This window comes from Peromyscus leucopus, chromosome 10 (genome assembly GCF_004664715.2).
Source record: "Peromyscus leucopus breed LL Stock chromosome 10, UCI_PerLeu_2.1, whole genome shotgun sequence".
NCBI classification, from domain to species: Eukaryota; Metazoa; Chordata; class Mammalia; order Rodentia; family Cricetidae; genus Peromyscus; species Peromyscus leucopus.
Window position 1 is genome coordinate 62,037,057 of NC_051071.1, and position 63,397 is coordinate 62,100,453.

Consider the following 63,397-nt stretch of genomic DNA (forward strand, 5'->3'; position numbering starts at 1 on the left):
CATTTGCCTGTGGAGCAATGGTTGACACCCCGCCAACCCCCAGGCTCGTAGTCTGGGCTTGCCTTGCATTCTTCTGAATGTTGGGATCACAGGAAGGTGCTCCACAGCCTCCTCCTTCCCTTCCCTTCATTCTTTCCTGGTTTCATGTAGCCCAGCCTGGCCCCAAACTCGCAGAAATCCTCCTGTCTCAGCCTCCTGATGCTGTGATCACAGGTGTATGTTACTGTAGCTGCTGGATAATGGATAATGGTTTCTTTCTTCCTTCCTTCCTTCCTTCCTTCCTTTCTTTCTTTCTTTCTTTCTTCCTTCCTTCCTTTCTTTCTTTCTTTCTTCCTTCCTTCCTTTCTTTCTTTCTCTCACTCTCTCTCTCTTTCTTTCTTTCTCTCTCTCTCTCTTTTCTTCTTCTTCTTCTTCTTCTTCTTCTTCTTCTTCTTCTTCTCCTTTTGTTTTTGTTTTTTGAGACAAGATTTCTCTATGTAATAGTTTTGTCTGTCCTAGAACTTGATTTGTAGACCAGGCTGTCCTGAAACTCACTCAGAGAGATCTGCCTGCCTCTGCCTCCCGAGTGCTGGGATTAAAGGTGTGCACCACTACTGTGTGGCACATAATAGTATCTTAACAACTAGATTTTAAACTTCTGGGATATAGCTTTGCATTTTTTGTTATCAATATGTTTCTGGTCAGTTTAGCACACAGCTTTGGGCATAGTAAAGCTTTAAGATATCTGTTGAGTTTAGTGGCATTTACATAGGAAGAAGCATCCCATTGGGAGGAGGTTCAGGAGGACACAGCCCAGCGTAGGGGAGAAAAGGCATATTTCTGAATTCCCCAATGATGTCCCGATTGTACCCACAGAAGTCATTTCCAATGGTGAAAAGTGTGTCAGTGCCTGGGGAGACCCCACTGCTGAAGGGAGAAAGGCCATGCTGGAAGAGGAAGGATTCTAGTCCCCGTCCTGGGTAGGGTTAGCAGCTGCAGTAATCATCTGTGTCCTTATGTGGTGATGTGCACTGGCCTGTAGACGAACTTCTACCCTGGCCTTCCTATGCAGAGGTGAGGTGCACTGGATAAACGAGCATGGTGGGCAGTGCTGTGGGAGCAGTAGACCAGCCAGCGGAGATGCAGGGGACCACTGCAATGCAGTGAAAAACAAAACTGAGCTGAAGGGAATGAATGACCCCGCATGTTGTTGTCTAGAATCATCAGCAAGTTAGAACTTAGACATTTACAAAGCATCAGTATGACCAAGACATTTGTTCTCCACCCAACCTTTGACTAGTACATACACCCAGGCCATGTTCACCCCTTGGAAAGGGTATGTGATTGTCCATGGGACCTAAAAAGAAGCTGATGCTCAGGAGCTTTGGAGTGAAATCTGTAATGCTTGGGGAAGGTCTGGTGTTTTTTATTTTATTTTATTTATGTAGGTCCTGGGGAGTCATCGCACGGCTCACTGAAGAAATGTTTTATATCCAAGCCATTGCTCTGCCCCATGCATTTTAACCAGTCATCCTGGTGTCGCTTTGCTCCAAGACTGAGCAGCCATCAGAGAAAGTCTTCCTCTATCCTCCAGGTGGGGCGGAGCAGGCCAGGGCACTCTGGGTTCTCCAGTTCTACTTTCTCTGGTTTTATTGGTGGCTTTAGGAGAAGCAAACAGCACTCAGGCCGATAAGATAACCAGCCAGTGGGAGCCTGGAGTTAAGAATTGTCTTTCGTTTGGAACCTCAGCTGATGCCGAGGACAAGATTTGAGCACACAAAACGGGGTTCAAGGTTTGGTGGACAGGTCCGTTAGCCTCTGCGCTATCTTACCGTCCAACTAACCCCCCCCCCCACACACACACTTCCAGGAAAGTTTAACAGAGTTATTTTAGACATTCAATACATTTCATACATGCAATAATCTGTTGTCTCCATCTGAAGGAGAGTGAGAATAAATCTTCAATATACTTTATGCATTTTTTTTAACCAATGAACACCCCCCCCTTCCACAGTCATTTAGGGGAAGATGGGTTAGTGTGAGGTAAAGGTAAGGCTTGCAGTCATCCCTGTCTTGGCTAAAGTTGACCTGAATGAAAACTAAGCATTGGGAGGCGGGGGTGGTAGCTCATGCCTGTAATCCTAGCACTTGGAGGACCAGGATATGCGAATCACGCAGGAATCCTGGCTAACCTAGGCTACAGCGTGAGGCTCTGTCTCAAACAGATAAAGTAAAATCAATAAAAACAGCATCAGCCCTCAACTGTCAACTTCGCACATAGGAGTCTTTCAGCACGGACTGGTGTCTGCAGTAATACGACCACCTACCAAGACACAAATCTTGGGCTGGGGATGTAGCTCAGTTAGGAGAGTGCTTGTGTGATATTGTGAAGACCTGCATTCGATGGCCAGTACTGTATCCGCTAATGTAGTTAGATAAGTTGCTTTGGTTCAGTTGACCTTCATGCTTCCAAGAGAGCAAAATGGCCAACTTGCGATAATATTAATATTAGTTTTTCACAGAGCCATCACAGGAAAGAATTTGATACAATACAATCGTTCCTGATGATGTTTGAACTTTTGTTGTGTTCTTTAAAAATGTTTGTTTTGGTCAGGTTCTATGTCTTCTTGCCTGGCCTGGAACTCTCTATGTAGACCAAGCTGGCCTCAAACCCACAGAGATGGGTCTACCTTTGCCTCCTCAGGGCTGGGATTAAAGGCATGTGCCGTCGACCGTGGGTGTGAGGCACACAAGTTACTACACTAACAGCTTCTGGAAGTCCGAAGACAGCCTATGGGAGTCTGCTCTTTCCTTCTGTCACATGGGTTCCAGGGACTGAACTCAAGTCGTCCGACTGGACAGCCAAGCACCTTTCCTGGCTGGGCTGTCTCATCCAAGCCCCTACAGGAGGCTTTGTATGGCTTCTGCTCCCCAGCTCAAGATTCTGAGACTTTGCTCAAGTGTTCCCTCCTTAGGAGACTCGCTCTGGCCTTTCTGCCCTGGCAAAGATGGCACCGTAGGTAGCTTTTCCCAGGTAGGTAGCTTTTCACAGGCAGGCTGAGTAAAGCTCCCCGATTCCGTGTCTCTGTGACCGTGAATCTTTTCACAGCCAAGGCAGGCGGGCTGCGGCAGAGCCTAGCAGAGGGAGGGCTGGAAACGGGCATCACGTTCCCTTCCTCCCCCATCACTTAATCTCAAACTTCGTGTTCGGAGGACGAATCCAAACACAGTCTCACCTTCTGGTGCAACCTCAGACTTGCTGAGGGCTAGCCACAACTGCACCGTCTTCCCTGAGAGGCCGGAGAGGCTTCGGCAAGGGCGAGGCTGTGACCTGATTTCTAGGGAGGATTTGGGAATGGGCTTGGTTTCTGGTCAGGGTGTGTGGATTTAGATCCTCAGCTGGCCTCTCGCGCCCTCTAGTGGTTGAAAGATCACAACCTCATAGAACTTGTCACTCAACGAGTTGATTTTTTTTTTTCTTCCTTTTTCTCCGTGGACGAATTGCCCTAACCTAACCGTATAGCTATCTGCCGTGTAGTGAATTCAGTTCATAGTTAACAGTTACAAAGCAACACAGCAATGAACCAAATGCACACAATTGGAGGCTTTGACACATCTTTGTGGGATCTTTGGAAGGTCTTCGGTATCTTATTTCGTGGCACAAACCCAACAGGCTGTAAATACTTAATGGAGAATTGAAAAGATGCTCTAATCCAAGGCAGTTCCCCGCTCGTCGTCCGTCTGTGAAACATTAGCTCGCGGAGCTGAACAACCACGCGAAGGGCTCTTTCTTATCTTCCCGAGATAGCTCCACTCCCAAGATGACCGTAAAGCCTCACAGGTGGGGTTGTCACCAGTTTAAAGATCTCTGTTTTCGCTCAGATTCCACGATAGCCGTCCAATCCTTGGGAGAACAAACTGTCTCTTGAACAATGACAGCCCTTCCTTAAAAGAATGGGTTCAACTCATGGCATCAGAGTTCGTTGGGGACACCGAAAACCTCTTCAGGATCGGGGCTACATCACTGTCTCTACACGGCCCCAAACACATACACTTCTTATTTAATCTACGTGCCGTGAATGACCTTAAAAGAGGAGCAAATGTAGGTAGGTGTGTGTGTGTGTGTGTGTGTGTGTGTGTGTGTGTGTGTGTGTGTACGCGCCCGCGCATGCGCGAACATGCCCGCATTAAACACCCCACCCCTGAGTTTCTCTACCCCTCAAATGCAGAGTCTAGCTGGGGACTGCTCAGAGCTCTGCATATCACCAGATGGAAGAATCCCCTTCCAGGAAGATTTTGTAACTCACTGAGCTGGCTCGCGTTGCTCATGGGGCCTCAAGCACCTGGCGTGCACAGAGCCCTGTTCGCACCTGCGGTTTAATGGGGGCCTGGTTTGTTTTCTGTCTGTCTCCCCTAGCCAAAGCTCAGCCCCATACAGCAGCTCATTCTTTGTCCACGACAACAATAACAGCGTAGATAGAGTCTAGCACAGTTCTGGGCACGGGAGGTGTTAAATAAACATTTGTCAACGTCCGGCAGTCCCTTGGGGTAAATGCTGCTGGGGACAGGCCAAAGGCAAGGGTGAGGCCCATGCTTATCCTAAGTGACACCATTACTCAGAAAAGCAGGTGCCTAAAGGCTCAGAGGCAGCCATTCCGAAGGCAGAGATATGCACCCACGCGGCTAGGGCGCATTCCTCGCCACGGTGGACTTGGTGAGCAAGCGCGAGCCCTCCCCTGACCCCATGGCTCCACGTTTCTCTGCCTTTGCTTTGCTTTCCGAGGCCTGGTGGCAGATGGCCTAAGGTCCGTGGATAGTTTGTGGCAGGGTTGGTTGGGGAGGAGGTGCTTTCTTACAACGTGGAACAAATTCACCTCTAAAACACTTGAGAGTCAAATCGCCCCGTGGGAGGGGCTCAGAGCAGAGTTCCAGGGCAGCCCAAAGGGCATAGCCAGACCTTTTTCCAAAAGGTCAACCAATCAAGCAACCAAACAGGGAAAAAGTAAAATAAAATAAAATAAAATAAAATAAAAGGGTTTTTAAAAAATGATTATTTTTATTTTTTATCTTCACTGGTATTTTGCCTGCGTGTATGTCTGTGTGAGGGTGTCAGGTCCTCTGGAACTGGAGTGACAGACAGTTGTGAGCTGCCATGTGGGTGCTGGGAACTGAACCTTTGGAAGCCCAGCCTTTGGAAGGACAGCCAGTGTTCTTAACTGCTGAGGCATCTTTCCGGCCCTCCACGCCCTCTTATTTACAGTGAATGCCTTGAGGTTCTAGAGCAGAAGCAGTTGTCAGGAAGGGTTGCCACTGTGCAGAGGAAGCAGAATGATGATTATGGATGCGAAGTAGGACAGAGTCTGGCTCAGTGGCTGAGCCCTTAGCACGCAGGAGGCCTGGGTTAGGGCCCAGCACTGCATAAACACCAAACAAACTGTACTTTGATCCTGGTGCACACCAGCAGTTCCAATGTCTCTACTCAGAAGGCTGAAGAGGGTTGCTTGGGCTAAGGAACCAACCAACCACCACCCTCCTGCAATCTATGTAAGGGAGGAGAGAGACCCGGCATGTGCATTTTGCTATCTCTTCTGCTTTTCTTTTGTGTTCCTACTTTCCAAAGATAAAGGTGCAGGCACAGTGGTGAATGCCTGTGATCTTAGACCTTGGGAGGCCTCTGAGGCAGGAGAATCAGAAGTTAGAGGTCAGCCGGGCTACATAGGGAGCCCCTCCTCCCGCCAAAAAAAAAAAAAAAAAAAAAAAAAAGAAAGGAAGAAAGAAAGAAAGAAAGAAAGAAAGGAAAAAGAAAAACCAAACCAAACCAACAAGCAACTCTCCCCACTTAAAAACAAAACAAAAAACAAACAGAAGCAGTAACAGAGAAAAACAAACAAACAAACCAACCCAGAGAGGCAGCAAGTATGAGCTCAATGCTGTGAAATTCTACAGGAAGCCTTACTGAGCCCAGGCACAGAGCAGAGCCTAACCCAGGCGGGCTGAGTAGAGACACCAGGCAGTTTTGTGGGTTTCAGCTTTTAGCTTTTCCATCTCCAGTTATTTTAATTTGCTTGTTTGCTTTTTAAAATTCATTAATTTTTATTTTATGTGCATTGGTGTTTTGCCTGCATGTATGTCTGTGTGAGGGCGTCAGATCTTGGAGTTATAGACAGTTGTGAGCTGCCATGTGGGTGCTGAGATTTGAACCCGGGTGCTCTGGAAGGCTCCTAACTGCTGAGCCTTCTCTCCAGCCCCCTCCCCCACCCCCTGCTTGTTTTTTGAGTGACTATGTGTGGTTGTATCTGGACCTACAGTAATTTTTTTTTTTTATCAGTTAGGATCAAGTGTGGCTTTAACAGAAAACTCCAGAATAAGTGTCTTAACAAGATGATAAGATGTCATTTGTGCCTGTCATGTTTTAGGTCTGGGTGGGCTTGGGCCTTTGAGAGCCAGGAACCTTGCTAATTTATTGTACCATGGCCACAGAGGATGGTTCCCGTTCTCAAGGAGGCCTCACAGGTCATGCTTTGGAAAGCTTCCGTCACATGGCTTCTTCTTCTTCTTCTTCTTCTTCTTCTTCTTCTTCTTCTTCTTCTTCTTCTTCTTCTTCAAACCAACAAAAAGACCTGAGAAAAGTGTGTCCTTTACTTTGAAGGACACTCACCCAATTTCACCCCCAACTAATGTTCACATCTGATTGGCTGGACTTTTCTTCAAGATCAAATCTAACTGGAAAAGAGATTGTAATAGGAAGAATATATAAACACAGAAACCATTACTGGGAAGAGAATGGTCACTAGAGAAAAATATGCAACCTTTGTCCCTGGACTCAGGCATCATTCTTCTAACCCAGAAGTGAGCCTTGCCTGTCTCCCCAGTGGATGGGTGTGACAGACAGAAAGCTAGAACTCAGTAATGTTAGGACAAAGATCTGGTTAAACCCTGCTGTAGGTCAATAGGTGATCTGAAATCACATGAACAGGGATGTCCATTTAAGAGTAGGTGTGAAGGAGACACCATCTCATTTTCCCAGTCATGTAGTCACTAAAGCATTCATATTTCGTAGACTGTCTGGTCACTCACAGCTGAGTCTGGCTAGGACTTTTACTAAGTCTAGGTAGGAAGTGCAGACTTCAGTCATATTCAAATGACTCCCATGGTCTGGGGCCTGAATGTTCAGGAGATAAAGATTACTGGTCCGTCCTTAATGTTTTCTTGGAAAAAGTAGAGTTTTTCCGGGATTGCCCAAAATTCTACCCTAAGATTTTCTTGTCACGCTATTCCTTCTCCTAGGCTTTCTTAAATCTATTCTGTTTAAAAGTGACCTCATCATTTTCCTTCCCAAATTTGCTCCTGACTGAGCCCTCCCCATCTGAGTAAAAGGCACTAGGTGTGACCTAAGCCAGGGTCGTGTCTCCTCTCAAAGCTCACACCCACCCAGTTAAGGCTTTGACTTCCCTTCCGAGGCTTCTGACTGCCAGGGGCATTTCCTCTTTGCTGGCCTGAGGCAGCCTCCCTGAGCTCAGCTGAGGCCAACATTCCTTCTATCATCTATCATCATCTATCATCTATCATCTATCTTCTATCATCTATCATCTATCATCTATCCAGCCATCCATCTATCATCTATCCATCTGCCATCCATCTATCCATCCATCCATCTATCCATCCATCCATCTATCCATCCATCCATCTATCATCTATCCATCTGCCATCCATCTATCTAATCTATCTAGCATCTATCTCTATCTATCTATCTATCTATCTATCTATCTATCTATCTATCTATCTATCTACCTACCTACCTACCTATGGTCTCCTGTAGTCCAAACTGGCCTCAAACTTGCTTGCAGCAGAGGCTTGCCTCAAGCCTGTGATCTTCCTTTAGTCTACAGAGTGCTGGACGGCAGGTGTACACCCCTGTGCGTGTCCAGCCTTCTAAGATCTGGCCTCCTCATTCATTCCCAGATGGACGGCTGTGATTCCCAGCCATTCCACGCCTCTTCTGCTGAGCCCTCTTGAGATTCCTCTGTGTGTGTGTGGATTGCTTTTCCTTCTTGACTAGGTCCCTTTCCACGGAGAAGCCCTGCCCCGTCATCCATTTGGCGTTCAGCTGCTGAGCATGGGGTTTTGGACTCTACCTCTAGCGGGGCCTCTACTGTTCCGTTCCATTAACCCTAGGAAGGCAGGGCTAGAACTTTCCTACTTGGCACAGAGCTGGGGGGCATCTTCTGGCTTGGGAAGACTCCATTGTACGGAGTTAAAACACATACATTTGCATTTACTTCTTTTAGATTTTTTTTTTTTCTTTCTCCCCATCCATCCCGTGGGTTGCGCAGCGCTATCCCATTCAATGGGTGAGCAAAGATTGAGCTCACTGGTTCTTCACTTCCCAGGCGTTGTCAACCCAAAACTCAAACAAACAAACGCAAACGACAGAACACCTTACAGGACTCTTGCTACACTCCTGGGGCTGGCGGGGGACAAGGCGCCCTCTTCAGAGGCGGCTGACCTAAGCGGAGGCAGCCCTCCTCCCAGGCAGCTGTGTGCTGGAAAGCTGGATGGCGGAGGCCCCTAATAAAGAGCAGACCTCCCAATCGCCTTCCCTCCCCCACCTCTCACATGGCCTTTCAAATTAAAAGTTAACTGAACACCGAAGGCCTGAGGAGAAGGAGAGGGCAGTAGGACTAAGGGACCCCCAGACGGAGTCTGGGGGGTTATCCTGCAGAAGAAGAGGGGGTTGGAAGACCAGATTCCCCGCGGTCCTGTCCAGCCATAGCTGTCCAGAGAGCAGAGGGGTGTAAGGCCCGCTTCCGCTGGGCTGTGCTCTTGTCCTCAATTAGGGTCAATCATCTGCCCTTGTATTAGGAGCCCCAGAGAGAGTGCCCCGGGCCACGGACCCAGGGAACTGCTTTCCGCTGCTCCCTTGAGATCCGGAGAGGCCCTGCATGCACAGCTGGAGCAAGCCAGCCACCGCGGCTGAGGAGGTGGGCGACAAGTCTTGGAGAGAGGGTAACTAGTTACACCAGCCCTTTGGATTCTTCAGAATCCTTTTTTCCTCTTCTTTTAAGAGCGGGCGACTCTTAAACCCGCTCCAGGGTTGGGGTGGAGCCCTGCTCCGTCTCCCCGCAGGGACTCCGACATCTGGCTGCCGCGTCTTCAGCCTGCTCCAGGCTCGCCAGCCCTGGGAGGAACCTCCTCTCGAGGCAGTCAGGAGTTAAAGGGGCAGTCAAAGGCTTTTTCCCTTGCTATAGACCAAATGCCCCATTCCTTTTCAAACAAGAAACCAGACCCTGCATCTTGCCCTGCGGGTCAACCTGATTTGAAAGAAATGAACAAGTTTGTCTAAAGGTGAATTTTCACAGGTGACGACTTTAATGGCTGTAACGGGTCTTCCGCAGAAAGACCTGAATGCAGAAAGACCTGAATTCTCCAAGGAAGGTAGTGCTGGTGTGCAAAGCAGCCCAGCAGTGGGAAAAGGCCCAACAGGAGCCTCGGAGAGACGCGGGTGACTAAGGAAGGATGCCGAGCTTGGAGCCGGGCGTTCTGAGTCTGGGATGCAAGGTAGATTTTTGTTTTCCTGTCAGTGACCGTTTTGATGTGATTGTCAAAAAGTTCACTGGCCCTCTCTGGAAAGTTAAATCATCTATAGCAGCCAGCAGCCTTTGATACCCCTGTACCCTATTTCTGGTCGCCCGCAGGCCATGGTATAAGAGCAGGGTGAGAGAACTGATGATACCCTTCCCATCCGGTTCCCCAAAGTCCCTGGCCTCGCACGAGCTGGGCCTCCCCGGGTCTCAGCTGCTGGAAAAACCTCACTCTTAACTCCAGAGAAAAAGACCCCAGGAGTTGACAACCACAATCTGAGCGCAAGTTGGGTTCTTGGTACAGTATCCCAAGCGGAAAGCCATTCCATTAGCGTCACCGAGTGACCCGGTCCCCTCACGACACCAGGGCCAGAGGTTCAGGAATGGGGAGAAAATATCTTGGCTAGGCCCTATTTGGCTCCGAGATCACCCAGGACCTGGGGCGTCGAGGGAGCAATCTGAAAGGATTTTTAGAACAACTTGGCTAGGAGCTGGGCTCGCCCCCTCCCCCTGACACCCTGGGCTGAGTGACGGGCACAGACCGGACCTCTCCTACAGCTCTGGAGAGCAGAGGGCGGAAAATGCGATTCAAACCCGCCTATGAGCAGTGGGAGGGCGGGGGCAGGACCGGGTTTAAGAAACCGACCGCTGCAGCTCGCAGGCCTCCTGCCCCCGAGGTTGCTCCAGACCATTGAGTTTATTTTCCTTTCGCAGGGGAGGCAGATGCTTCGCTGGGTCCCGACTCAGCGAGATCTTCGCCCAACCATTTGCTTGCCTGCGCCACCCCCTACTGGGGCGCTATCCCGGGAGTCGGCTCTCCAGGCCTTTAAACCTTAGGGAATGTCACACATGGAAAGCTTTAGCAAATGTTTGTTAATGATCATAACAAAGGCATCATTTAAATTAGGCAGGTAATTACTACCAGAAGAGCAACTGGGTGCTCCATACTCATCCATTTCTCTGCTTTAAGCGCCTGAGGAGTTAGTGCCCCAGGATACCCCAGCCGGCCCGCTTTTCGGACTCCTTTAGAACGGCTCTGAAATGAACTGTGAAGTTAACCATTTGTGGGCGGAGAAGGCAGAGGCCCTGCTTGAGAGAGACCCTGGTGGGGGGACAGAGCTGGCAGGGTGTCCGCGGCAAAGCAGGCCCTCTCCGGCAGGATCTCAAGCCTCAACTTTTACTCCCGTTGGGTACCTGCTACAAAAACCCAGATCTGGACCTGACTTTCACAACAGCTGAAACCCCCGATTTGCCACCCCCCCCTTGCCCCCCGTCTCTCTCCGTGTGTGTGTGTGTGTGTGTGTGTGTGTGTGTGTGTGTGCAGGACTCCTTCGCATCCTGTTCATTATCTACAAACATTACGGTATCCTGCTAGCATTCCGAACAAGGGGCTGTTCATACATTTCGCCTTCAATGATTTCCTGAAGGAACATGTGGAAGTAATAGCGAGCGGGGCAGTCACCCGAGCTGAAGATACACCAGAGGCAGGCGCGCAGAAGGGCGGAGGAGAACTGGGGCTCCCAGCCCAGCCCCAGGCATTCTCTTCCTGAGCCCCGCACCCCCACACTCCTGTCCCATCGAGGCACGGCACTCAGCATTTCGGGGAGACCTTCCCAGCGACTCCCTTCAGCCCCAAGTCCACTCTCCTGGTGAAGGTTGTTGGACGGTTTTGTTGCCCACCTGACCACCTCGTCCATTTTTATGTTGATGTGTGAGATGGGGGAGAATGGGTGGGGGGAGATAAAGGACTGCTCTCGTCTCCCCCACCAAGAGAATTAAAAATTGGAGCGCAAGTCGAAGGCCTTCCCTTCCCCCACCCTCTCTGGGAAGCCCCGCTTCTCCCAGGTCTGGTTTCTGGAGTATCAGCGCCCCCTTTGCCTCGCCGGCAGGATCGCTCGGTCCCAGCTGTCCCTCCCTGGGTATCTAGGGTTCCCGGGTTTGTGGTTCAACATCCCGAGAGCTTTGGGTACGTGGGATACTATCCACTCGGATAGGATGGGATTTAGGAGGGTCTAAATACGTCTGCCCTCGAGATGCAGCGGGCAGTCCTGTGGTAGTCACGCCTAGCCCGAGCTTTTTCGTATGAAGATAGAAGAAGCGCGGACCAGATAACCCCGAAAACAAAGGCAGGTCCAGATAAGTGGTTCCCAGGGGACAAAGGTCGTTCTTCCGGAGAACAATCCTAAGGTAGGCTGAGCAACCGTTATTTGCACACCATCTCACACTCCAGTCTTTCAAAACCCCATCATCTTCGTATTAGACGCCCCCCGTTTCCTAATCCCATTAAAGGATTAGTAACTACACGGCACTTTCCCTTAAGACCCCCAGTTCAAAACGACGCAGCCGCGTTAAGATTTCTCCCCAGGGCCATATTTCTAGCTGGGCCCGGACTACTTACAGAAGGGAGATTTTGCATTCTAGATTTATATTCGTTTTGGAAACTAGCAGCAACTTTTTTCGTGTATTTTCTGTTCGAGGAGAACACAAAACAATAGATGCACAGGGAAATATCCCCCCAATTGGGAAGCCAACTCTTTTTGGAAATGATGGCTGTTCGTAGTTTCAAGAAACCTCTTTCCCGGCAGAACGTCAACACCTCCCCCTGCAGCCACCCCCACCCCATCTGGTTTGCTTCTCCCCGCCCCCCCAGTTGTTGTTGAAGTCTGGGGGTTGGGACTGGACCCCCTGATTGCATAAGAGCAAGAAGCAAAGGAGAGATCTGGAGCCTGGGCAAGGAGTCGGAGGGAAACTTTTATTTTGAAGAGGCCAAGGGGGGGGGGACTTCATTTCCTGACAGATATTTACTTTGAGCAAATGATTAGTTTTAGGAGGATGGACTATAACATTGAATCAATTACAAAATGCGGGTTTTGAGCCCATTACTGTTGGAGCTTGAGGGAGAGAAACAAACAGACGAGCTGCAGGGGAGCATTGGAGGCCGGGGGCTTACTTTTCCCTCGGTGGATAGGATTTTCCTTGCGAATTGACATAGAAGGAGAAGGTAAGGGAGAGGGAAAGTGACTTTTGTTTCTAAAGGAAGTCCCTGATCATATTTTGGGGCTGGAAGGAGCGAAATAACTTTAAAATTTTGAGCAACAAGGAAGAAAAAAAAAAAAAAAAAACAAAAACCCAACACAGCTGAATTCCAGTTGTGCGTCCAGAAAGTAATTTATTCTGAATAAACTTCACTGGGATTGGGGTAACCATAGAGTTAGTCCAAGGACTGCAAAATTTTTTTTTCCCTCCAGACCTATTTTTAAAAGCAATGTTTTCTAACAATCCTATAGCTTCCCAAAGAATTTGCTAGGCTTACATTTTTGAGGTTTTTTTCTCCAGGGTGGGGGTGGCCTTTCGTACATCCTGGGATGAGCACCAAGTAACATCGGGGGTGGAAGCAGCGGTGTTTGGCCTCTTGGCAGTGGGTCCTGGAAGAGGACAGGTTTTTAATGAGTATTTTCATTCGTCGCCCGCGGTTTGGCGGGACTGCGCTGTAGCGGGTGGTGTGGCGCGGAGCTGGGGTTTGGGGGGGGGGGACCGCCAAGGAGAGGTGTGGGAGCGAGGGGCGCCGAGTGGGGCGCGGGAAAGGACTAGGAGAAAGGGAGGTGTGAAGGGCTCGGCTGGAGGCAGACGGACCTCGGATGCTGGCCGGGTACACACGGCGCCAGCCGAGCCCTCGTAATTACTGGACGGCGCTGCTGCTGCTGGAGAGAGCTGCGGCCAGACTGGAGCGCGGCGGCGGCGGCGGCGGCGGCAGGACCGGCGGAGGGGCTCGCGGGCCGGGCGAAGGGTGACGGCTCCCAGGGCTCCGGAGCGTTCGGGTCGAGTCACTTGGGGGCTAGAAGGCACGGGGCGGGATCTGCAGTGCGCTCGGATCGCGCGCCTCTCACCCTGGCGACGCTGGCGGCGGCGGCGGCGGCGGCGCGGACGAACGATCTGGAATAATGACAAACACATTTGGCCCCGAGTGAAGAAGTCGTCCTGGCCTCGCATTCCAGCAACTGGGATTTGAGGAATTTCGAACAGCACTCCAAGGGGCCCTCATTGTGCTCTGTAGTCCCCACCCCCCACTCTGCGGGCCTGCATCTTCGGTGGAGTCGTTTCTGCGGGGCTGTTGGGGGTGCCCTGACTGTTTCTTAGTCCTGGCCGCAGGCAGCCGTGAGGCGAGATCTCCGGCTAGGAGCTGACCTTCTGGTGAAGAAGTTAGGGACAACCCCGAAAGGACAGACGTGGGTGCAGGTAAGCAGAAAGGCGAGAGGCCAGCCACCCTCGCCTCCTGCCTGCGGGCACCGGAGCCTGGGCGCCTCCCGGCCCTGGGGTGATGCGTGCACCGCGCTGGCCGCCGGGGCGTAACCTCTCTGGAGTCTCTTTGCTTCCAACACTCACTGTCCTGCAAGGTTTAGGAGCGGTCTCCGAGCAGCCCTGGCTCCTCCACCGTTGGTGGAAATCAGTTTACACACGTGAGATTAATCCCCCCCCCCAAACTCCCGCAGCGCCGGGGAAGCGGGCGACGTCCGCTTGGCTTTGAAACCTCGTCGGTGTGGTCGGCGATTCTTTCTGTTTGGAAAGGGTGTGGGCCAGTCGACAGAGCCAGGCCGTATGGCTCGGCCCCAGGCTGCAGCAGGACCAAGCCAGAGAGCCTCGCGGCCAGGTGTGCAGGAGTTTGCCAGGGACTTGGCGACCGGCCTTGGCCAGAGAGGAAGTGCTAGCCTGTTTGTCTACTATGGGTCGGTCTTGCCTCGATGGGCAGGACCCGTGCTAAGAGCTCCCAGCCCTGCTGAGACCTCAGGATGTAAGGAAAGTGCCTGGAAGATTGGCACTAGGTCCACCCCCGAGGGTGTGTGTGTGTGTGTGTGTGTGTGTGTAACTGGGGAGGGGGCGTGGGTGGCCCTTATTATGTCCGGGCTGCCCAGCGTCGGACAGAGCTACCCAGGAAAGCCCCAAGGCTGGGCGGTGTGGGAAACGGCTTTTTGGCTTCGTGGCGGAATTGCTCAATGTTTTGGATTGACTTGCTTCTCCTGGATGGCTTCGGATCAGACTTAGGCAGCCTTCTGGGGCGGGAGGAGGCCTCTGGTGTAAACCCGCACTACGGTCCTCGGTTGCACATCACCAGTCCTAGCACCCAAAGTTGCAGAGAGAGGCGCGAGGCGGGGGGGGGGGGGGGACGCTCCTCGGAGTGCCGTCGGCACTGGCGGTCACTTTTACATAACCTCTCTGTGGTCTGGGTTTCCCGGACCCGGGCTTCCCTTCTCCTCCTCCCTCTCAGCCTCTTCCTCTCCACACTCCTCTTGATCAGGACTCCTTCGATTCCCCAACAGAAGTGTGTGTGTGTGTGTGTGTGTGTGTGTGCGCGCGCGCGCGCGCGCCTGCCTGTGCCACACCAATTTGTCGCCGTGGTCAGTCCCCGCTTCGGGACTCTTGCAAAGGTCCTGTTTTGGGATTGACTCTTCTAGTACAGCTGGACTTAGTTCGCCCAGCTCCACCACGAGCTCCAGTCCCCGTCCCCCGCCTTTGCTCTAGTCTGGAGACCCGCAGGGATTGGACTCAGAACCACCCGCTTCCCCAGTTCTGGGCTCAGGGGCTTCAACTTTTCTTCCCCAGGCGCGGGCTGGGGAGGGATGCAGGGGGAGGGGCTTCGGGCTGGGCTTCCAGCTGCAAACGCGTCAGGCGCCGGGGCGGGCGGGATTCCTGCCTCCTGGGGACCGGACCTAGGCTTGCGCGCGACCTGGGGACGTGGTGACCAGCTTTCTGCCTGCCGATCTCGAAGGGTGGGACCCCCCTCTAGCCTTCAGTGAGTTGCGTGCGGGCTAAAGGTAGCTGACGGGAAAGTGGCAATTCCGGACGGAGGGCTGGAAAGCTGGATAGGTGACTCAAAGGTGAGGCTTAGCGACAGTCGGGCCCCGAATGAAGGCTGGGCTGGTCGGAGGCATCGGTCTTGGGGAGGAGAGGTGGAGGGGCTCGGGAAAGCAGCTTTTCGGGACCGCATTCTGACCCCCGGCCCTACCGATGCATGTCTTTTTGCTGTAGTGGTTCCGTGCCTTTTTCTTTTGTTTTAAACTGAAGGGCGAACCACGAATACGAGTTGGGAAATTAGATGGTACGAGGGGGATAGAAGAAAGCCTCGGACTTGGGGAGTCCTCTCCCCGGCTTTCTACTTTAATTCCCTCCCTCCCTGGAGGAAGAGAAGCTAGAGGCACGAAGGGAGGGCGGGGGTGCCCAGGGACAGGGCAACAAAGCGACAAGGTGGGCACTCTAGACCAAATTCAACAGAGGGCTTGGTCCAGCCTTCGGTGCAGGCGGCTGCGGGCGACGCTGACTCTGGCCTATAGGAGGCGCTGTTGCTCGCCTGTAACCCTAAACCTGGGGCTCCTCTCCCTCCTCCCTGCCCAGCGTCCTCCCAGGTCGCAGTTGAAAACAATGCAAACGCTGAGTGTAGAGCCTTGGGGCGCGGCGGCCTCGGCAGCCCTGAGCTAGCGGCGGACCAGGGGCTTGGGATCCCGGGCCAGATCTGCGTCGCTTCGTATCTGGTGGCGATCTTGTGGAGGGGAGCTTGAGGGAGGCAAAGGGAGCCAGGGTGTTCGGTGTGTGTGCGCGCGCGCGCGTGTGTGTGTGTGCGTGTGTGTGTCGATCTGGAGCCTGCCAGCGCGGAGCCACCGGGAGAACTAGGCGCGCCGAGCGCTGCGCTGTTGGGGACCGGGATCCTGAGCCGTAGGCGGCGGCCGTGGCGGCGGAGCTAGCGGGTAAGATCAGCAGGGCTCCCGCGCCCTCTAGTGGCTCCCGCAGAGCGACCCCTGTCCCACCAGCCTTGGGTGGTCGGAGCCGCGGTCCCCGAGGTTTTGAGCTGGGAGCCTGGTGCACCAGAGTTTGGGTTTAGCTGGGTCGTGTTCTCGAGTCTCCTCCCTGCAGGCACTGCGTGGGCGCAGAGGCGTTGGGTGGACGAAGGTGGGCTGAGGGTCCGGGTTTGGGCTGGAGAGTTGGGGCGTCATCATGTAGCAGAAGGTGAGTTGGAGGGGGTGGTAGATTCTGGACTCAGTACTGTTTTGGAGGAGAGTCCCCTGCTTGTGCCTCCAATCTGGGGCAAGCTCCCAGGCCTGTTGGGCTGTTTGTTTTATGACCCCGAGTTACTGAGGGATGGGAATAGTTGTTTCCAAGCTTCGGGGACCCCGCGGGGTGGGTTATGAGCAGTGACAATGGGGTGTCAGGGGAAGGCGTCGTGGCCTCCTCTCCTCTTGGCACAGTCCAGGTGGCCTTCATGTCTGGAGGGGTGGGAAGGCAAAGATTGTTGTTTTCCCTAAACCCAAGTGGCCAGTTCTGCTAAGTCTTTGCGGCCTGGTCAGCAGCGCTGTCTTCCAGGCTCCCAGGCCACGGCTGCCTCCTGGTCCCTCCCTGGGCAATGGTGATAATAATAATGATGATGGTGATGCTGGCGGTTATGTTCGTCCCTCATGGAATTCTCCTGGGGTCCCCAAGGAAATTTAGGCATTTTTAGACGGCAGTTTTGTTATTTCTGTTTCCACGCCTGGGAGTTTAACTGCAAGTCATCACGAAACTTAAAAGTGCAACCTAAGAGATTGTAAAAGTTGGGACTTTAGGTCCGAATTGGTTTCAATGGCGCCTGCAGCTCAGTGAACTCCAGGATTCTGGTTCTTGAACCAACACTGCCATCTGCTGTCCATTTTGAAGAATTGCATATACCGCTGAGCGGGCTTGGCAAACTCCAAATTGACAGTAGGGAAGTGGCTTTTCTTTTCTTTTCTTTTTTTTCCCCCTCGCTTCAAAATTTTATTTTCGTTGTTTGGGTGTTTCTCCTGTATGTATATGTGCATGCCTTTTGAGGCCAGAAGAGGGTGTCAGGTTCCTGGGTCTGAGCTGCCCTGTGAGTGCTGGGAATTGAACCCAGGGATGAGTCAGTGAATTTAACCACCAAGCCATCCTGCCAGCCCCCCTTTTGCTCTTGAGGAGCATGAAGATGATTTGACTCGTTTTTCTTTCCTGTGAATCTGCAACAATCACCAGAAGAACAGATATTATTTTTCAGACATTTATGTAGTTTCCAACTTAATGTGTGTGTGTGTGTGTGTGTGTGTGTGTGTGTGTGTGTGTTAGGGGTCTGGAGATAAAATTCAGTCCCTTCAAATGCTAGATGAGCACTGTACCACTGAGCAACACCATGCCTTAATTGTTAATCTTTGTTTGTTTGGTTTGATTTTTTGAGATAGGGTTTCTCTGTGTAGCACTGGCTGTCCTGGAACTTGCTCTATAGACCAATTCAGAGATCCATCTGCCTCTGCCTCCCTAGTGCTGGGATTAAAGGTGTGCGCCACCGCCGCCACCACCGCCAGGCTAATAGTTTAATCTTTTGCACTTATATAATGGACAGTGTTTGTGGAGCAGACCTGTAAGGAAGGTAGCCAGGTTTTTAACCTTCTGTAAACCTGGTATGTGGGCTTGGTGACTTCAAGTCAATGATCAGTTGTTCTAGTCATTCGTTGACGGTCTGGAGAAAGTGTTTCTTTATTCTCTCAAAGTTACATATCTCGTGCAGGGAGACCCAGAAAGGTTTATGAACTCAGACTGTCCCTTAAAATGCTTGCATATAAAAGCGTCCCAGCCCCTGCCCCTCATTGGAACATCTACCAGTGTGATCTGGCAGGTCAAAAACACCCTAGGCCTGGCGGGGTGCAGGTCCTGGGAAATATACTTTGGGCTAGAAAACACAGACGTTGTCATCGTTGCAGACCCATACTTAAGCTGCCTGAGCTGAAGTTATGAGACCAAGTGAGGAGAGAGGAAAAACAGCAAGATGTGTTATTTTCATAGTTAGAATTAACCGAGGAGAGCCGAACTTGACCACACCTCAGAAATCTGAGTCTCGAAGGTTCTTGGTGGCTTTGGGGCTGAGAGTCTCCTGTTGTCTTTAATCGGGACAGGGTGGGGTGCATTTCGGGGTCCAGTGGTTGGGCCGTGGAATGCAAGCATTGCGCCCTTGGTGTCGGGGTAGCTGGCTCCCGCCTCAGGCCAATGGCAGCTCTCTGGAAGAGATGCTTTGGAGTCACTTGCATCCTGTTTACTTTCCAACGTATCCTGTGGTCTCTGGAAAGAGATTCACCTTCGGCAGTTTCTACTTTTGTTTGCAGTGGGATGACTGAGTGTGATGGTGGCCGGCAGCAGCAGCAGCAGCATCTTGAGTTCAAGGTCAGCCTGAGCTACATCGTGTATCTGGGAGAACTGGAGAGGGAGAGAGGAGAGAAAAGGGAGGGATGGAAAGGGGGTGGGCCGAGACAGTGGCCGCCATCAATTTGCTTCTGTATTTTAGGACTGTAATGTATTAGTTAAGGTTGCAGAACCTGTCACAGTGATACCAGCTAGAGGGTCACCCCCGCTTCCTCGCTGGGCAGAAGATACAATTGTGGGGCTCCCTGTAAGGAGGAGTCCAAGGACATGGCTGGCATCATCTAACAACATCTTAGGCGTCTGCAGAGAGTCAAAGTGTGCATCCAAGCATCTTAAGTGAAACTATGTGTGTTGGTCCTTTAGGACGCAGGGAGGCAACAGGCAAGCCAGTGATGGTTGGCTTCACCTTGGAGATAAGACTAGAGTTCCGAGGGATAGAGTTGGGATTAGAATCTAGTCTGCTAAGAGGTGCATTGCGTCTTCTGAGAAGGGATGAGTTTAACAGGTTGGAGTTGAACCGGGGCACCTGCCTGAGACAGCATGGTTGCGATAATTATACTCTGTTTTGTTTCTCCAACTGTGACATGCTTTTGAGCTGTGGACATGGAGGCAGGGGATTGAAGTCCGACATGGAATGACATGGGAGAAGGAAAAAATACTCATCTAGTTATTTATTGCGATAAAGGCTCGTATAGCCTAGGCTAGCCTTGAACTCTGGATCTTCGTTCTCTATATCACTATGCCCGACTAATAAGTCATTTAATTTAGAAGTCCGTTTGTGTGTTTGTTATTTGTGTGCTGCGGTGCACATGTGGAGGCCAGAGGACAATTTGGGGGAGTTTGTTCTCTCTCTTTTCACCATGTGGGTCTTGTCTAACTCAGATCATCAGGCTTGAGAGCAAGCGTCTTTACTCACTGGACCATCTCACCTGTCCCATTATTATTACTTTTTAAAGAAATCTGTTATTCCAGCCAGGCGGTGGTGGCTCATGCCTTTAATACCATCACTTGGGAGGCAGCGACAGGTGGATCTCTGAGTTTGAGGCCAGCCTGATCTACAGTGTGAGTTTTAAGACAGCCAGAGCTACACAGAGAAACTCTGTCTCAAAAACAAAAACAACAACAACAACAATCAATCAAACAAACAACAACAAAACACGAGCAAAACAAAACCCAACCCCTCACCCCCAGAAATCTGTTATTCTTTCCTGCAAGTGTCAACCCCCATCGCACTGACTTACAGTGCTACAAGCTTCAGATTTCGTAACTGCAGTCACTTATACCCGTGTGTCTGACCCTCGGGAGTTCCAGTCTGGGAGCCGTGAAGGACTGGCATTTGCCGGGTGGGAAAGGACCAGTGTAACCAAGACTCCCTTCCTGAGATCTTCAGTACAGGCAGCGGGCATGGGGAGTCTCTTTCTCCCACATTGGTCTCTGTTTCTCACTGTGGGGGCAGACGTGCCGCAGTCCTTCATGGCTAGAGTGTCTGGGTTGCAGAAGAGTAATAGCATGCAACTTCGTAAACACCCCCAGCTTTCCTAGCCAGGGAACGGCTGTTATCGGAGACGGAAGTTTGCAATCTCCAGCAAACACATGTGGATGTTCACTGTTCGCATCATTATCACCCTCTCAGAGGCCCTGTTTGCACTGCCCACTTTGTGTGCCGGTAAATCATCGTCCCTGGCAGCCTGTGCACCGTATCTGGACACACAGAAGGAAATTTTCTGGAGCCTGGCTGGGGCAGAATGTTCTCAGAGCTTGCTCTCTCAGTGGGCTTCTCTTGAGCTTAGTGGGGCTGGGAAGATCCATGGCTGGTGAACCTCACTGGAGAACTACAGGATGGGAATGTGATAAAAACCCCCGGCCAGCAATCTGGCGCTGGGACTCGCTTTGAAGCTGGCCAAGTGGATTATCGGTGGGAGGTTGATATTTGTGTGTACAAACACACAGGCCCTTACTGCTAATTGTGGTAAATCAGGCGACCAGCCTGGCTCTGGGGCCCCCTGGGGCTGTCACCACAGCAGTTTGGAAACCCTACATCCCCCAGCACCTGCCAAGATCCTCAGAGGCCATTAAGCCAGCCGGCATCTTTCGAAAAGGCCTTTGGTCCACAGCCCTGCAATTAGGTTTTCTAATTGTGGTGTGCAGAGGAGAGGGGTCGGGGCAGGCTGTACTAGGAAAGAGTGGGTACTAAAAGGCTGACCATTCCCAGACCCTTAGGAATTGCTGGTCTGCTAGTCTACCAAAATTGGTGAGCTCCAGGTTCAGCCAGAGACCTTGCCTCAAAAAAAGTGTAAAGCAATTGAGGAAGATGTTCGATGTCAGCCTCTGGCTTCCACACGCACCTGTACACACAGGCACACGCATGAACAGATATGCGCGCATATGCGTACACATTCACTCACTCCTGGATCTATTCCTGGCTGTGTGTTTTTGGATCATTTGCCAAAGTTTTGTGCCTCACAGCAAGAAACTGTGAGGGGACAGATGGAAGTCCCCCTCTGTCGATAGCTTCTAGGAAGGAGTTTTTCTGTTCCCCAGAACTTGGTCGGCACAGGATGCTGCGTTCTTACCTTGACAACGAGTGATGCTCTTCATCCCTTCTGCTCTTCATCCCTTCCCAGGGATGGAATTAAAATTGTACCTCACCCATGCCGGGCCTCTCTTCCTTTCTCTTTAGCTGTTCCTTCGTTCATGTGCCTGTCCTGGTCTTTCCAAGCTTCTAGTAGCCTGGCTGTGTGTCCACGTTCCACAAGAACACAGACTGGGAACCCAGGTCCTAGCATGCTTCTGGGTTATAGGGGCCACCTCTAAGCTGTGTTGGTTAGTCTACATTGAAACCCATTTTATCATCAAATTATTTGTTCCAGCCCAGGGAACTTTTTTGAATGTTGGGAGATTCAAATTCCCCATGAACCGTGACATGAGGCTGGTGACAGCCAGGGTGAGGCAGAGACTTGCCTGCTTAGATGCTGAGAAAGCCCCTAACATTTATTTCTTCTTTCTCTTTTTTGGAGACAGTGTCCACAGACCCTGGCATGACTTTGAGGCCCTGCCAGGCTCTTTGATACTCTCTTCTTAGCTGTGTTACCATATAATCTGTTAACCTTACGCTGGGACATGTCTCTACTGAACGGTACCGTTAAGGCTTCCCATTGCAGGAGAACCCGGCTTAATGGTGGCTTTCTTTTAAAGGTTTGGCTCATGCCGTATGTTGTTTTTCTTTTTGCAGTTCTTAGGAGCCATGGGGACCTCCCACCAGGCCTTCCTGGCCCTCAGCTGTCTCCTCACGGGTACGTAGCCTCCCATATATCCCTGTCCTCTTTACTCACCATCCCGGGAAACTTGATGCTTACTTCTTGTGTTCTGTGGGCCTCTTCATCCGCCCATAGACCTAAAGGGGGTGAGGAGAAACCAACGCTTCTCTAGGGTGACCAGGAACTTGCGTGCCCTTTGCTGAATGACGGGCACTAACTCCGTTTTGAAACAAGTGCTTCCTGTCAGTGGTCTGAGGGTCGTGAATAACTTTGGCATTGAAATGTTCTCTATACTGGCCTACCACTCTCTTGCTCTCCCTGGGATGGGCTTGCAGCGAAGAAGGAGCGGGTCAGTTCGAGCATGTTCAAATAGAGTAACGACTCAGGCAATCTTTCACCAGGCTTGGTGGCTCAGGCCTGTCGTCCCAGCTACTTGGGAGGCTGGAGCAGGAAGATAATAAATTCAGGGCCAGCCAGGCCTACATAGTGAGACCTTTTCTTTAAAAAATAATAATAATAATAAAAAAAAGCTAGGGAGATGCTAGAGTGGTGCCTGGTACGTGTTAGATTTCATCCACATGTTTACGTGTTGGGATATTACTCTAAAGTTAGGCACCAAGGGAAACCAGAGACCGTTGATTAATAATTAAGTCATAGTGTGTCTCCTTTCACTCTATAGACAAAGGAAGCTAAACTGGAACGTGAAGCTTGGAGATGCATTTCAAGCCCCTCCCCCCGGGTTTTATTTCTTAGTTGTGAATTTAAACCCAGGCCTTCCTGCTTTGGCTTTTGGAAATCATTAAGGAGCGATGTCGTGCTGTCGGACGGCAGTGAGGAAAGACGTGTGATTCTTGAGGGAGTCCAGATCTTCTCTCTCTGTGCTCTGTTTCCTCTATCTCCTCTTCTCACATCTTCTGCCCACTTTTTTTTTTTTTTAAACCAAGGAACACTTCTGCAGGGCATATGCACGATAACGAACCCATATGTGCCTGAGCCCAGACCGCGCTGGGATATTTTATGGTCACACATAAAAGTGTGAAATATGGAATTGGAATCAGACATCCTTTATCCATTTGAGTGTTTGGAGGGGTGAGTCTGGAGGGTTGGGGGGGGCTGTTGAGGCCGTTGGAACACTTGCTAGTCTCGGCAGATGCAGGGCCTGTCATAATGGGGGGCCTTTCATGGGCATCCAGAGCGACGGAGGAGTTTCACGCGGAAATGGTCGCTGTTCATGTGAGCCGCCTCTGTGGCCTCTCTCAGAGCTCTGGCGAAGCCATCCTTTCTGGCTCACCCCATTCAATGCCTGCTTCTTCTTTACAGGGCCGAGCCTCATCCTCTGCCAGCTTTTATTGCCCTCTATCCTTCCGAACGAGAATGAGAAGGTTGTGCAGCTGAATTCTTCGTTTTCTCTGAGATGCTTTGGGGAGAGTGAAGTGAGCTGGCGGCACCCCATGTCTGAAGAAGAGGACCCCAGCGTGGAAATCAGAAACGAGGAGAACAACAGTGGCCTCTTTGTGACCGTGCTGGAAGTGGTCAACGCCTCCGCGGCCCACACCGGATGGTACACTTGCTATTACAACCACACTCAGACCGACGAGAGTGAGATCGAAGGCAGGCACATTTACATCTATGTGCCAGGTGAGTTGGACCATGCTGCTTCCTGTCCTGTCTCCGAGTCGCTGTGTGAGGCTTCATAAAACATGTAAAATTCATAAATGTTTATTGCAGAGCAATTGGAAGATGGAAAACAATTTTTCCTCCCTCCCTCCCTCCCTCCCTCCCTCCCTCCCTCCCTCCCTCCCTCCTTCTTCCTCCTCTCTCCCCCTTCCTCTCCCTCTTTCTCTCTTGTTGTCCATAAGGCAGAGGTGGACACTAGCGTCTTGCTCTCTCACTGTACCTTATTCTCTCTTTGACCGAGGCTGGAGTTAGGTTGGCAGCCGGGGAACCCCAGCTATCCCCCCGTCTCTGCCTTCCACAGAGCTGAGGGTGTAGATTTTTACATGAGCGTTGGGGACTTGAACTCAGGTCCTCATACTTGGACAGCAAATGCTCTCACTGAGCCATCTCCTTAGCTCCATGTCTGTCTGTCTGTCTGTCTGTCTTTGGCTTTTGAGACTCTTGATGTATAGTTCTGGCCATCTTAGAACTTGCTATGTAGTCCAGGCTAGCCTCCAACTCATAGCAACCCTTGGCTTCAGCCTCCTGAGTGCTAGGATTAAAGGCATGGGCTACCATGTTTAGCTTGCTTTTTTTATTTTTATTTTTATTTTTTAAAGATAGGGTCTCCTATGTAGTCCAGACTGGTCCTGAATTCATCATCCTCTCGTCTCACTTCCTGAGTCTCAGAATTATGGGCATGAGTTACCATACTTAGCTTTTTTATCGTTGCTTTTGAGATGAGTTTTTGCTGTGTTGCCCAGGATATCCTCAAACTGCCAGACTCAAGCGATCCTCCTGCCCCAACCTCTCAGGTAGCTGAGAGTACCCACATTATGACCAGCCAGATACAGAAAATTAAATAAAGATCATTTGCACTTTCAAATCAAGAAAAACTCCTGGGAAGCTTGGAGAGATGGCTCAGGTGTTGGCAGCACTCACTACTCCTGTGGTGGACCCGGGTTTGGTTCCTGGCACTCATATGGCTGTGGCAATCTGTTACGCCCCTTCCAGGAGGTTAGCGCCCTCTGCTGGCCTCCACCAGCACTGCACACATGTGATGCACCTGCATATACCTAGCCAAAACACCTACAAACACACACACACACACACACACACACACACACACACACACACACACACAAATGTTGTTTTTAAAAGAGAGAGATTCGTGGCTGGGGATATAACTCAGTGCCAGAGTGTTTTCCTAGTACGTGGAAGGCTGTAGATCTCACGCAGAGAGAAGAATTTACTGTCAACTTGTCAGAGTTTTATTCATTTTGGAAATAGTCTTTACTATGGCATGGCTTTTACTGGTATGGTGCCAAAAATCAAATGCAGTCATTCTATTTGGGTCGGTCAATGGGAAAAGAGGGCTTACAAATGTGTCAGGCACCATGGCTGGCGTAGGAGGCCGACTCAACAGACAGGAGTTCAGTCGGGTAGTTTCCAAATAGCCACTCAGTTTCAGATTTAATACAAACATGTATTTACTTTAGATGAACTGGGAGGAATTCTTTTTGCCTTTGTCACTAACATTTAGGGGAATTTCCATGCTGCTGATATGATCTCGTGTCCGCTTCTCAAAGCAGGCACCGAGACAGAAGATATGCAAGGGTTTTTAGGAGGGTCAAGGCCTAGGAGAGGGGTCGGGGAGTCCTGCGTGGTCCTGCTTGACTCTATCAGGTGGCTAGGTGCTACAGTGCTGGCGAGTGGGCCTCCTTGCCATGGACCTCAGTTCCCCTCAGTCGTTGGTAGGAAGCATTGTTGGGGAATATGACCTTAGGGTATGAGGACCACCAGGCTAGACTGTAGAGAGCGAAGCTGCTGTGGTTGGAGGGATGTGCTTTCTCCAGAATCCAGGCTTAGCTGACAGCTTGATGCATTTGGTCTACCAGCCACCTTGCCTTTGCTATGAGCCTTTGCCAACCTGTAACTGTCAGTACGTCTATGTGGTGTTGTCTCCGTGGACATCTGTACAAAGAAGGACCCTGGCGCTACCTTTACGACATATATGTGGCATTTGCTCATAGGGAAGATTAGTATTGGGAAGGGAAGCCCAGCTGAAGCATTAAGGACATTAGTTTGTCTACCTGACCTTGAAATTAAGGTGTGGCTTTTGTTTGAACTCTTTGTTGACAGGATTCAAGCGTTTGGAACTCTGACCACAAATTGAAACAATGGCAGTTTCAGTACGTTGTTGGGGAATGGGAAGAGCTTTGGAATTATAGGCCTGTTGCCGGACCCACCCCGCTTTTACTGCATCTTCACGGGTGCTGGGGATCTGAACTCGGGTCCTAGGGTTTGCATGGCAAGCATTTTTCCTGCTAAGTCATCTTTCCAACCCTGAAATGTTTTTTCTAACAGCAAAAACAATTTGTTGTGAAAAGAGAAGATATATATTTAGAATATTACTTTAATGCTGTTGTTATTTAATGATGTTATTTAATGATGTTGATGAAACTAATAATAATGTTAATAATGACAATAAGAACACATAGGTTCCTTCAGTTTTTATTTTTGTTTTTGTTTTGTTTTGTTTTTAGTCCTGGAGGGTTTTCTCCATGTCGTGAACATAATGGACTGTGGGCTTGTTAAAAGTGGATTCTGAGGTTTCAGTCTGCCTAAACTAGTCCGGATTTTTCCCCCCAGTTCCCACCTCCAGTACAAACACCACCCAAGTGGCCCCTGTGTAACCGTTGTCCTGTGGGACCTTCTCCTGGGCGGTTATAAAGCTGGACTATTTCTGCAGCTGGTGGTGCAGACACTTAGTACTTTTCACCACAGCAGCTTAACTCTTTGCAAAGAAGGGTTTCAGGTTCTGGAATTACCCATGCTGGGATGAAGCCAGTCTTTGGATTGCTAAGGGCATACTCTGCCCCTGCTCCCTGAATTCCACCCCCACACCACAGCCTGGGCTTTTTTTTTTTTTTTTTAAACTTATTGAGAGATTATTTTTGACAGATGTCTGTGCTACTTGTCAATGATACCAGCTATAGAGGGTTCTTTTTTCTTTTCTTTTCTTTTGAGACAGGGTTTCTCTGTGTAGCTTTGGAGCCTGTCCTGGAACTCCCTCTGTAGACCAGTCTGACCTCAAAGAGATCTGCCTGGCTCTGCCTCCTGAGTACTGGGATTAAAGGCGTGTGCCACCACCACCCAGCTTGGCAGTAGGGAGTTCTTTTTTTTTGTTGTTGTTGTTTTTCTTTGAGACAGGGTTTCTCTGTGTAGCTTTGCACCTTTCCTGGAACCCGCTTTGGAGACCAGGCTGGCCTCGAACTCACAGAGATCCGCCTGCCTCTGCCTCCTGAGTGCTGGGATTAAAGGCATGCGCCACCACCGCCCGACTGGCCGTAGGGGTTTCTAAGAGTAGTTCATAAGAGAAGAGTTACGGCTGGAAGTAGACACCTATAATCTATCACTAAAAGAGTTGAGCCAGGAGGACCGATCGTGAGTGCATGGTCACTAAGGGCACCCTGCATCATTTACCATGTTCCAGTCCAGACTGGGAAACACAGCAAGACCTTACATCGAACAAAACCAACCACAACAAGAATACACAATACTAGATACATATATAAATAAATGGAAGAAACAAGGATTATAATTGATGTCTTAATCTTCAAAATTTTGATTTGGCTTCCTGGATGGTATTTCTAATTATCATTGTTGTTATTTAGTTGTTGCTGCTTGATTTTAAAGTTACTTTCTGCTTGTCACAATAACTGATGTTGGCGGTATGACTCTTGGATATATGTTCAGAGGTAGCATTCATACCTAGCAATAATGATAATAATAATAATAATAATAATAATAATAATAATTTCAAACCTAGCAAGAATAATGCCAGACTGGGGGTGTAATTCAGTGCAGAGCACTTGTCTAGCATGTGTGAGCCTCTGAGCTGTTTCTCTAGCACACCAACACAATAAATAATAATAATAATAACAATAACAACAACGATGATGATAATATCATTTGGGATACCTTTTCTGTATATGTGTGTAAAAACGAAATGAAACCCTAATAGATTCTTCTTTCTCTCCTTAAAATCACAGACCCAGACATGGCCTTTGTGCCTCTAGGGATGACAGATTCTTTAGTCATCGTGGAAGAAGACGATTCCGCCATCATACCTTGTCGCACCACAGACCCGGAGACTCAAGTGACCTTGCACAGTAATGGGAGGCTGGTGCTGGCCTCTTATGACAGCAGGCAGGGCTTCAACGGGACCTTCAGTGTGGGGCCATACATCTGTGAGGCCACCGTCAAAGGAAGGACGTTCAAGACCGGCGAATTTAACGTTTATGCTTTGAAAGGTACTTCCACCTCTTTCAATGAGAGCCACGGGCGAACAATTAAAGGCTTTTTAATTTGATTGTAGGCACTGGCAGTGGAGACCTGGTTCTGGTCTAGGAATTCAAGATTCTTTTTTCATTATACAATGTGCTTGACCTCTGTGGCTGTAATAACACAGGCTTAAAAACCACCACAGGCTGAACTTGCTTATACGTGTAAGATTGCATGCTCCATGAAAAATCCCACAAGGAATCCTTTCTTGCATAAGCCTCTTACTATTGATTCACATTCTTGACTACCCAGCCTTAAGAAACAAACATACACCCCAGGGGGTTGGAGACCTAGATTCATTGCAGTAACTTAAGAACGAAGTGATTTCAGTTTTGAAGGAAGGCTGTAGTTAAAGAGGCTGAACTTCCTCCCTTTGATGTGAGGGGTTAGTCAGACTGGCAAAGTCTATATCACACGCTGGCGGCTGGAGTGGAAGATTTTTAGGGAGGACTTTACGTGGACATGGGGCAGAAGCAAGAACATGTCACTTGCCTCTTGTTACAAAATTATTTTGTGCTGGGCTTTGGGGAGGCGCTAAGGATAACTGAGGAGCGGAGAAGAGAAGTGGCAGCTGGGAGCCCAGAGCCTTAAGGTGGCCTGAAAGAATACAACCATAGCTAACCCAAATGCCCAGGCACATGATGTTCTGGTTCAAAGAGATTCATTCTTCTTATTGTTAATATTTTGTATTTCTCTGTTATAACTACTTCCCAAGTTGGATAGCACCAAACGGCAAGGCTTCTTGGACTTTCCAGCTTTTGTCTTGATCACACTAGTTTGCACACGATTCTTCATCATTTTAAATGAACCTGACTCAGCTCCACGTTTACTCAGATCCTAACTGCACTGCATTTCCTTTGTCCTCTCGTTACAGCAACGTCAGACCTGAATCTGGAGATGGAAGCGCGTCAAACTGTGTATAAATCAGGGGAAACGATCGTGGTGACCTGTGCTGTCTTTAACAATGAGGTGGTTGACCTTCAGTGGACCTACCCTGGAGAAGTGGTAGGTGCCCCCCCCCCCCCCCCCCCCCCCCCCCCCCGGGTATGGAGCACACAGAGCCAGCACCACAGGACTTGAAATGCTCACATGCCAGTGGTGTTTCTCACCCATGGGCACACCCCAGGCTTCAGCTTTCCATCCAGACAATGGGCACACGACTCCAAGGCCTTTGCTTTTTCTCAGTCGGGGAGAGTTTGAAATGATGTAAAGAAAGGGGCCAGAGTGTTCACAATGCACAAAGACTCCCCTGGAGACGTCAGAAACAAGCAGGGAAGTTCTGTGGCTATCACACAACACTGAAAACATTAGACAAGCAGGAAGTGCCTGGCTTGTAAATATTTGCCCATGGTAGAGGTAGTCATGCATCTTCGTTCTCTTGACTCACACGCCTTGGGGTTTTGAGCCATCTGATCGTGTCACTAGGCATTTAGGTCCTCATGGTCTGTAGTCATCAAGTTGTGTGGCAGCACACCAAAACGTATTCCTTCCGTCTAACTGGAACTCTCTATAAAGTCTCATTCATTCTGATGGCTGAAGTGAGACTATCAGAGATGTGCACGAAGAGTATGGAAATCTAATGCAGAAACGGTGTTTAATAATGTGGATGGGGGCCGGGTGATGGTGGCGCACGCTTTTAATCCCAGCATTCGGGAGGCAGAGCCAGGAGGATCTCTGTGAGTTCAAGGCCAGCCTGGTCTACAGAGTGAGATCCAGGACAGGCACCAAAACTACACAGAGAAACCCTGTCTCAAAAATTCAAAAAAAAAAATGTGGATGGAGGCCTCATAGGGAACAAAGTATACACATACAATTATATACAGGGAACAAACCCACATGTCAGTTACACATACCACAGAAGTATTTTTCTTTTCTCCCTACTCTTGAGTTGTACGTTTCTGTCCCCTGGTCTTACTGTCATCGGACAACTTTGCCCTCTGCTGGCCATTTCTCTCCCAAGCTTTGGCTGGCTCTCCTTGCCTCCCGACTGTTCTTTTACATTTGTATTCATTATTGGCGCATGTGTGAGGTGGTGTCCTTGTTGCCGCATGGGTGTGGACATCAGAGGACTCTGTTTTTTTGGAGTCAGTTCTCTCCTTCCATCTTTAAATGGGTTCCAGGGCTTGAGGTCAGGTTTTCAGGCTTGCAGGACAAGGGCCCTCGCCCACTGAGCCGTCCTGCCCAGCCAAGTTGGATGTTCTTAAATTAGGCGTTATCAACTACGTGCATTGAGGAACACTCACCGTCTAGTATGGTCACACACTCCTGGCACGATAAATGATTTGACACTTTTTTTCTTCATTCTAGATTGCTTTAAATCCTTAAAACAAAAATTCTTTTCACTTACAAGAGGCAGATAATTTTTTTTGTTTGTTTGTTTTTTCGAGACATGGTTTTTCTGTGTAGCTTTGGAGCATTTCTTGGAACTCACTCTGTATCCCAGGCTGGCCTTGAATTCACACACAGAGATCTGCCTGCCTCTGCCCGCTAAGTGCTGGGATTAAAGGCGTGCACCACCACTGTCCTGCCTGAGGCAGGTAATTCTTAAGCAGAAACACAAGATATTTGTCCCACAAATACATAAAATGCTTAAACACATTTTTTTTTTCCGCAAAAGTATTGAAAGTTTCTTTTTGAAACTTTGTAAAAATGTGGTGGGAGACACAGGGAAACCCGCTTCTCAGAGCAGCACCGTTTTCAGATTCCAGACAGATAGATCCTTTCGAAATTTTCATGCATAGATAAATATTTATAATTAATAAGTATCATTCTTTCAACACAGTCTGTTTTATCCGTCCTCCCCCCAAGTGGGTCGTATGGACAGTTTACACAGATCACTGACTATCCTATTTATTTATTTATTTATTTTTTATTAAAAAATGTGTTGCAATATCGGTGACTGAACCCAGAGTCTCATATGTGCTGAGCACACGATCCATTGCTGAGCCACTGCCCCAGCCCAGTGTTTTAATGTCTATCTGTCTTTTGGTTTTCTGGGGGGCTTACTCTATAGTCCAGGCTGACCTAGAACGTGCTATGTAGCTCAAGCTCGCCTCAGCCCCAGGGGAACAGTCTTGCTTCAGCCTCCGCGTGCTGGGTGAGAGCCGTCAGCACGACATCCACCTTTAATATCATTTTAAAGCATGACTTTTTTTTTTTTTTTAAAGGATCTAGATTTGGGGTTACATTCACTTTTTATTACCATATATGACCTATATATAATTATGGATATTTCATGACAGCATTTTCATCCACACCTTTGATTATGGCCATCCACCCTTAACTCTCCTCTCTTGCCCCTCCCATCCTAGCTGACACCCTTCTTCTTTCAAGCTAGTCCCTGTCCCTCTCTCACGCCTTTTGGCCACGTGTCTGGGCCCCACTTAGCTTAATTAGAGTTGTTTCTAGAAGGGTGGGCAGAGGGCCACTGGCAGGAATGGGTCACTTACCCGTGGCTACGTCATTGAAGAAAATGTCTCTCCTGGCAACCACTGACGGCTTCCAGGTCCCCAGCGGGGCGTGGGCCCTTGTTGGCTCCTCCCCTTCCGCATTCTTGTTTTTATGTCTATTCTTCAGGTTTTATATTTTAGAGCAGCTTTAGGCTCTCAGCAAAATTGCAAAGTACAGCATAATCCCTGCTCCCACCCATACTTGCCCTCCCAATTGCCAAGTCTCCTGCGGAGTGTGCATCGATTAGAACTGATGAGTCCTTACTAGGGCTCAATCTGGAAGGAACTATTCAAACATTAGTGTTTTTTTGTTTTTTTTTTTTTTTGTTTTTTTTTTTTTTTTTTGCTACTGCAGAGAAACAAAGGCATCACCATGTTGGAGGAGATCAAACTCCCATCCATCAAACTGGTGTACACTTTGACAGTCCCCAAGGCCACGGTCAAAGACAGTGGCGATTATGAATGTGCTGCCCGCCAGGCCACTAAGGAGGTCAAAGAAATGAAGAAAGTCACCATCTCCGTCCACGGTACTATTTCCTTAAATGTCAGTCCTTCATGGTACTTGGGATCCACATGCAGCGATTATCATGTAACGGGAACTCTTGCTCACACAGAGAAAGGTTTCGTTGAGATCAAACCCACCTTCGGCCAGCTGGAATCTGTCAACCTGCATCAGGTCAGAGAGTTCGTGGTGGAGGTGCAGGCCTACCCTACTCCCAGGATATCCTGGCTGAAGGACAACTTGACTCTGATTGAGAATCTCACCGAGATCACCACGGACGTGCAGAAGAGCCAGGAGACAAGGTAAAGTAACCCTTCAAAGATGGCTTGCATCACTCGCGTCTTCTGAGAAAGAGGTTGATCGACGCCTGAGCACCCAGAGCAAACGTCAGCCCACCAGGTGTAGCACCCGGGCTGAGACGTGTTTACAGTCCCATTTTAATCACACTTTAGCGATAACGCTGCAGCCTGGCAAAAAATATGTTGATAAGTTAAGGCAAAATGGAAAGAAAGGACTAAAAAGTCTGTCTTCCCATGAAAGACTGCATACTGGATCTAGCTAAAAGTGAAGGAAAGATGGGGGAATCGGATGTGCTTGGACTCAATAGAATCCTTGATGGTCATCAGATTCCAACAGACATGTATATGAACGAACGGGTTCGACTTGTGAGGTAATTTACATGTAGACCTACCTGCAGCAAAATGCCACCATCTGGAGTGCATCTGCGCCAGGGCAGGGCGTCACTGACAATGAGTGGAGTCAGTCTGATTGAGTTCCAGTCAGTGAGTCACGTGGATCCTGACCCTGGTGACGTGGCAGGTTCTCTCATCTCTTACCGGTACCACTTTCCCTTGCTCCTGGTGCTGTGCATCAACCCTGGGTCTCTCCTGTCCCTTGCATGCTAGGCAAGGCCTCTCCCACTGGGCACCCTGATTTCTCTTGCAGTTTCCAGTTATGAGTGGAATCCAGGAGTCAGAGGGCACAATTTCTGTTTGTTTGAGACAGGATCTGTAGCCTAAGCTGACCTTACACTCTCAACAATCCTCCTGCCTCACAGCCTTTAGGATTATAGGTGTGAACCACTGTATCATTTGAAATAGTTATCGTTATGCTTCTTCTTATTATTATTATTAGTTTTCCGGGGACAGGATCTTGCTATATAGCATTCCTGGCCTCACACTCACAGTGACCCTCATGCTCCAGCTTGCAAGCGCTGGGAGATACAGGGTCATCCTGGCACAGCTGACATTACACTTATGTCCGAGGCAGAATTCCAGGCTGTAAGAAATAGCATTGGCAAGGCAGGCTCGTCAAGGGAGCGGCACAGGAAAGCTGCTTGCTAATGTGATTTGAGAATCCTTCAGCGCTAAGTCTCTTCATCCCTGGGTGGGCCAGGCAGTACAAGGTGAGCGGAGTACCTGGCTTCACGGAGGTTAAGAAAACCAATGAACCCACTGACTTTCTAAACAAGTGTAGGCTATGACTGTCCTGCATCATCTGGCCATCCACAGCTGGGTGTGCAGAGGTGGCCTCTAAGGAAAGCCAGGCCTGAAGCCAAGCCAGTGGTGGCCAGGGAGGGAAGCCTAACATAGCCTGCTTTTCTACAGGTCCTGCACTTGCAGGGTAGTTTGGAGCCCGTGACATGCTTTCCCACACATTTAATATTATCTAATGAATTCTCAGAATGAGTGCTCTGTGTGCACAGTTATTATATTTTATATGTAAGGAAATGGAGGCGTAGAAAGTCCAATAATTTCTACAATTTTGTTCCATCCCCGCTGTTTTTATGTATTTAGATGTTATAATGACAGCTAAATGTGAAAATGCTATATTTACACACACACACACACACACACACACACACACACACACACACACACACACACACACACACACACACACACACACACACAAACACACACACAGGAGGCACACATACGTGCATGCAAATGCAGACAAACACACCTGTAAGTTAGAGGACAATTTTGGGGACCCCAGTGTCTTGTACCTTGTTGAAGCGGGGTCTCTCTTGTTTCTGCCATTGTGCTGAGTATCCTAAGCTGGCTGTCTGGAGAGCTTTGGGGCGATTCTCCTGTCTCCTCCCATCTCACAGTGGGAGTGCTGGGCTGTAGATGGGTACCTCTGCACCTGACTTTTTATGTGGCTTCTGGGGATCGAACTCAAGCCAGCAGGCTTGAGCAGCAAGCAGTTTTACCAACCGAGCCATCTTAAGTGTCTTCATTTAAAGAGGCTGCGCTTATTTTCATTTAGAAATGAGGTCTTGCCAGAATCGGTAGCTCCTGGAGATGGCTTATCTCAAAACACTTGGCTTTTTATTGTGTCTCTGAGTGAGACTTTCAGTGTGTGGAAGCTAGGGCAAGAATTCTAGAAAAGACATTGACCTTATAACAAGAAAAAGAGACTCCCCCCCCCCAAAAAAAATTTCAATCAAAGACTGTAATTGCTCGAACAATTGGTGTTTATTTGGCTACTGCTCGTTAGAATAAAATTCTCTTCTCTTAAGGTATCAAAGCAAATTAAAGCTGATCCGGGCTAAGGAAGAGGACAGCGGCCACTATACCATTGTAGTTCAAAACGACGACGACGTGAAGAGTTACACGTTTGAGCTGTCAACGCTAGGTATGTAGAAGTCATGGAAAGGTCATGCGTTCTCAGTGAATGGCTGACCATCAGAGACAGCTTGGCTCTGCTCTTCATAGCCTTGGAGGAAAAGCAAGAGCTTAGGTAGCCGCAGGGACCGGATGGACATGCACATGTCAGGGGCCTCGCTGTCACGCCTGCAAATTTGGGTTCAGTTTGAGCATTTCTAATCCCAAAGTCCAAAATGCTCTGAAACCTGAGACATTGTTTTTATCAAGGAAGGGGACAAGATAGGGTCTAAGTATGTAGCCCAGGCTAGCCTTGAAATAGTAATACTCCCTCCTCAGCCTCCAGAGTGCTAAGACTCCAGACACGTGCCTCCACATATGACTTAAAATCTGAAACTTTTTGAGTGTTCACATGTTGTCACATGTGGAAAATCTTGACCTGACATCTTGTGACAGGTCAGAAAATATTCAGGCATATAAAAATATTGCATAAAATTACTACCTGGCTGTGTGCATAAGGTGTGTATGAAGGTATAAATGAATTACATACATAGGCCGAGTCTTTCCCTAAGACATCTCATTAGGACTCAACTTCTGAAAAGGTCTGAAATCTAAAACACTTTTGGAGAAAAAACTGTTCTGAGGAAAAATTTTAGATTACAGTATGTACTTTTTAGTTTAAATTTTTATTCAGTTTAGTTTTTTTATATTTATTTTTTAAATATTTATTTAGTTTAAATTATTATTTTCTTTAAAGTATGTAAAAGTCAATTAAAGATGTATATTTTCTGGCTTATTATTATTACTTGATGATGGAATCCCATCTTTTAACACAGATCAAGGGGCCGGAAAGATAGCTCACAGGCTAAGAGCTCCTGCTGCTCTTGCAGAAGACCGAGGGTCGGGTCCCAGCACCCACATGGTGGCTCACAACCATCCCTAACTCCAGTTCCAGGGGGTCCAGGATCCTCTTGTGGCCTCCATAGGCACCAAACACGCATGTGCCGCACATACATGCATTCTGGCAAAACACTTGCCTGTCTCTAATGTATTTGACTACAAATTGGCAAACGGGTCTTTAAAATCTAGTCATGCCCCTAGGATGCATTTGGGTGAAGGATGCTTTTTTTCAGATCCCAAGTGCAGAGCTAATTGGAGTGTCCTCCTCGCCTTCCACGCTGAAGGACCACAGGCCCTTTTCCCTCCCTCGGTCCAGATCTAAACCATCCAGGCACAAAGGCCCCCAGACACTGAAGTCACTATTAACTGAGTGGGTCTGTTGAAGCTGGAGTGTTCCTTCCTTCCTTCCTTCCTTCCTTCCTTCCTTCCTTCCTTCCTTCCTTCCTTCCTTCCTTCCTTCCTTCCTCCCTCCCTCCCTCCCTCCCTCCCTCCCTCCCTCCTCCCTCCCTCCCTCCCTCCCTCCCTCCCTCTCTCTCTCTCTCTCTCTCTTTCTTTCTTTTAAAAGATTTATTATTTATTATGTATACAGCATGTATGACTGCAGGCCAGAAGAGGGCGCCAGATCTCATTACAGATGGTTGTGAGCCACCATGTGGTTGCTGGGAACTGAACTCAGGACCTCAGAAAGAGCAGTCAGTGCTCTTAACCTCTGAGCCATCTCTCCAGCCCCTGGAGTGTTTCTTTCTGTCTCACACAACCGGAGGACCATTTCTGAACTCGTGGGAACGTTCCTTGGAGGGATGTCCCACCATGGCCAGGGACAAGAATGGCTCAGCTCTGACTTCTCCCTTCCTCTGCAGTTCCCGCATCCATCCTGGAGCTCGTGGATGACCACCATGGCTCTGGCGGGGGACAGACTGTGAGATGCACAGCCGAAGGCACACCTCTTCCGGACATCGAGTGGATGATCTGCAAGGATATCAAGAAGTATGGAAACCAGATGTTCCCTATTCTTGTGTGGTCAGAATGTTTCCTTCATGACATCAAGGACCTTGAGTGCATTTCATGTCTTTGGTTGACCCCTTTTATATTCGTGATTCTTCTCAGCCCGAGGCTCATATTACTCACAAACTATACCATGGAGTTCTGAAAGTGGATTCCATCTCCTGGTGTGTGTGTGTGTGTGTGTGTGTGTGTGTGTGTGTGTGTGTGTGTGTGATGTGTGTGTGTATGCACAAGCACGCATGCATGTGTGTGTGTTTCACAGGATCTTTATTTTTCCCTTTTATTACCATTGTTTTTCTATTTCTCTTTTAAAACTGTCTCTAATGTGAAGACAAGAAGAATTTTAAGAACCACTGTCGTTCAAGGATTTTTTAACTGCACCAGCCTATATTTTTAGCTCAGTTCTATTTATGAGACAAGGTCTCACTATGCAGCCCAGTTTGACCTCAAACATAAAATCCTCTTGCTTTGCCCTCCCCAAGTTTTGGGGTTACAGGTGTGCACCCCTGGCCAGCTCACATCTCTGATTTGGTCAACTTTGTTTTGGTGGCCAGACTGGCATAGGAGCAGAAGTAAAAACAGTGTCCACATGACCGCTCACAGCCACTGGTTCTTTGGAGGCCAGAAGTGGGCATTGGATCTCCTGAAGCTGGAGTAGCAGGTGGTTGTGAGCTTCCCAGTGGGGGTGTGCTGGGAACCAAACCTGGGTCCTCTACAAGAGCAGCACCTGCTCTTCCGTGCTGGGGCGTCTCTCCAGTCCCTCCTCCCCCTTAATAAATGGGCTCCTGAAATGTGTGTTCACACTTATCCCCATGGCAACCAGCTGTGTGCAGAATGCGTTCAGTGCGTCTTTGCTGAAGGCTGAGCTTTCTGCTCTTCCCCTCCCCCAGGGCTGTGGGGCGACTCAGGTGCTGGAACCTCTAGGTCTAATAACTTAATCCAGAAGACTACGGTAGCCGTAGGTACCCCTCAGAAGCTCTCCCTGGGGCTGGTGGTGAGGAGAGAGGGTGTTTTCGAAGGACTGAGAAATTGGGATTATTAAACAAGTTTGATATTATCTTCAGTTTGCTCATAGGTTCAAGATTTTGGATTGGTAGTTGTATTTTTTTTTTTTAAATTTATCTGCCTCCTTCACAAACTTAGTTATCAGTGTGAGCAGGTGCAAGAGAATTTTAATGTGAGTGAATATGCATGATAAGATGAGAAAGCTAACCTGTGGCAACCCCCAAATGCGTGCAAGGTCACCAATGCGGAACGGCCCCCGGTCGTTGTGACCCACAGTAATCAGACCTCCGTTTGTGTCATGTTCTCTTTAGATGTAACAACGACACTTCATGGACAACCTTGGCCAGCAATGTCTCCAACATCATCACCGAGTTCCATCGCCGAGGCAGGAGCACCGTGGAGGGACGAGTGTCCTTTGCCAAAGTGGAAGAGACCATGGCGGTTCGGTGCCTGGCAAAGAATGACCTTGGCGTTGGGAACCGAGAGCTGAAGCTGGTGGCCCCCAGTGAGTGTCTCAGTAGGCAGGACAACTCCAAGTCACCAGCCAAACCCTGTCTTCCTCAGGTGGGATGCGGAATCCCAGACAGGGGTCACATGGTCATGAAGGTCCCAAGACACAAATTCAGCCCTGTCTGCACTTGAAGCACACTGGTCTTGCGGTCAGGCCCTTTCATTTGCATCCCCAGACCCAGCTGCATTTGCAGTGACTGTGGACACTTTCGTTTGTCAAATGTGTATAGCTACTAAGTCTTGTTGGTTTGACCATTGGTGTTCGGGATGGGAAACGAGGAGGAAGCATCTTTTGTCTCTGGCTCCTTAGAACAGCTGAGTTGAGTTGAGATCTTCCCAACAAACAAACAAAGGGAAGAACGGAGCCCAAAGATGGGAGCCAAAGGCAAAATGCCACCCCAAAAAGCTCTACCCTGAAGTTGATGCGGTGGTTGTCCCTGCAAATGAAATCGCTCCCAACTCATTCCCAGTCTTCCCTGTCCCTGTTCAAATTGTCCAAAAGGGGATCCTGGGAGAATCTTTGGGAAATGTGTTTTGCCCCAGGGAAGAATCACATCTCATTCAGGGGTACAAGTATTGGAGAGATGGCACTGGCCACCCCCAAAGTGAGCTGGGGAGCCTGGACACTTACCCGCCAGCAGTAAGACAGGCCCAGTCAGGCTCACACACTTCCTTTCTACTCTCTGCCCCCAATAACGGGGGGAATTCTCCACCGCGCCTCTCTCTTGTCCCCCAGCCCTGCGTTCTGAGCTCACGGTGGCGGCCGCGGTGCTGGTGCTGTTGGTGATCGTCATCGTCTCTCTCATTGTCCTGGTTGTCATTTGGAAGCAGGTGAGTCTTCGCAGCCATTAGAACCAGAACGGCTGCCTCTTTCAGTGTTTGGTCCAGAGAAGGGGCTCAGTAGTTACATGTGTGGTGGACTGTGTTAGGTACAGGTGTGGTGGACTGTGTTAGGTACATGTGTGGTGGGCTGTGTTAGGTACAGGTGTGGTGGACTGTGTTAGGTACATGTGTGGTGGGCTGTGTTAGGTACAGGTGTGGTGGGCTGTGTTAGGTACAGGTGTGGTGGACTGTGTTAGATACATGTGTGGTGGGCTGTGTTAGATACAGGTGTGGTGAGCTGTGTTAGGTACAGGTGTGGTGGGCTGTGTTAGGTACATGTGTGGTGGGCTGTGTTAGGTACATGTGTGGTGGACTGTGTTAGGTACATGTGTGGTGGACTGTGTTAGGTATATGTGTGGTGGGCTGTGTTAGGTACAGGTGTGGTGGGCTGTGTTAGGTACAGATGTGGTGGACTGTGTTAGATACATATATGGTGGATTGTGTAAGGTACATGTGTGGTGGGCTGTGTTAGGTACATGTGTGGTGGGCTGTGTTAGGTATATGTGTGGTGGGCTGTGTTAGGTACAGGTGTGGTAGACTGTTAGATACATGTGTGGTGGACTGTGTTAAGTACATGTGTTGTAGATGACTTTGTTGCATACATGTGTGGTGGACTGTGTTAGGTACATGTGTGGTGGACTGTGTTAGTTATATGTGTGATGGGCTGTGTTAGGTACATGTGTGGTGGACTGTGTTAGGTACATGTGTGGTGGACTGTGTTAAGTACATGTGTGGTAGATGACTTTGTTGCATACATGTGTGGTGGACTGTGTTAGGTACATGTGTGGTGGACTGTGTTAGTTATATGTGTGGTGGGCTGTGTTAGGTACATTGTGGTGGATTGTGTTAGGTACATGTGTGGTGGACTGTGTTAGTTATATGTGTGGTGGGCTGTGTTAGGTACATTGTGGTGGATTGTGTTAGGTACATGTGTGGTGGACTGTGTTAGGTACAGATGTGGTGGACTGTGTTAGGTACATGTGTGGAGAATCGTGTCCTTCCTGGGTCCAGTCACTTTGCTTCCACAGTGAAGCTTGGGTGCCTTGAGACTGGTAATTCACCAGTTACCTGCCCTGGTCATTACAGAAACCACGCTATGAAATTCGCTGGAGGGTCATTGAGTCTATCAGCCCTGATGGACATGAGTATATTTATGTGGATCCGATGCAGCTGCCTTATGACTCCAGATGGGAATTCCCGAGGGATGGACTGGTGCTTGGTAAGTTCCTGAGAGGGCAGCCTCCCAGGACCCAGTGCCACCTGCATGGCTTTGCTAGTTATAGGCCTGGGGAAGAACCGGGGGCTTGAACTCTGCCTGGTAGGAAATTTGCTCACAGAGCTGGATGCGGTGGTTTACACTCTTCACCTCAGCACTGGGGAGGCTAAAGAAGGAGGAGGACTGTGAGTTCAAGGCCAGCCTGGGCTACACAGACATCTTGAGCATGAGCTCATTAGGCCTGAGAAGGGGAAGTCAAGGTGGAGAATCTGTCTAGCCTAGGTGAGGCCCCAGATTCTATCCCCAGAACTGAAAAAGGGTGGAGTTAACCGGGCATGGCAGTGTATGCTTATAGTTTTGGACTAAGGAGGTGGAGGCAGAAAAATCATGAGTTCGGTGTCATCCTGAGCTACATAGTGGGTTTCAGGCCAGCCTGAGCTACATGAGACCCTATATCGACATACCAAAAGGAAAGACACTCGTAATTGTATTATTGGAAAGATTTTGGCCTGGCAAAGATACCATGTTGGAAAATGAAATGAACTTCTGTGACTAAAAAGGACTAGCTGAGAAGTGAGATAACTCAGTGTGTTATAATCTATTCTGAGGGTTAATAAAATACTTCTTTATATATATGCAATGTAGGATGTAAAAATACATGCTGGTGTTGTGGTGCATGCCTGTAATCCCAGTGAGGCAGGAGGATTGGGAATTTATGGTTATCCTTAGCTACATAGAGAGTTAGAAACCAGCCTGAGCTACATGAGATCCTATCTCAACCCCCCCCCCAAATAATCCCCTCCTATCTACATAACACACACACACACACACACACACACACACTTTAAAACAAAACATAATAATCAAGACAGTTTGTCACACATTTCAAAGATGTCAATCCTGGCTTGGGACCTAAAAATGAAGTCCCGAAGAGGTGTTTTTTTTTTGTTTTTTTTTTTTTTTTTTTTTTTTTTTTTTTTTTTTTTGTGTGTGTGTGTGTGTGTGTGTGTGTGTGTGTTTAAATCACATTCTAAATGAATAAAAACCAGACCAAGGCAAAAAGAGTTAGACCTACAGGTTCTGTCACAATCAAAGGGCTCACCAGATTCAAATGCAGTCTTTTATTATTTGTCTGTCCCACTCCAAAGTACAGCGGAGCTCAGATCTCACAGAGTCACTTCAACTGTAAGCAAGCCAGGCTGCCTCGCTTATACCTGGGCTTCTTTATTATATTTCCACCACTGTTTCCCAAAAAGGGATGCAGAGTTTAGAGAAGTTAAAAATAATAATATTGGGTGGTGAGGGCTGTCCATCACTTTGTCCTTGTCTTCTTGGGCAAGTCCAGCTCCCTGGAGGAACATCACCTTCCCAGGCGCGGATGCCGGAGGGACAGACTGGAAGAGAGGGCATGTCCACTCTTGGTGTTATTTTCTGCCTGGACTGCCCATGGTCGCACTGGCTTCCTGAAAATGCACCCCCCCCCCATCACGGTCTCTTTAAGGGTGGAGACAACCGCTTTGATTTTTTTTTGGTCTCCCTACACAAAGAAGGGCTGTGCTGGCGGCACACAGCCTCTGGTCCAGGGACCTTCCTCCACCACGAAGGAGACTAGTCCAAGTCTTCACTTGTGCGTTCCTCAGAATCAGTGGCATTTGGAACACTGGAGATTTCCAGTGGTTAAGGATTTGTTAATGCAAAGGTTGCCTCTGTCTGCATGAGAAAAACAGAAGGCTAGAGAAACAGGGGGTTTGGGCAGAAGCCATGGCGACAAGTGCCCAGGAGCCCGGGGCCTGGCGGGAGCCCATGTTCACACCAGGGATGGCTGAGCTCTCCTCTCTCTCCTCCGTGTTTTCCTTTCCAGTGCAAATGTTATTTGACAAAAGCAATTGCACTAATTTCCTTCCCCGTGGGCTCAATTCTTTTTCTGACATGATGACTTGGAGGAATAATTAGGCTTACTCAATACAGGAAAAACTCCCACCCAGCTGTACACCCTTGCGCCCTGGCCTCTGCCGGTAAAGCCGAGGAGCCTGGAGCTGGCGTTGATGGCTCTCTTTGCCCACAGGTCGGATCTTGGGATCTGGTGCCTTCGGGAAAGTGGTTGAAGGCACGGCCTACGGATTAAGCCGGTCCCAGCCTGTCATGAAGGTGGCTGTGAAGATGCTTAAACGTGAGTGTTTCCTCCCAGGGATGCTTTGGACATGGAAATACTAAGTGACTTCATAGTAAATTGACTATTGCGTTGTGATTCTTCAGATTGTAAGTTTTATGCGGATTTAGGTTTTTGTTTTTTTTTCTCTCATGTCGGTTTTGTTTTTGTTTTTGTTTGTTTGTTTGTTTTTTGCTCTCATCCCTCATTGTGAAAAAGCAGATGTTTTCACTTCTGGTGACTTCTTTTTTTTTTTTTTTTAAGTCTTAAAGACTATGGGGCTGGGAAACTGTCCCGATGTGTAAAGTGCTTACTGTGAAAACATGATGACGGGAAGTGGGGGTGTGCTCCCATGAACCAACACTGCAGGGAGGCAGGAAGAGACAGGTGGACCCTGGGAGCTCACTGCGGGCCAGCTTGGTCAGCCGGCATGGAAAGCTCTCAATTCAGTGAGAGACCCTGTCTCAAAACATACAATGGGGAAAGAGTTGAAGAAGAAGAAGATATCCTGATGTCCACCTCTGGCCTCCATGTGTAGTTGTATAAGCAAGGTCACACACACACACACACACACACACACACACACACACACACAATCATTCGAGTCTAGACTAAGGAAGCCATCTAGGACTCTTCTTTTAGACTCTTGGTAAACCAATATTATTATTGACTCGCAGTGATAGATGTCTTTGTCTGAGAACCGGGGTGGGTAGTTCAGTTGAACTGAAATCTTTCTTACTTCAACAGCCACAGCGAGATCCAGTGAAAAACAAGCCCTCATGTCTGAGCTGAAGATAATGACCCACCTGGGACCACACTTGAACATTGTGAACTTGCTGGGAGCCTGCACCAAGTCAGGTAGCCTCCCTGACCTGGAGGGAGGGCGTGTTTGGGAATACTCATGGTCCTGGAACTTTGATCCAGTCTCAGGCACACATGCCTCTCTCTGTGCGCTAAACATGCCTCATGGGTATAAAGCTCACGAGTGGAGCCCCCTGGTGGCCTTGGCTTTTTTCCAAAGTTCGCTGGTTCTGAGCATTACGACTTCTTTTTGTCGCCCGTTTTTTATACCTGGGTGCATTTGGGTCCCCACAGGTCCCATTTACATCATCACTGAGTACTGCTTCCATGGAGACTTGGTCAACTATCTGCATAAGAATAGAGACAGCTTCATGAGCCGTCACCCAGAGAAGCCAAAGAAAGAGCTGGACATCTTCGGACTGAATCCTGCTGATGACAGTACAAGGAGGTAAGTGTGAAGGGAGCCCGTTTGTCAGATTGGCAAAACGCCTGTCCCGACAGGTTCCAGGCCTGCGGATTCCGGGCCAGCACCGGAGGCCACAAGGCTTGCGGCCCACCCAGCCATCCATGCCAGTGTGGATGGATACATAGCTGCAGGTGTTTGGGACTAGGTCATTCCATGGGGAGGCTGTACTGACAGGTCTGAGTGACAGTGGGAGCTGGGCGCCTCCTGAAAGCCAGTCTCTTCTTCGTATGTGATTCCTCAGGACGCGTCAATGCTGCTCTGGCCAGGGATGTCTAGATCTGTGCCTTGCAAGGAGCTGTTGGAGGGTCTGTAGGTTTGATCTCTTGTTCCTTGCTGAACCTGGGCCAGTGATATTCATTTGTCTCTGCGGCTAAAACTTCCAGGTGGCTGTAAAGAGTATGGATGTGAGGTTCCGTAAGATCAGCAAGTCCGAGGACCTCCCTTGCTATTAAAATACCTAATGAGCTTTGAATGGGTGCATGGAGTCGTAGGAACTGTTTGTTGGAGCCACATGGCCAACATGGCTACTTAACCGACAGAGGGCAACAGTGAATTGTCCTTACTGTCATGAACTTTTCAACTCTTTGTGTACCAGACTCAGAGTATTTTGTGTGTTTCTGGGAATGTAGCTCTCAATTTCCCCGCGGCTCTTGGGGATGTCTCTGTTACTTCTGAGGGTGTGTAGAGGGGTGACATTGAGGGCAGAGGAGTGAAACGTGAAGAATCATGGCAGCCACCATCTGTGGACCCCAGATGACCCTGTAGTATTTTTCCCGTCAATGTGGATCGTATTCATTTTACGCTCTTTAGAGAAGTGTTTGCTTCCTCCCGGATGGGCATATTCCTTCCACACCAGAAGCATCCTTCCTTCTCAGTACGCCTGGGTTTGAGATGATCCATCCATTTGTGACTGATTAATGGGTCATCTGTCTGCCTGGACCACCCCGTACAGTGTGCACATGGGGACTGTTTATGCTCATCCCTGAGACCTTGATACCTCCCGCAGTTAATAGCACACTGTAGGTACCCAAATTAGCAAGTTATCTACTGAGTGACCAAATTAGAGGCCACTCGGGGTGAAACGTCTTTGTCTTTTTTTTTTTTTTTTTCAGTTATGTGATTTTATCTTTTGAAAACAATGGTGACTACATGGACATGAAGCAAGCTGATACCACACAGTATGTCCCCATGCTTGAAAGGAAAGAAGTCTCTAAGTACTCCGACATCCAGAGATCGCTGTATGATCGGCCCGCCTCCTATAAGAAGAAATCTATGCTAGGTAAAAGCGCCCATGCTCATTCTGGCAAATACGATCTTTCTGTGGTTTGACGGGATACTCAGAGGATGGGAAACGGGGATGAGGGGTACATCTGTCAGACTGTGTGATCCCTAAGTGCAGGCCTGTTCAGCTGGGCCTGGATGTCTTTTGTAGATCTGTGGTCTGTGAGTGAGAAGAGTCCAGACAGGATTAGTGATGGAGATGAATGATATATTGCTTGCCTAGTATGTTCACAGTTCATGCTCCGGCACTGGAAAAAAAAAAAAAAGAGCATATAATATTGTAACAATAAAAATAGAGAATAAAGACAGACCTAATGTAATCCATTTCTCAAACTTTAAATGTTGTTGCTTTAAATAAATAATTCATTCTGCTATAATGATCTTTTCTTGTTAACATGTCTTTTGTTAAAAAATTAAAGTGGTGATAATTGGTGTTTTTTTTTTTTCCCCCCATGGCCAAACTGAAAGTTGGCAATCTTACATTGTTTCCTCATGATTTTTTTCTGTGTGCGTGATAATCCTCGCTTTTCATTTTCCTAACATACAAATTTGGGGTAGTAACTGGAGAGTAGACAGTTTGAGGTTACAGTTTCTGACAAGTGTTTCTGTTGACTTTTGTTTGAAAGCATGCCCTGCTGCTTTGAAAACAGAAGCGTCTGTGGTGGGGATGAATTCATTTGTCAGCTCCAGGGGGCCACGTGGTAAAGCCACGCCAGATGGACCACCTCACGCCTGCTCTCGGTGGCCACTCTAGGGATCTAGCTTAACCACACACATGAAGTGAGCAGTGTCTATGAGCATGACCTTTTCTTGTGATCCTGCTTTTGGGGGTTTGAGCCTCTCATCAGCTGCTGCAAAAGTGCTCAGCTGCCGTGGAGACTGTTTTGAAAAAAAAAAAAAAATTCTCTAGTGTGCTCTGAATACTTTCAGGATTCTTAAGTGAAAGGTACAATCCATTAAAAAAATATGTGCTTGTTTTGTAAAAGCCAACATGCAATATTTTCCATATCTGCAGCTCCATTCACTTCACGTTGCCAAGTGGGTGAACTTCCAAACACTTCTGAGAGTTTACCCAATGAGAGTTCTTGGAAGCCCGGCTTCCTTTTCCACTCCCATATGGTTAAAAATAGTTTACATTGCTTCCCGGGCAGAGCTGGTGGGCCCTGACTCATGCTCGGCCTGGGTCCTGCTGGCACGCAGACCACAGTTTTCTGGCCTTCCCATAGCCAGGAGGAAAAAATATGAATGGCTGAAGCCGCTCATGGCTGGCCTGAATATCGTCGAGGACTGAGAACTGCTGGCCTAGACTGCTTTCCTGGAAAACTCTTGGGGGCCCCCCCAGAAGGGATGAATGGGGGGAAGTGGACAAGTTAGAAGGCAAGGTCAATGGCTGATCACGGGCGCCGTCCTTTAAGATGGCCGCCTGCTCTGTTTGGTTAGTTGATGTAGCTGGCTAGCTAAACACAAAGTAAACAGAAAATAAAGCAGACCTCGAATTTACCATGGACGATTCCCTTGTGTGTGTGTGTGTGTGTGTGTGTGTGTGTGTGTGTGTGTGTATGAGTCTCCAAGATGGCTGAGGTGATTGTGACTGGGGGCCGGGAGTGGGGGGAACGAAAGCCAAGGGCAAACAAAAATCTGTGTGTGAGAATCCATGGAGGAGTTTGGTTTGATTAATTATTCTGCATATAGCTGTCTGCCCCCCAGGTATGTGTTTGTGCATGCAGGCTGGGTATCGCTTATCTGAAATGCTTGGAACCGAATGTGTTTTGAAATTTTTTTTTTCAGATTTTGGAATATTTGCATATACATAATGAGATATCTTGGGGTTGGGAGCCAAACCTAAATAGAAATTCCTATCTGTTTCACGCACACCTCAGACACATAGTTGACAGTAATTTTATACAATATTTTTCTAGTGTGCCTGTGTTTTGACTATGACCTGTCACATGACGTCTGGCATGGGAATATTTCTACTTCTGTCACCACGCTGGTGCTAAACAAGTTTTGGATGTTTCAAGCATTTTAGATTCAGGATTCTGGGTCAGGAATTCTTAACCTGTGTCTATTTCTTTTGGAAGAAACAGCCATTACTTCTTCTATTTTTATAGCACTGGGAGTTGAAAAGTGTGCTTCGTGCATGCTGGGCAAATTCTCTACCACGGAGCCACACCCGTAGCCTCCTTTGCATACTTTCTGTATCCTGTGAAGTCTAGGAACTATGAGGAAATGCTTTGGGAGGAGATCGCTGGGCAAACTTCTGCAACCTGCTGGACCAGGGGGTGTCAGGGTCCTGGAGGGTCCCGTGCCGACACTAACACATTTGACGCCTTCCCCACAGACTCAGAAGTCAAAAACCTCCTGTCGGATGATGACTCCGAGGGTCTTACTTTGCTGGATTTACTGAGCTTCACCTACCAAGTTGCAAGAGGAATGGAATTTTTGGCTTCCAAAAATGTAAGTTCAAGGCACAGGGACCTCCCTCAGACCCAGCCACAGGTTCAGAGGGAGGGGGACGGACATGGAACGAAATGCCAGGAGGGAGATCTCAGAGCAGCAGTAACAGGGGCTTCTCAGTTTACCTACCTCTTTGTCACTTCCCCAAACTGTCTGGGAATCTGACATCATTGGGCGTCTGTCTTTCTCCAGGACCCTTTGTCCCTCAGGAGAAGTCAGGACGGGGAGGGAGGGCAAATTCTTCCTGCCAGGGCACCCCTCAAGTGCCACCACGGAGTGGCCAGTCTTGCAGGAATGCTGCTGTCTGGCCTCAGCTGGAGCCATTCTGAAGTGACTTCTTTCCTTCCCATGTAGTGCGTCCACCGGGACCTGGCTGCCCGCAACGTCCTTCTGGCACAGGGGAAAATTGTGAAGATCTGTGACTTTGGCCTGGCCAGAGACATCATGCATGATTCCAACTACGTGTCGAAAGGCAGTGTAAGCTTCCTCCACCTTCACCGTCTATCCCCCTTTGAAGTGTGTTGTTTCTTAATTCAGAAGTCATATTTCTGAAATAGGTTCACAAGGTTCATTAGTTGACTCCAGAGGGAAAGCTTGGGCTTAACAGACAGCCTGGTATCAGCTCCACCCGATAGCAGGGTTGGCATTTGGCCAAGTTTAATGTCTATCTCATGCCTTAGTTTCTCTGTAGCATCCCTCATTTCCTAAATTGCTATAAGGGAATAATTTAGGGATTCATATAAAGTGCTATAGACAGTGCTTGACATAGAGAAGTGCCCAGCAGGGGCTGGGGAGATGGCTCGTTGGTTAAGAAGAGTATTGGCTGCTCTTCCAGAGGATCTGGGTTCAATTCCCAGCCCTCAAGTGACAGCTCACAACCACCTGCAGGTCTGGGGAGCTGATGCCCTCTTTTATGTGCTCTAGGCACGTATGCAGTGTACAGACATTGAAGGCAAAACACTCACACATGTAAAACTAAAAACAAACAATTAGACACACCCAGTAAGTGTTAACTCCTAATAAGTCAAGTAAGTACATGAATATACAAGAAGGCATTTCCAGGGAGATCTCTAGTTTTTTAATTTAAATTCTCACCAGATTTCCAACAGGCAAGTTTAAGCTTTAGAACATTAAGATGGCTGGAGTTAATAGAATGGTTCAGTTTCTTTAAACAGAGTCTCATTACCTCATTACCTATTTGAACCAGCCTCTCCATCCCTTCAACCTAAGCACGTGAGCAGCTTGGGACGTGTCTGTCACCTGGGGGTATGATTATGTGTCCCTCTGTCCCACTGGTGTAGGACAGCTCCCAGAGCCACAGCACTTGCTTAGACAGTCCACGTCGGTGCCTCATGACTCATGACTCATGCTCATGACCAGAGCTGTGGCTCTTCCCAGGCACCTTGATCAAGTTGCTAAGGTTATGAATGTCTGCTGTTTCCTTAGTAACTGGGGTAGTGGTGGTGGTGGTGGTGGAGGATGCTAGCCTGAAGGATGCTGTGTTGTGTATCTGTCTAGACTTATTATTTCACCTGAAGTTTGGACCGGCTTCGCAAAGGAGACACATCTCAGTATCTTCTTTCTTGACAGTGGAAAATAGCCACTTATTTTTTAGAGTTTGGAAGGTGTCACTGGTCTACATCTGTTTTCAGTTTTGTTCCTAGGGTTACCTGAAAACAGGGGGACTGGTCTGGTCAAAGGTCACACTTTATTGCTAAATAGAAAGTTAAATATTTTTGTTGTATTATTCCTCCCAAGAGATAAGAAGGGACATTGAGCATCCCTTGTTCCTTATGATTGTTAAGAACCTAGACAGTGGGCTAAGACAGTAGCCCAGTTAGCGAAATGCTTGCTGCGTAAGCAGGGGTAGCTGAGTTTGAGCTCCAGAACTCATGTAAAAAACCAGACATAATGGCTGGTGCATGTAATCCCAGTGCTGCGGAGGTAGAAACAGATCCCTGGAACTCCTTGTTCTGTCCTAGGCAGCCTAGCTGAATCGGTGAGTCCCAGGCGAGTGAGAGTCCTAGGCCAGTCAGAGAAAAACAAAACAAAAACAAAAACATAGGTGGATTATATCCTGAGTAACAACAGCTGAAGTCTTTGGCCTCCATATGCACACACACACACACACACACACACACACACACACACACACACACACACACACACACATATGCACACAACCAGCACCTGCATACACGTGAACATACACACATATACATATACACGCATACCACACCTAGTTGCCGGTGAACAGGAAACACATGAGAGACATGATGCGGGCAGGATCTTTAATGCATTGTTCACAGCCCAGGGAGAACCTCTTCCCATTTCTTCTTCTGCAGACATCATGGTCTGTGTGTTAATCTCCTCTCTCCTCTTGCACAGACCTTCCTGCCTGTGAAGTGGATGGCTCCTGAGAGCATCTTTGACAACCTCTACACCACGCTGAGTGACGTCTGGTCTTATGGCATCCTGCTCTGGGAGATCTTTTCCCTCGGTATGGACTTGACTACTTTGCTGGTGTGGCTAATTCTGAAGGGATATGTGTCGGGCTTAGGTCCAGGATGCCGACACACACAGTGTCCACAGTTCATCCTGCAGCTGTTCCACAAGCCAACCCTTACCACGTCTGATGTAGGCTGAGTAGACCCAGAGGAATCTTTGGGGGATGCTTCGTCACCCCTGACCACTGCCCCTTTTCTCTTGTGGCTTGTGTCAGAGTGATTTGCCTCCATGGAAAGTACTTCCGATGACATCTGCCTTTTCATTTTGGACGCTGGGTTAGCTAGGTCACCAAGAGTTTCTTCCCCTTTATTTGATGATGAATGATGCTCAGGTGAAAGGTGATGCGGCAAGGAAGGGGGTGTAGCTCCCCAGCTGGAGGAGATAAACCTCCTTAACATTTGATCACTTGTCACCAGGGCCTGGACAGGTCAGGTGCCTGCTTCCAGGGGAGGGTCGTAAGCGAATGAGGAGGTACGACGGTGACCTTTGGGGACATATGGCTTACACAGTTAGCGGTAAACCATGCAAGCTATAATGTGGGTTCTGAGGAAGGAGAAAGAGTCTTGGAGTGGAAGCTTCAGAGAGGAAATCAAACTTGACCTGGCCTTGGCTGTGTGCTCAGGGCACCACTATTCATTCCCACTCTCCGTTTCCTGGAGCCTTGTACTCCCTTGAAACAGTGGATCATTGGCAGTTCAGGTGCCAGCTTTGAATCTGGCTATAATTATTTGAACACTTGTGATGGAAATGGCATTCTTAAGCTGGGCACAGTGGCCCACGCCTTTAATCCCAGTACTTGGGAGACAGAGGCAGGTGGATCTCTATAAGTTCCAGGATAGCCAGGGCTGTTACACAGAGAAAGTCTGTCTCAAAACAAAACAAACACACAAACAAACAAAGAAAATGACATTCTTACCTTTAGTGGCTTAGAACACCTCCTCACCTTTTGAGTGTGTGTATGTATATCCAGTAGTTCAAAACACTATTAAATTCTTTAGTGATTTTTTTCCCCCTAAAGTTGTATGCTTTTTGCCCAAGATGCTTGAACTCGACCAACCAAGACTCCTATGTCAAGTCTGAGCAGTCCTCCACAGTCAAGGAGTTGCTAACCTACAGATTCTTTGAAAGAATCGGGACATCAGGCCTTCAGGATTAAGGATGTGTGGTACCCGTAGAAGCCCTTGGTCATCCAGTTTTCTCTTTCGGCTCTTAGGTGGCACACCCTACCCTGGCATGATGGTGGATTCGACTTTCTACAATAAGATCAAGAGTGGATACCGGATGGCCAAACCTGACCATGCCACCAGTGAAGTGTAAGCTTCCTCTCCACCGGTGGGCTGGTGCGCGTGCTCCAGGGTCTGTGGGGTGGCTGACATCTGCTCCAGGGTCTGTGGGGTGGCTGACATCTGCTCCAGGGTCAGTGGGGCGGCTGACATCTGCTCCAGGGTCAGTGGGGCGGCTGACGTCTACGTGCACTCCCACACTCACCCTGAGCTCTGCCTTTGCAGCTATGAGATCATGGTGCAGTGCTGGAATAGTGAGCCCGAGAAGAGACCCTCCTTCTACCACCTGAGTGAGATCGTGGAGAATCTGCTGCCTGGGCAATATAAAAAGGTCAGTGGGAGCCTGTGACGGTGGGCAGGAGGCTGTGGACAAGGACGAGAGAGTAGCTGGCACTTAGGCCAGCCAGCAGTGCTGTTCAGCACTCTTTGAAAGGGACACTTTCAAAGGAGAACACAGATCGTGTAATTCTGTGACCACGGCTTCGGGGAGAGCTCTACAGGACCCTGGTAGCAATGATGAATGGAGACACCCCCACCCCCACCCCTTCCCATAGGGCTCTCTTTCGTCTTACATGCTCGGCACCTGTAGGCACTTCATTCTCCAGACGTTTGAGTATCTGCAGCTACAGTGCCGTTTAGAACCTTCAGGACTTCTGAGGCCATCCAATTGCTCATTTGGACGTACTTAAATTCGTCTGAAACTGGCTTTTACCAGCTGACCGGAGGGGACAATCCCAGCTGTTATCTGTGACTCCAGCTGGTTTTCTGCAGCACAGGAAGCATTGTTCAAAGGAACAAATGTAATTTCACGGACCTACTCGGGAGATGCAAATGAATGGAGCGGTTTTCTGCTGAGGCCTGGAGAAGGGAAGCCACACACTCGAGTGTGGTGAATCCCATCTCAGACTAGGCACTGTAGACTGACTCATTTCTCTCTCTTCTTGAGAGGCAACATCGGTAGTTGGCCCTGGAGCCTCCCATCCCTTGAGCTGAGGGTTTAGAATGTCAGACTAGATTGCACATGTTGCGTCTCTCCTAAGTGATGCTGGGCGCAGGTAGGAATAACTCACCTAGGTCAGGGGAAGACTCTCTGCCTGTGGGAAGAGGAAGACACTGCAGTAAGGACTTTTCCATTTTTGTCTTTTGTGGCTGCTCCACCCTATACACGGGTGGCAGGAATCTCTGTGGTGTGTTGACTTAAGTACACCGGATGGGTGCAGCTAAGCCATATGGTGATTCTGTTTTTAATTTTTGTTTGTTTGTTTCCTGTTTTTTTGAGACAGGGTCTCTCTATGTAGCTCTGGCTGTTTTTAGCAGTCACTCTGTAGACCAGGCTGGCCTCGAACTCACAGAGATCCACTGCTTCTGCCTCCCGAATCCTGGGATTAAAGATGTGAGTCACCATACCTAACTTACTTTTAGTGGGTTTTGTTTCTTGGTTTGCTTGATTATTATTATTATTATTTTATTTTTATTTTTTGAGACAGGGTTTCTCTGTGTAGTCCTGGATGTCCTAGAACTCGCTCTTTAGACCAGGCTGGCCTTGAACTTAGAGATCCCCTTGCCTCTGCCTCCTGAATGTTGGGACCAAAGGCATGTACTGCCACCACCCTGCTTGATTTGTTTTTTGAGGACTCTAACCTCCATACTGACATCCAGTATGGAAGTACTCTCCCATCAATACAACTTGTTAGTATTTGTTTTCATTTACTTTCTTGATGATAGACACTTTGACTGGGTTGGGTGGCTTGACTTTTCTCTAGTGGCTAAGGATATTGAATACTTTTCCAAGTATTTATTGGCTATTTGTATTTATTCTTTTATAAGCTAAATATTCAGTTTATTGTCCATTTATTGATTGGATAATTTTTTTTGGTATTTAAATTTTGCAGTTCTTTATATACCCTACATACTAATCCATTGACTGATGTGCATTTGGCAAAGCTTTCTCCTATTCTTTAAGTTTTTCTCTTCACTTTTTGTTGTTTTTCTTTGCTGCACAAAAGCTTTCTTCTTTCCTTCCTTTCATCATCATCATCATCATCATCATTATTATTATTATTATTATTTTGAGACAGGGTCTCTCTTTGTATCGCTGTCTGATCTGGACCATGACAAACTGTTATCCTTGTAGAAACCCATACGCGTTAAACCACATGTTCTAAATGTCTATATTCATTTCACAATTTGTCAGTAACACTTGATTAAATGCGTCCAATGAATACTTTCAGAGTTATGAAAAGATTCACCTGGACTTCCTAAAGAGTGACCATCCGGCCGTGGCGCGCATGCGGGTGGACTCTGACAACTCGTACATTGGCGTCACTTACAAAAACGAAGAGGACAAGCTGAAGGACTGGGAAGGCGGCCTGGACGAGCAGAGGCTGAGTGCGGACAGCGGCTACATCATCCCCCTGCCGGACATTGACCCCGTTCCCGAGGAGGAGGAGGAAGACCTAGGCAAGAGGAACAGACACAGGCAAGTGGGGTGCTTGCTCACCTCCCCCTGTGCAAGCCCGGAAGGGAGGGCTCATGGGTGTGAATTGTGCGCGGGCAACAAGGGACAGAGGTCCAGGGTGGCCCCTGGAAGTTTTTTGTTTTTTTTTTTTTGTTTTTTGTTTTTTTGTTTTTTTGTTTTTTTTTTTTTTAAATATATTTTATTTTATTTTTATGTGCATTTGTGTTTTTGCCATGGGTGTCGGGGTCCCCCTGAAACTGGAGTTACAGACAGGTGTGAACTGCCGTGTGGGTGCCGGGAATGGAACTCGGGTTCTCTGGAAGAAGAGTCAGCACTCTTAACCACTGAGCCCTCTCTCCAGCCCGCCCATGGAATTTTGAAAATGCCCCCCCTCCTCCCGGTTCTGAGGTGTCTCACCCCAGGGAGCGCCTCTCTGGCGCACAACCTCTGATCCTGAGATCTTGGTGCACCTAAGCCGGGGTGACGGGGTGACATGAGAGCAGCCTCTCCCCGGAGGTCAAGGAGGAGCGAGGTGGGGCTGGGAGGTCTGCTGCTCCATCCATAGTCCTTAGCCCCGCCTATAGTTCAGAATTACAAACTGCTGATCCACAGGCCTCCCCCCCCCCCCCCGTCCGTCTGTCCTTCCTTCCTCTGCGGCTGCCTTCGCCTCCCCTTTGTGTGAAGCACAGGGCAGCCGCCCCACAGTGGGGAGGAAGCCATGGCCCTACCCACCGGCAGATGATCATGAGTTTTGAGTAAAAAGACACACAAGGACAAGGCAGAATATGGACGAGACGTCAGGAATCCAGGGAAGGGAAGACCTGGCAGGCTAGTGACCTCAGGGATTGTATACCTAGACCCTTTTGTTTAAAAAAATGTCTAGTACACAAGAATATTGTGAGACTCTGCCGACCAGTTAGTGGTGACCTAATTTACTTCATCCAGCTTGGTGTATATATACCATCGCGCGCGCACACACACACACACAAACACACATGCATATATACACTTAGATACACATATACACAAAATACACACATACACATACATACACACACACACACATGCACATACACACACACACACAAGCACACATGCATGCACTCCCCCCCACACCTACACTTTTATTTTTCACTCAAAGCTAAGTAGGAAACACCAGGATACTTCACCCCTGGTATTCTGGCATATGCTTCCTAAGAATAAGACCAATCGTGTGATAAGAATAGGAAAGTTAACTTGCAGAGAGTTAGAGTTGGAGATATAAAATCCATATGGACTACATTTGAGGCTCTAGGTTCAATCCCCAGTACTGAAAGAAAAAGAAGGAAAGGAAACCAATAGCTGTTCTCAGGTCTCCTTTAATACTCAGGCTTTATTCAAATTCAGATAACAGTTTCAACAATAACTGCCAATATTTATTGGGCATTCTCATGTGTTCATGGTTATTAGATTATTATATTTAATCATCTCAGCAGATATATTATTGTTATGCATTACGGTCATGTCATTTGTAGCCTTGTTTGGTTTTATTTACGTTCCAGAAAAATATTTTTTTATTTTATTTTATTTCTTTTATTTATTTATTTATTTTATTTTTTTTGGTTTTTCAAGACAGGGTTTCTCTGTGTAGCTTTGCGCCTTTCCTGGAACTCACTTGGTAGCCCATTCTGGCCTCGAACTCACAGAGATCCGCCTGGCTCTGCCTCCCGAGTGCTGGGATTAAAGGCGTGCGCCACCACCGCCCGGCTTTATTTCTTATATATATTTTATTTTTTGAGATTATAATTGTGTGTGTGTAGCTATATTCACCTAAGTATACAGATACAGCCTGCTCAGTCTGTATAATGCTACCTGTATGTCTACATATGTTAGGACTGACCATTTGATGTCTGATAAGCAACCGGTGTGCTCCTCCCTAGGGAAGACCATTTCTCTGATCTCAATGTACCTTCATTGTCTGTAGTTCTTTGTCTAGAGTTGAGGTTGCCTGAGTGGCCATCCTTTACACATTAACATGTCTATTGGTGTCCTTCTTATTCGGGTCTCGCTTAGGCAGCCATGTTAGCGAGGCTTCTGGTATGCCATTTTATAGATGTGAAAAGAAAACCTTTTTTTCCCTCTGTCTTCACTTGAGCCTTCAGACTCAGAGGGGCTGGGTGGGTGAGAGGCGAGAAGGGGCATGGCAGGGGAGTGAGGTAGACGTGGGAGACCATCCTCCTGCTCAGGGGGGTCCAGAGACAAGCCAGCAGCTGGCGGGACCGAACTTGGTCCGGCCGACTTCAGGTCCTTTGCTTTTCTTTCCCAGTGCCTTTTGATTGGCTGTTACTTACTCTCTCCCTCATAGGATGTGTAGGGAAAGTAGAAACTCTCATGTCTTGTTAGCAACTTCCACAAAACACCTGTGGCAGGAAAGAAGGCAAGCTGGGTTGTGGAGACGGCTGTGTCTTGGTTTGGCATTGGCTCTGTGCGGCACTGGGTAATGAGGAGCCGGCTGGCTGGATGACAGACTTGCCATGCTTGGCTGCACGTGTTTCAATAGGAAAGGACCTTGCACAAAGAGTCCCTTTTCCCCGGGCAGCCACCCTGGAAATGCAGCCCGTGTAGCGTGTAGCGTGTTGTCAGTCTGTCTGTGACCTTAGCCTTTGCTTTTCAATCCCACCAGCTCGCAGACTTCGGAAGAGAGCGCCATTGAGACAGGCTCCAGTAGCTCCACCTTCATCAAGAGAGAGGACGAGACCATTGAGGACATCGACATGATGGATGACATCGGCATAGACTCCTCAGACCTGGTGGAGGACAGCTTCCTGTAACAGGCAGGGTCGGGGGGGTTCTCGACTACTCCTGGAGCCTCCTTGGGATCCCTTTAAGAAAACCACTTCATGGCCATGCAAAGGTTGAGAAGAGGACTCGGGTGATGTGGAAAGGAGAAGTTCCCTGACCCGGGCCGCGGGGAGCCTCTGTGAATGGATGGGATACTCGGATTGAACTTGGTCCGCGTTGCCTCTTGTCAGCAGCATCTCAGCGGTGGGTGTGTGAAGTTTGGAAATGGACGGACAAGGGGAATAACAGGCCGCCGAAGACGAGCTTTGTGTTTCCGGGGGCGTTGGTGAGATTCCCACACTCGCGATTCGTGCTGGGGCACAGCTCCAGCATTGTAGTTATGTAAATAACTCTAACCAAGGATGTGTTTAGATTTGCGTTAACTCTCCTCTCTGGACTTCTGAAGAGACCACTCAGTCCATCCATGTACTTCCCTCTTGGAATCCGGTACCAGCTGCTGTTGAATTTTCCCATGAAGTACATGCAAAAACAAACCACTTTGAACCTTGAAAGGTACTGGAACCACCCTGTTTTCCTGTCTTATTAGTGCTAAAGAGGCAAACGATGATAACTAACCAACCTTGAATAATAGATTTGGGTCTTTTAGGAGCCCAAGAACTCCTCTGTATATTGTAATCTCTACTTTTATAACACTACTACTGTTAACAGTAATGCTAAATATGTAATCCGTAACATGATTTCCCGCCACAGAAAGCACAATTAAAACAAAAAACCCCTTACTAAGTAGGTGACAAGTTTGGCAGTTTTTGACATTTATATTAAGTAACACGTTTCTCAGTAAGATATAATAGCTTTAGTGGATTAAAGTTAGCGGACACTAGAGAGCAGAGTATTAAGTAGTGTCGCCCAGGAGTTTTTTGATGCTATGTACTGTTTAGTGTTCTCCCTAATCCAAGGCACTAAAAGCAGTTAATCACCTCTGAAGTAATGGAATTAGAAGCCAGCAAGGCGGAACCCCCGTGTCCTCAATGTTCTCAGTCTAAAGGCTTAAGTCTGGGCCCAATGTGACGTCCCATGCTGTGACCTTGTGGTGGAAATGAACAGTTCACAGAAGGACTCAGAGGGGCAGAAGTTTCTTTCACGACCAGTGATGACTTTGATGGATCCCACCCATGCCTACTTTTTAAAATCTATGACATGTAAAAATGCTTCAACATCAGCACCTCACTTTCCTCTCTTGTCTTAAAGAGAAAGAGCTGGTGATCCCGGAACCGCAATGGTGCTGTTGGATGAAGGATGCGTGGGCACTGGCTTGTCTCTTTATTTCCCACTGTTAACTGCAACTGCAGTCACTAGCTCCGGGGCTTTGCCCCAGAGATTTGGAATCACTAGGTCAGAGGGGAGCAGGCACCTATATATACCTTAATAAACTCCTTGGTGTTTCTGATCAACCAGCATTCAGAAACCCCGGCTTGAGTTACAGAGGGTTGCCGTGGGTGGGGCAATTTTGAAATTCGGAACTGGGCTAGAAGTCAACCATGCAGGAAGGCTACTATTTAAGTCCTTGGCTTTACGTCAGTAAGGTTTGATGCCACGTCTCTAGCAATTCCCATTCTTAATTTAAGTTTCCATGCTTAGCTGAGGCAGAGAAAGCAAAATCTTGCTTTGGGCACATCTTCCAGTTTCAGACAATGTGGGTACCACTTCCCACTGGATGGGGGACCTCAGGTTGTCCACCTCAAAGCAGGTTCACAGATGATGCAACTCTGTGTGTCAGGTCTTTGTCGAGTCGGCTCTGTATTTGGTGGAGAGGATGAAAAGGTTTTCCTGATTTGGGGGTGTTTAGGTGGGAGGGTAGCAGAACCAGCCGAACTGTCAAACTGGTTAGTGTAAGTTCATTGGCATTCTCTGCAATGTGCCTAATTGCTGACTCCGTATGAATGAAACATGGGCTGTGATTACTGCAATCACTGTATCTGCTTCCAGCAGGTGATGCTTTGGAAGGCACAGAAGCAATAACAAGGTACTTGACTGCCTACTGGTATAATCTCAGTGCAAACCCCAACTTTCCTTTTTCACAGTAAGTGTGAAGACTGAGCCAGATTGGCCAATTAAAAACAAAAACCTGACTAGATTCTTTAGAGCCAATTAGACCTGAAACACATGCGTGTTTCTAGAATTGCAGCTCAAGCGTTCTGTTTATCACCCCTTTGTACAGCCTTGACTTTGTTGGTTCTTTTTATTCTGATCTTGCTTTGGGCCTTGCATGACACCATGAGGTTGGATGAACGGTTCCTGTCCTTAGCAATCCTCTCCGCTGAGATTAAATGGGAATACATTTGTTTTTGTTTTTTTGAGACAGGATCTCTCTATGTAGCCCTGGCTGTCCTGGAACTCACTATGTAGACCAGGCTGGCCTTTAATCCTCAGAGATCCATCTGCCTCTGCCTCCCGAGTGCTGGGATTACAGGCACGCACCACCACACTCAGCAGGAATACATTTTTATTTTTAAACAGTGTTTTGAGTGTATCCCTGATTCATTTCTATTTTGCCTCCCGCAGAGTCCCCAAAAGAAAATTGACCAATCTTTCCTGCTTTCTATTCTTATGATGACAATCAAAGCCAGCCCGAGGAAAACAATTTGTGACTTTTTAAATGATCAGTGAGATGTCCTTGAAATGTGGTCTGCCAACCTGTACAAAATGGTCCTATATTTGTGAAGAGGGACATAAGATAAGATGATGTTATACATCAATATGTATATATGTATTGCTATGTAGACTTGGAGAATACTGCCAAAACGTGTATGACAAGCTGTATCACTGCCTTTGTTTATATTTTTTTAACTGTGATATTCCCCACAGGCACATTAACTGTTGCACTTTTGAATGTCCAAAATTTATATTTTAGAAGTAATAAAGAGGAAAAATACTTACATGTTCCCCAGACGGTGGTGTGGTGAATGCGTGAGAGCGACTAACGCCATAGGGAGGGTCTGCCGATACGAGATGGCTTCCAAATACCCCTGTCCATGTTTTGTTTTAAAAAGTGTAAATGGAGATCTTTATATTTCAATAAATGATTTATTATATATGACTTAAAGTGATGGGGGTCTACTTCTTTTGTGTTTTTAGTTTGATCAGGATCCCTTTCAACCCCCTTCCTACAATTCAGCCTGTTCGTTTGGGGCAGGATTTTGTTGTATAGTTCAGGTTGGCATTTACCTTCATGATCCTCCTGCCTCCGCCCCTAAAGTGCTGGTATCCTAGCCATGTAGTACAATGACTGGCCTCTTTTCCTTTTTATTTTTTTTTTCTGAGTAGACTAGTTGGTAAAGCAGTTTTAGGTTTACAGGACAGTTGAGTGGAGATCAAGATCTCCCATACACTAACCGGCATTATACATGGGCAGCCTCCCCATCTGTTCTGGAACCTCTCAGAATGCACGGTGTTTGTTACAGTGAGGACCCTGCATCCATGCATCACCTGTGCTGTGCTTTAGCAGCCTCCATGAAAGTTACTTGTAGATTTATGTCCTTCACATTCTGTCAGTTTCCCCAGTGTCCCGTCATATAAATTAATGCAATTCATTAATGGAAATTATTAGGTTAATAATTGGAAAACAGGTCCCTGTTTCAAAATAACTCCCTATTACCCAAATTCAGACAACCTATGCATCCAAGCCTGTATCCTCCAGAGCATGGCTGCTCATTGAGTATTAGCTCTGCTGCCTTGGCTCAGCCCAGGAAGGAGACAGATTCCTGGGAACAAAAACACTTCTGTCTGAACAACAGCTACACAATTCCGATTCCATCCTTTAACATAACACAGACAATTCTGTCTACTTTATCTGGTCTAGTGATTTTTTTTTAAATTAGAGATTTAAAAAACTTCTAAATTTTTTATGTTTTGCATTTTTGAGTCTTACAATAATAAATCTTAAAAAAAAATTTCTTCAGTGGCAGGGAAGACATCTCATAGGCACAGAAACCAGAGGACCTCAAGACTAGTGGCTTTTCTAAAAACCACGTAACTGAATAATGATAGCACTAGGATTAGAAATTCCAAATATATAAACCCACGATCATTTGCATGATGAGCCAAGGAGAAAGCAAGAGACACTGAGAATGTCAGCATGCAGAAGTAGCTTGTCTGGCTTCTTTGATATTTTCAAAGACAAGCAATGGGCAAGCGCAGCCTGGAGAACTCTTCTGTGTGTTTGTAATCAGAGCCTTTCTTTCCCGGCTGAAATACACCAGTTCTAATAATGGGTATTGTGATTTTAATAGTGGTGTGCTTCATGAAAAGCAACTCAGGAAAACGGCCTACTGTATCAGAATCCATCATAAGCTGGGCAGCTTCCCTCAGAATAACAGCCACAGAAATGTTTCATTATCTTTAACTCCAAATACACGTAAAGGCTAAATCCAATAACATCATGGTAGCAGTGTTTATAATAGAGGCAATTGTTTCATCCCACATTAGAATGTGTGTGAAAATACATATGTGTTCTTAATTAGCAGTTTATATCATCCTGCCCCACCTGGCAACATAAATAGCACCTGTGTCCTAAAGAATAATGAATGTAATTTCCCAAATAGATTTGCACACCAGTAATGTTTCCATCATCCACACTGTAGTTTACATACAAAGCAACGGAGATATCGAGGACACATGGTCTCTTGTGGCAGGGGGACATATCTGCCCCCCCTTCTGGATTATAGGCTAATTGGAATTTTTAAAAGGTTTGCCACATGAGCCTGGCAGATGGCATTTTGCTTTATCATTGTTCATGGGTATTAATGACTTCCCTCTGGAACGTGTGTAGCCTGTCTATTTTGAATTTCATCACATTTCACATGCTGACTGCTCCAAACAGAATCAGAACCGGGCTTTTCTGTGTGGAGCGTGGGTTGTAGATTGGTTGGTCTACCAAAGTGGGAAGCCTGACTAGGATTAAGCTCCCTGAAACAAAGGAACGCTCTTGTGGGTCTGTGCTGGCCATTCTGGCACCCATCATGTTTTCTTTAGCTGACTCTCCCACTGGGGTCCTGGTAGAATCATGTGTCTATGAAGCCATCTTCAGACTGGATGCATCCTTCATAAACCTGGGATGATTACGAATTTCTTCCTCCCTCAAAAGGCAGGGTTTGGTTGGAGGAAACCATGAGAGCATGATGCAATGGGCCAGCCACAGGAAGAAGCCATCTTTGAAATTAATTCCCTCCAAAAATATTTATTATAGAACAGACTCCTCTTTGTGGAGTTGTATGGTGATATTTTATTTGTACTGAAATGTGATTTTATTTGTATGTTAATAAATAAAGTTGCCTGGGGGTCAAAGCTAATAGCAAGCCATAGCAGAAGCCAGGCAGTGGTGGCACACGCCTTTAATCCCAGGACTTGGTAGGCAGAGCTAGGCGGATCTCTGTGTGTTCAAGGATACAGCCAGCATGGAGACACATGCCTTTAATCTCAATACCAACCATAGAAGACCTGGAGGTCTGTATAGACAGGCAGTGACGAGGAGGTCATGTGGTTGGGTTTACAACCAATGAGAAGGCAGAACAGAAAGTCTGATACACAGGATGTAGGTCTTTTGGTTGGAGAGGACAGCAGCAGCAGTGAAGGGTAAGGTTTTTAGCTCTTAGCTCTGACCTCTGGGCTTTCAACTCTGCATTTGGCTCTGTGTTTCTATTTTAATAAGACAGTTACCTCTACAGAGTTGTTCTCTAAAACATGTAAACTTGAGCAAGGCGGCTGGCAGACTTCATTCTAGTCAAGTCAGGATCCGAGGGGGGCATTGCATCACATACAAGAGCAGGGTTGGAGGCCACAGGCCTTCCACAGAGTAATGAGAAGCCCAAGAGTGAAACATAGAATACCACCCAGTGAATGCTCTCTTGATGAAGCTGAAGGTTTTCTGCATCAGGGGATACAGGCAGGCAACATGCTGAGGGCTGGGAGCTTGGATTGGGGTAGCTTTGTCTCCTTCGGGTCCTATCTTTGCTGTGATTCCAGACACTTCCATGGCAGCCTGCAGGTCTCTTTCCAAACGTATTCCTATAGGTTTCAACCTTGCTTGTTTGAGGTATAAGGACAGTGTGTCCGCCTGGGACAGAGGCTGATGGGTTTGCTTGCAAGCTTGTTGTAAAGACTGGGATTTCTCTTTTTAAAAAAGAGTTACTTTAACTTTCAGGTTTGTGTGTGTGTGTGTGTGTGTGTGTGTGTGTGTGTGTGTGTGTGTGTATCTGTCTGTCTGTGTAGGTATATGCACATGGTACCTGCAGAGGTCAGAGGCCTTGGATCCACTGAAGATGATGTTAGAAACTATTGTAAGCTGCTCAATTTGCCTGGAGCTGAGGTTAGAGGTCATTTTGGACTGCTCAGTGTGTGAGTGGGAATTGAACTTGGTCCTCTGCAGGAGCAGAATACACTCTTAACTGATGAGCCATCTCTTTAGCTCAAGACCTGGATTTATTCCTTTCTTTCTTCCTCTCTCTCTCTCTCTCTCTCTCTCTCTCTCTCTCTCTCTCTCTCTCTCTCTCTCCTCTCTCTTCCTTTCTTTTTTTGAGACAAGTTTTCTTTCTTTCTTTCTTTCTTTCTTTCTTTCTTTCTTTCTTTCTTTCTTTCTTTCTTTTTTTTTTTTTTTTGAGACAAGGTTTCTCTGTGTATTAGCCCTGGCTGTCCTGAAAATTGACTTGTCAAAGTCCACATTGTTCGGTGCCTCCCGTAAGGTGGTACAGTATCTACATATAGTCTACGCACGGCCCTCTGGACACTTCAGGTCAAAGCGAGTGTACGTGTAGCACCCACTGCAATGCAAGCCTGGTGTGAATAGTTGTTAGAATTTATCATTAGAGACGAATAGTGACAACTTAGAAGTCTATGCGTGTTTAGTCCAGCTACAACTTACCCAGAGCAAGAGGAGCCATGCTCAACCAGTGCTGAAGAGAAGGGGGTGGGGGGTGGGGGTGTGGTCTGTGAAAGGGCGGAAAGCTATTGTGGGGTGCACCTAGACATTGCTTCTTTACCTGGATTCAGGGTGTTGCTCAACAAATCCATTTTACTTTTGGAACATTTCTGGATATTTTCTTTCTCTCTAAATGAAAAGTTGGTTAGATCTCTGGGTATGGAGAACCCA

The 63,397-nt window shown here is 48.0% G+C and overlaps 1 protein-coding gene across 6 annotated transcripts; it reads left to right on the forward strand.

The window, feature by feature from the left end:
* The first annotated feature begins 11,726 nt into the window (after positions 1 to 11,726).
* On the forward strand, positions 11,727 to 59,356 carry Pdgfra (platelet derived growth factor receptor alpha). 6 transcript variants are annotated; one of them, XM_028858340.2, is made up of 23 exons: positions 11,727 to 11,747; positions 21,964 to 22,024; positions 23,309 to 23,626; positions 27,700 to 27,960; positions 28,866 to 28,996; positions 31,796 to 31,967; positions 32,055 to 32,244; positions 34,467 to 34,582; positions 36,312 to 36,438; positions 37,773 to 37,966; positions 38,708 to 38,802; positions 39,940 to 40,072; positions 42,135 to 42,239; positions 42,966 to 43,076; positions 43,314 to 43,467; positions 44,598 to 44,764; positions 47,108 to 47,223; positions 47,578 to 47,700; positions 49,612 to 49,723; positions 50,945 to 51,044; positions 51,240 to 51,345; positions 53,246 to 53,493; positions 56,135 to 59,356. In XM_028858340.2, the coding sequence occupies exons 2-23, from the start codon at positions 21,976 to 21,978 to the stop codon at positions 56,280 to 56,282; spliced, it is 3,276 nt and encodes a 1,091-aa protein (XP_028714173.1). In that variant the 5' UTR covers positions 11,727 to 11,747; positions 21,964 to 21,975; the 3' UTR covers positions 56,283 to 59,356. The 6 variants fall into 6 exon arrangements, with proteins under 6 accessions (XP_028714173.1, XP_037064996.1, XP_028713957.1 ...); XM_028858124.2 differs by lacking the exon at positions 11,727 to 11,747 and adding an exon at positions 12,327 to 12,561; XM_028858260.2 differs by lacking the exon at positions 11,727 to 11,747 and adding an exon at positions 13,714 to 13,796.
* Positions 59,357 to 63,397: the final 4,041 nt, after the last annotated feature.

Excerpts from the sequence above, each read along its gene's own strand:
- Pdgfra (XM_028858340.2), top strand. The coding sequence starts at position 21,976 with ATGGGGACCTCCCACCAGGCCTTCCTGGCCCTCAGCTGTCTCCTCACG. Across the intron at positions 43,077-43,313 it reads GGGAGCCTGCACCAAGTCAG|GTCCCATTTACATCATCACT; the intron begins GTAGCCTCCCTG and ends GGGTCCCCACAG. Across the intron at positions 49,724-50,944 it reads CTGGGAGATCTTTTCCCTCG|GTGGCACACCCTACCCTGGC; the intron begins GTATGGACTTGA and ends TTCGGCTCTTAG.